The sequence below is a fragment of the Netta rufina genome, assembly GCF_964035555.1.
Source record: "Netta rufina genome assembly, chromosome: 8".
Lineage (NCBI taxonomy): Eukaryota > Metazoa > Chordata > Aves > Anseriformes > Anatidae > Netta > Netta rufina.
Window position 1 is genome coordinate 6,068,804 of NC_140131.1, and position 71,483 is coordinate 6,140,286.

The window sequence follows — 71,483 nt, forward strand, 5'->3', positions numbered from 1 at the left end:
ATGGACAAATCCAGCCTTGTGATTATCTGATTTTTTTTGTTGTGAGAGGGAAGATGTGATCAAGCTCCTTTGCCTCATCCTCCTGCATCCCAACATGATCCATCTCCCAAAGAGTAGCCCCTTAACCCAGCTACCACAAGCCATTCTCAGCTACTCACAGCCTCCTCGCTCGAGCAAACTGGTCTCTCTGCTGTTTGCCAAAGGGACCACAGGTCACCTCTTACTAGGGAGGGATTTCTTTGTGCAAATAAAGCCACAAGAAGCCACCTGCCAGGTTCTCTGTTCACCTCTTAAAAGCAGCACAGGTATGAACACCTGTATTAGTTACTCTGCCACACACCCCCATGATAATGTAAGCCCCATCCAATAACATCCAGCTGCAGAAACTTCTTTTCCCCTTCAGACCACCTAATGTGCCCAGAGATACGCCCTCATTTATCCACAGACAGCTCTCTTGCAAATCTCCCAGATCTGTAAGAAAATCCTTTTTGTTAGCCTGAGCAACATGGGAACTGAGATTACTTAACAAAGCAGAGTTTTCTTAAGGAAAGGTGCCATTTCTGAACACCAGCTACTGTTGTAACTACTAAAATTCATTATAAAACAAACAGCAATCATTTTAAAAACACATATGGTACAACATGCATAAATTCATTTACTCCGTTGTACCCATTTCTGACTAGACAAAGCAACAGTAGATGTCTAAAAATAAAACCTGTACTCCAAAAGTGAAGCATACACTCACATTCCTGCAAGCCAGATCTGCTGAGTCAGGCGTTGCTCTGTTCTCTGGCTCCAGCTCTGGCAAATCCATTTGATTCTCTTGTAACAACGAAGCATCTGTTTTACTTTCTTTACTATAAAAATTGGTATCTGAAAGAATTCCATGAATTTTACAAAAGAATGTAAAGATGATGTATACCTGTCAACTGGACACCACTCCCGGTTATTTAATGATTAATACATCAATCACTCTTGGGTAAAAAAAAAAAAAAAAGAAACAAACAAACAGGTATACACCATAGGGTATTCACCAAAGTCCTAACCAAAAGGGTATTCACCAGAGTCCATGAAGGGTTAACAACCCTCCTGAGCTTTAATGTCTAAAGCTGAAATTTCCCCTTATGTGAACTGGGAACCTGAAAGCACTGAACCCTCTGACCAGAGGACGATTTTGTTTGTTTTCTTTACACCAGGCCTTTGCTACGTTCAGTGACTCATAACCTCTTAGGTACCTTTCTAATTCTGCCCTCAAGAAATCAAGGTAACATAACAGAATTGCAGCAGCACGTGAATTTTGTAAGAAAGGTTGATCTAACGTTACAGAGTATTTCAGCTGGAGAAGAGGTGCTTAAGCTGCTTAGTCAAGAGAGCATTATGGAGGTAGAAAAAACTTTCATAAAGAGATTTCTATATTGGTACACACTTAGGTAATGCCTTATCTGAGTTAGACAACAAATAAGTAACAGAATTTAAAGAAATGTCAAAAGTTGCTCTGTATCACAGGGCTGTGCTTACTTCCTCATCATTACAAACAGGGCAAACAATTTCCATTCACTTGAAAAATTTTTATTCAAAGTAATCAGAGTCTAAGACTGCAGAATATAAATAAGGGATATGAGATCTTTAGAAAAGAAACACACAAAGAAAGTTAGAAAATACATTACAGCATACTGAAAATAACCTCTCCTATGAAAAAAGGCTGAAAGAGCTGGAGCTGTTCAGCCTAAAGAAGAGAAGGCTCAGGGGTGACCTTACTGCAGCTTTTCAATACTTACCGGAGGGTTATAAAAAAAATGGAGATCAACTTTTTGCTCAGTTAGATAATGACAGGACAAGGGAGAATGGTTTTAAATTAAAAGAGGTAAAATTTAGGTTAGATGTTTGGAGGAACAGAGGGAAATACAGAATCTTACTCCCAAGCAGAGAAAGTAGGCTGTGCTCACCTCTGCATTAGTCCATCTAGCTTATATAGTAAGTGAACTAAATATGTAAAGCTGATTTATGCACGTTTTGTTATAACAACATTGTATCTGCAAGCGATTAAACCTGAAGATCCTGAGCCTGTACAAACCTAGAGATTTCTCTGAAGGTTGGGATCTCGGACTTGGATGTTCTTTCTCTTGGTATCAAATAAACCCCAAAGTTATTTCTGCACTGCCTCCCTCCCGCCCCCCTAAAAAAGCTATCACAACTTGCAGGTGGATTTGCTCTCATCCCATTCCAAATGGAGCTAGACCATCAGGAACTCATCGAAATCCTGTAAACTTGTTTCTGTCTGTATAGCTTCATAAACTGGCTCACCACAGCATCAGGTAATTACTGACTTTGATCAGCTCAAGGAGATGAAAGATGATTCACCAAGAATCATAAACAATATGCAATATAAAATAAGAAACATTTAAAAGGCAATATATTGAATAATACTTTTTTTACCATGATATTCACTTCAGTGTTTTGCATGGAGAAGCAGTGTCTTAAACCAGAATAGTTGAGATGGCTTTATTAATTAAACAGTGACAAGAGAAAGTCATGTCTGTGCTCAAAATTCTTGTAGAAGTTGGTTCTTAGCTTGCATAACAATGCAAGCTGAACAGATGTCAAAAGGACAGCAAAGCTTGCTGATGAAAGGCTGTATATGTAACTCTGCAGAGAACAAACTGGATTACACTGCAATCCTGTAACGCCTCTTCGTTTTAGCCTACGAGATAAATGGCTAAAATTTAGGAACAGTAGTGGATGCTTTAATAAATGTTACATTGTGAAAAGCTGGTTTGAGGCTTGACTCCTCCTACCTACTACAATCCTTAAGGTAAGTCAATAAAGAAGTGTACAACAAGAAACTTGATTCATATGACCTGATTTTAAAAAGTTTTCTGTGGAGAAAGGACACATCTGTCCTATTCAGTACCAAGCTAATGCCTCTGAAAAGGAGATGAATAGTGAGGTGATACAAGCTGATTCATCCATATGTTAAAGGCAAGGAACAAGTACAAGAGCTCCAGACAGGTCTGAACACTGACAGGAAAAAAAAGTTGAAATTCAAGATAAATAAAGCAATGCACATGGAAAAAAAAAAAAAAAAAAAAGTCCCAGCTTCACAGTGCAGAAGCAATGAAGAAAATGAGAGACCTTAGTTATAAAGGATCTATGAAAAAGTCAGCTCAAAAACTAGTCGTGGTCAGAAAAGCAAATGACAAGAATTAGGGAAGAAACATAAAAGGAGAAAGAGCATCATTGCTCTTGTATCTGGAAAGCACTTTAACATGAGACAATTAGAATGTGATGTAGGGAAAGGATACGTGGGTGGCCAGAAGTTTACAAGGGGCTCTCCACAAGGCACAGTTAAATAGACTGTTATCTTCTTTAAGCTGTGAAGCCTGAAAGGGGTAGGGAAAGGCTAAAAACCAGGAGTGTCACCAAGTCATTCACTGTTTCTTCCAGGAAAACAACAACAAAAAAAAACAACCACTTAGAGTTGTAAAATAAAACCACAATGTGAAAGGTAAAATAAATGAATGAATGAATAAATTTGACTTGGGATAACCTGTAGGCAAGCTACTGAAATTCTTGACACATGCTAAGAAGCTGTCAAGGATTTTAAGAGACTGGATGAATCAATGAAAGAGCCACCCACCAAGGACTTTACGTACTGACACACCACTTCTGGCTCAGATCTGTGAGCTGAAAAATAATTAATGGCAGTGAGCAGTGTATTCTGGGTAAACAGATGTTTTGGCCATCTTAATGTTCTTTCCAAGGCATCAACAGGCAGAAAATATAACGGGCTAGATGGATTTTGGTCTAATTTGGTATAGCCATTCTTACTGTCCAGGAATCTGACTGTTAACCATCCACACCGGATAAGCAGAAAGACTGGCTTGAGTCATCTCATTTTTATTATGAGGGAAGTAAAAGTTTCTCAGTTCTGTCCCACGTAGTGGGTGTGAGGTGCACGTAATGGACAGTTTACAGTTTAGGGAGTACCTATGGAGAGTAGCTGAAGAAGAAAAAAAAACCAAAGGTGTAACTGGGAGCCCTTAGTGATGATCCACACCAAATGCTCAATACATGAACATGACATCTGCATATAAATCCAAGGAAGAGATACACAGGAGAACAGGAAAAGTATATTTAATTTTCTATTAAACTTCCAACCAGAATACATTTTCCCAAAACAAAAGTTAAAGCTTTTACATTACTGATAAGAAATTCATAATGATCAACACCAGATTTTCTCAGGAGAAAACAGGTAAATATTGGTTACATTCCCTCTCTGCTCTCCTAGCAAACCATATCTTTACTGAGGGCTAAGTATAATCAAATGCTACAAATCTTAAAGCAACATTTTAGTTGCTACCTAATTTTGGGTAGTTTTGTTTTAATTCCAAAGTCATAATAAGAAAAGTATTTTATAGCAAATTCATAAAGCCTATTCTAAAAAAAATGTTGTTGGAGATCCCCTTTATAAGACCATTTTAATTTAAGCAGCAGCAAATTTGTTAGAATGTGAGTCTGAAAGCATTTGCATGACCTGCTATTAGTCTTTTAAAAATGCAACTTTAATTGATTTGTCAAACTATCTGTAACCTTCCTCACTCTCTTCCCAACTAACCTGAACAATAATAAGCAGCCTCATTCAACTCTAAGTTTTATAATTTATTTTTGTTTACAGATTATAACAAAAATGTTGTTTCCATGATACCCACCATATACCATTTGCAAGAGTTAGTGCCTCAAGCTTAGCCTAAAAATCTTTGCCATATACAAACCGACGGAATTGATTAAGAGAATTAAGGTCTCTAACCAAAGAATTTAGGTGAGAGAGGTCCAATCAAGCCCAGCCTTTGCCATATTGTCAATGTCTAGTTTCATTCTAATCTGTTGTCAAGAGTATCAAGTACTGACTGTTTACTTTAGCAAGCTCAAAGTTTAGCTTTGCCTGGCTGAAGTTGTAGGTTCTGAAGTTTCATTGCCATGCCCATGTTCCCAGAAACCTTCAATTTACCTTGAAAGAAAGCCTAAAAAAAACAAAAGAAAAAAACTGTATGAAATGCAATACAACACATTACCCCAAACATACCCCTCCCCAAAGTTATAGGCTATTATATATGTGCAGGTCTTGGTCTGCAGTATTATAATTCTAGTAGTTCTAGCAGACACCTCACATTATTGTATAATTCTATCTTCTGACACTGAAAGATTGAATAATAACCTCAGAAAGTTTATATTTGTGAGACCTAGAGAGAATAAATTCGATAATAGCATTTTTCTTGCATTATCAGAAAGCAGTCCAAACAGAGGGCTGACATTCCTCCTATCTGAAGTCACATGGCAAACAGTAGCTTCCCCCTTTCTCTGCAGATCAAACATTATTATATCCGCTTCTGGATTATGCAAAGGATGTCTGAGACAATACTTGTTCAGAAGAGTAGAAACTGCTGAAGTCAGGTTTATTGAGAGAAGCAAAGACTGACTTATTCAGAGAGTTAAGAACTCTCCCTTTTTCAGATCAGCCATGGCAGTTTTGGAAGAGTGGATTTATTAAAAAAACAAACAAGCAAACAATCAAAAACCTTAAATATGCCCAAAAAAGCCCCCAAAATATCAGTACTATTATCCTTTCATCTTCACTGTACTTACTGTCTGAGGATTCATTTTGCCAGTCATCAGAGCTAACAGATCAGCATCAGCCATTGTAATTGTACAATCCGCCTTCTTATCTGTAAGACGGAGTCGACAACGAAGATTTAAACTGAGAAACAGAACAGTAACACAAACTACAACTCCCTGAACAATCTGTTGATACTACAGTTCAGCACTAAGGTATCTCAAGTACCTACAAGGTAAGGGCCATTAAAAAGTATCAGCAAGAGATCACCTAATAGCCAACAGAAACCTGTGGCACCTTGTAGCACAGACCATCCCAGCACTGAAGAAAGATGGGCCTTTCTGAAAGGTGCTAAACGAGTTTATTCATTACAAATAAAAAATAAAAACCTTGTAATCAGATAATGTTAATTTCAGGTATTCACAGTCATCTTAAGTTTTATCAAGCTTAAATTTTCTAGTATTAAGACCAACTTAGAATAAACGCATCTTCCCCTGTGACACAGTGAAGATATTTATCACTGACATTTCATGCATTTCCTGCCCCGTTCTTCAGTGGGAACATGTGCCTTCTAGAAGTTCTCAGCTGAATTAATTCAAATCCAGAAGCTTCTAGCATCTTCTTCCCAGAAATGAGCTTTGAAAGATACTTTTGGAAGCTCAGATGTAAGTATTAATACATGTAACAATGGGCTAAAATCTGCACCCATTTTTTCCTACAGTCATCACATTATGACAAAATGTTGTATGAACAACAGGGAACAGTACTTTTCTTTCTATAATATCTTAAACAAATGAATTCAAATGAAATCTAAAATCTCCTTTCACATTTTTAATTAAAAGCTTTATAAGCTTTATGATGCATGTTCATAGATATGTAAGATTCTGAGGACAGACTGTTGTCTTTGTCTTTTTATTTACAGTAATAGGATGCAGGTATTAAACAAGACACTTTTATAGCAAGTGTTCAAATCATTTGTTTCCAATACTTTTAATTGAAACCCACCAGTCCTTGGGTCTTATATATATATATATCTGCCTTTTTTAAGATGGACCTTGAAGTTTATGTCAGCTAGTGCAGTATTGAAATCCGTCATTTTATTGCTTAACTAGCTGCAGAAGAGAAGTAACTGGACTAGAAAAAAAAGTTTTGGTTTTGTATTCTAGTTCTTGCAGGAGTCATGTGACACATCTGTCTGGAGCCTCTAAGAAAATATGCAACTAATCAAACAAAATTTACAGTAGAACAGATTTAAATTTTTATCTTAAAGGTCATGGATTAAAGTATTGGAAATAAGAAAACTTAAAAATTAAGGTAGCTCTAACCCCAGTTTTGTTCAAGGTCACTACTCTGCTTTAGCAGAGTATGAACTGATAATCTTTACATTCGTTTCATGTATTTTCTGCAGTGATATAGTAACACTGACCTGAATTAATCGCCACAGAGCCTTTTCCATTTTTCACGTCTACTACCCAAGTTGCTTCTTTCCCACCAGGACCATCTTTTATTTTGAAGGCAAAGACACCACCAATTTTCTTGACAAATTGCTCTCCTTCCTGTAATGACCACGTAATGTGCACATTATTCATTTTCTTTAAAGGAATTTTAAAATAGAAACAGAGAATACTTCTTAAAAACATCTTTTTCTACTAACAAAAATATTTGTTTCCCTCTACTAAGCTTAATTTGAACATTTAAGAAAAAAAAAACATTATCTCTATTAAAATCTGTCAAACAAACAAACAACTATCTTAAATCTTGTCTTGCTGTAGGTCTCACAAAATGTTCTCTCTTCTTTTAATTACATTTACAAAGCATGCAACAGACACCAAACTTGTGTTAGTTAGCAACCTCCTCGCATATGACCTAAACTTGCCTTCACTGAAATATTCTTATATAAAAAGAAATCCTTTACAATGATGGTACAGAAGATAAAGACTTTGGACAGTGAAGATTAAAGTTGTAATATTTGTTTCAACAAGAAGTGCTAAGAAAGTGACTTATGCTATTGTATTTCCTTCAGGTTTTGCACATGTTCTGTCATAAATTAAAAAGGCATTACAGGCAAAAGTAGTAGTCAAATACCTCTTCGAGCTTCTTTTCAATCTCTTTGAAGACCAAATGTGACTTAAATCCATCAACAGCTGCACTTAGAGGCACAGCTGCAACACGACCAGTGCTGAAATGCAAAAAAAAATAATTAATATATCTTTAATCATATTTTCAACACCTTCAAATTATTGTGAATAGGCCTAAAACCACTGTGAACAGCCACACTGCAACAGTTCAAGCAATACAGAGCAACTACTTCTTATCTAAGCGAAGCTTACTTTCTGATGGGCTAGACAGTCTGCATTACAATCCCTTCAACTATCAGCCAACTCCATTGCCACGCTGTGTGTGAAGGCACAAACAGCGTATGCATCATCTCAAGAACTATTTTTTTTTTTTTTATAAAACAAAGTTCTTTAGGAAATTAATCCAGAAGTTTTGCTGTCGTATTTCCTGAAGTGGTCCTCCTTTCTGCCATCTTACTTAGTAACTACTTCTGGTCAAATTATTTCAAAGTCTTATTAAAAAAAGTTCAAGTGACAGAATCACTTATAAAACGTTGCTAGCACTTATCTGTGTGGTACTAAGAGGGAAGTATCCCTGTAGGGGTTTGCTATGTCCACAATAGTAGGGACTGTGTCATTTGAAGACAATGCACAATTTTGCTAATAAACTAAGGTTGTAGTAACAGGATGTAAAACTGTAAGGTATCAACAAAAAAGCAGATTTGTTTTAAGAACTGATCCAAAATGAATCAAGTTCTGCTATCATTTACCGTGATATAAATTCTTGGCAACTCCTACTAAAGCCACTAATTACAGGCTAGATCTCAATCTAATGATTAGGTCCCCGAGCACTGTTGTAGAAAAAAATTGTATGAAATATCTTCATAACCATAAAATGCCACCACCTTTGCCTTACTTATGCAATGCCCAACGTTCAGTTACATAAGTGGGGTATGAACAGATCAGCTGCACTGTTTCATTCCAAAGTCTTTTGTGCATTAGTGCAACTCCCTGTGCCAGGTATTTCCCACATACAAAGCCTTTGGGAGAAGTGAAGGTTTCTAAGCCTCATAATGTAAGAGACGTTATTATTGCTAAGATTTCTCTGCACTGAAGAAAGAGTTAAGAAAATTCTCAATACTGATGAAGGTCAAATCACCTGTAGTAAGTAAGACAATTTCTTCAAGAGAAGCATCATCTATACAAGCAAAGCTTTTCCTGACTGACAGGAAGGCACTACTACTTTCAGCATCTCAAGGTTAATGATGTAAATATAGCAACAGATTCCCTGTTCTGTAAAGTTACAAGCTTTTTTATTTTTTTTTTTTTTAAAGATAAACCTCAATGCAATGGAAAAAAGTGTATTAACTACAAATCTCCCTTCTGACTTAAAACTGTATACCAACACCCACTCACATTTTGTAAGCATGTTTGAAGAGATCCCGTGAGAAGACCCAAGTTTTCCCCTATCACACACATTTTCTCACATGGCCTGTCCTTCTTCCTTGCAGACTAAGGAAGTGTCAGGATTACAGCTTCTGACACTACACTACAAAAAGCTACTTGCTGAAGCCCCTCAAAATTCAATTGCTGCTCTCATTACCCACTCCACAGATTATTGTCATGCCCCAGGAACTGTCCAGCTAAAATAGACATTTAAAAATGTGAGTTGGGAGGGGAATATTTCTTTCTGGAAGCCCACCATGACACATTTTAGCACTCAATGTTTTTTAGAAAAAGTGTAAAATATCGGTGTTAAGCTTTAAAACCCCCAAACAAAACATCCACAAATAGTAGCTCCATTTTTCTAAACAAGGTGCAAAGTGAAAATGCAAAGGAAACTATATTAAAAAAGCCTCTTCTGAGATGCTGATATAATTAAAAAATTTTGTATTTTCTCTCAATTCCTGTCCATCTTAGCTTACAATTAGAGCAGACTGAGAGCGCTTCATAGCAGCATTCTCTTCTTGCTCTGAATCAGGCTGTAATTCCAAATAAAAATATTTTTGCCAGAACTAAATCAATAACATGCCTGAATTTTAGCAGGTACTTAGAATACCCCATGTAACACATACAGGGGAGACCCAATTTGTCATGAAGTCACAATAGTACCAATTTTATCAGTGAAAGCATTGATCACTCTATTCTGACAGATGCTGCACTTTTTTTCTTTTTTCTTTTTTTTGACAAGGCCCTAGATTCAATTAATTTCTTCAAATCCTGCTTTCTTCTTAGAAAAGTGGTTTGAGGGTTGATTTTTGCATTTTACTTTTTCCTCCAAACACTAGATTTGTCCTTAATTTAAGGCGGAGGGCATCACGCGGGCCAGAAACGGGCCATTTTGCTCTTTTTAGCCCACGAAGCTCCCCCTGCGCATTGTTTGCCCGGCTCTAACTCACAACCTCCGCCTACAGCTGCGGGTCCCCAACACCGTGAGGGCACAGCTTTCCGCCACAGCTCTTCCCAGCGGGGAGCGCAACGACAACCCTTAAATTTGAGGTAGAAAAAGGCACATTTGGAGACCTCGGGGCAGAAAGGCGACGCCGCCTTACACCCCAAAGGAGGCCTCGGCTCCGAGGCCAGCCCCGACCCCCTCAGCTCGGCCGGGCCTCGCTTGTCCCCCCCCTCCCCGGGGGCGGCGCAGGGGGCCGGGGCCGGGTCTCACCTGCGGGCCGGGGGGAAGCCCATGCCGTACAGCGTCACCACCGCCGCGCCGCCCAGGCCCAGGTTGTGCTGCAGCGCCACCTTCGCCCCCGGCACCTGCCTCCCGCCGGCCAGGCCGCGCAGCTGCCAGCAGAGTTCGGCGCACTGCGCCAGGCCTGAAAGATGGAGCACAGAGCGCGTCGCCGCCCCGCCGCCATCTTCCCGCCGGGGAGCGGCCCCTGAGGGGAGCGCTGACCGACCGAGTCGGGGCGGCTCCGGCGGGGCTGTGGGGAAAAGTGGTGTTTATGGTGTTTACACGCACACACACACGAACAATGCAGCTGGGTGGGCTCCAGTGTAAAGCTCAGGTTATGCACCTCACACTTTGCTACCAGACCTCCATCCCTCACAGGAGAGTATCTTCTGGGCTGTCAGTGCGCGCTGTCTTAAAAATAATTATCAAACACAACTCAGCACTGACTTCTGAATCTCCAAGACATAAACTCATGACAACCATTCCTGTTTCAAGGCAAACACATCTGCTACCACATCCTTAGAGCAATGCTCTAACATCTACCCCAAGTACCTCAGAAGCACGCATTAAGCTCACCTCACCATCGTGGCATGCATCTCTGAGTAGAAATTTGAATTCACGTGCTAAATGTAACAGAAAACTGTGACAATCTTCTGAAAACTTTTTTTTTTCTTCCACACTACAAATGCCTACTATTCAAAATGACCATAACAAGTTAGCACTATACTACAACAGAAGATATAGTAGTATACTATACCTATACTATATATAGATAAATATACTATATCTATATATACTAGATCTAGTATATATACTATATCTAGTATATAGTATATATATATATATAGTATATATATATAGTATATATATATAGTATATATAGATATAGTATATATATACACTATATATACTCTAGTATATATACTAGATATATACTATATCTAGTGTATATAGTATATCTATATATATATATAGTATCTAGTATATATACTAGATACATTAGAACATAGTATACTGTAGAAGAGTCCTAGAATACACAACTGTGATTTAAAACTACTGCTGGACCAAGGTCATTAATGTAAGGAAGTAACGCTAACAGGTATACTCCATGAACTTCCTTCCCTAATAAGATATTACATGAATACATGCAGTATGATTTGAGAATGTGAAGTCTTTAGAGCTCAGCTAACCAGAAAGATTATTTTGGGAGGCTGAAAACAAACATGAATTCCTTTTCACTAGTCTTGATTTCAAGGTTACATTTACCTTTTCCTTCCCCCTACCACTCCATCAGCCATTTCTGCAGTTCTCGTCCAGTTCACATTTCTTCCCCCTTACCATCCACAGAACCCTGTCCCTTGCCATAGGCAGCTACACAGTCCTTTGGGCAAGACAGGCAGAACCTGCATTTTATGCACTGAATTTTACACATTGCCAAGCTATACATTAAGGAAGGGATGAGTAAGAAGTTTTATAATTCCAGTCATTTATGAGAGTTAGCAGGTTCCATACACACACTCTTAGCTTCAAGGAGAGAACGTGTACCATGGGACAACCTGCCCTGGAGTGGTTTGGAAAATTAAGATGACTTATATGACCTCTGATTAGCATATAGCTATCCTCAAGACTGATTTATAGTGAAATTAACCTGACTGCCTGTAGACATGTAATTTTCTGCATTTTAATGGCTCTCCCCCTCAATCCACTGAAATAGAGAGAAGCACAAATACCAGTAATTGCCTCTACATTTATCACTGTAGAAATGACAAAATATTAACACATACCTAGGAATGGAATTCTTATATCTAGTCAGATTCCAGTTGAATGAGAACATGAGAATGTTCTTCTTCCAACGTTTTCTAATACTCCCCCCCCCAAATTAACTGGGGATTATCTAGATATTACAGCTATTTAGGTCAAGGTTTGTTGTTTTTCAAGGTTTCGTCTCCAGCTTTCTGCCATGTAATCTTTTGCAAGCAAAGAAGGTGAATTATCCTCACAAATTCAAACATGTTATTCAAGAGGCATTTCATGGAAGCAAGCACAGATAGCTTAAAAAAGCATAGATAGGGAAAAAAAAAAAAAAAAGAAAAAAAATAGGAAAACTTATGTTGCTGGGAAACAGCGACTAACAGTGAACTTCTGTTGTAATAACATCAGATAAATATTTTGACATCCAAGACTTCACAGAAATAGCTTTATTACAGCTAACAATGGTACAAGCTATTCCAATGTGATAACTATCTCCAAAATCTGAATTTTGAAGTATGACTACATATGAAAATAGTTATTGAAACTATAATCATCAGAAGTTGTATCATTAAGCAATTATTTAGAGGGAAAAAAAAAAAAAGCTGTTTCGTAGGTTGCTTTAATATCAACAGAAAAACAGCTCTATCAAATTAAACAAGTATTAATGATCTAACTCACACTCCAAGTCTTTTGGTTTGAGCAACTCTGCATGGTCAACTTGCCCTAATACTTGCATTAGTCAGAAATGAGAATCAACTCCAGAGCTCCTCCTAATTTCCTGAAATCCTCATTTCTTTCACACAAATACAAGTGGGAAGCTTCTGTCTGGTCAAGAACAGTATCTCATATCTTACTGCATGACTAAATAAAATATTTTTGCATTACCTGTAGCACCAAGTGGATGTCCCTTTGAAATCAAGCCACCACTAGGATTCACAACCCATTTTCCTCCATAAGTATTGTCTCCTCTGTCAATCAGTTCACATGCTTTTCCTAGAGAACAGTATTTATAAAAGAAAAGTGTTCATTATTTTATAAAAATTGTTTTTCATTTCGACTGGCACTAAGCAAAGATGCTGCAAATACTTCCTCGCAGTCAATAAGAAATACAGATATCACACATTTTACAAAGGGTAGACTGAAATTTGCTAAACATTAACGAGACTTGTTGATGCTTCTGGAGAAAGAATGTGGATTCCACAGTAATGTGAAAAAGAAGCAAAATGGCTAGTATCTGATGGCTTTTTTTAATTAGCAGTTCAACTGTTTTACTGTTATACAGTAGTATGATAGAATCAACACAATGAAGCTATTCATTGCTTTATTAATGAAACTACAATGAACATTATGTTTTTGTAAAAGAAAGGCTAATTGTAATTTGCAACTGCTGTTAATATATTTTTATTTATCTCCAATAGAGATTACTTGCAAGATTATCAACACTGAAGAGCTCATGCTTACGAAGCTTCATCTGGGTACCATCACACTTCTCAAAACATTAAGTGCGAGATTTTAATTTGCAAAATCAATAAATCAATCAATCAATAAATAAAGCATATCCCTGCAGAAGCAGGGAGCGAACTGACAACTCTGTCACACAAGTGTCCTGCTGGGCACAACGCTGAACATGACCCAACAACATGCCCTTGCCACAATGAAGGCTAACTGTATCTTGGGCTGCATTAAAACATTAATATACCAAATAAAATAATCACTCATATGACTAATGCTTAGGATTACTTAGCATCCAGCCTATTAGTTCCCAATCCTCCAGCAGACAATTCTCCCCTTAACTAGTTCCTTGGTCTTTTATTCTTGTACCAGCTTCTTCAACCTATTTGACTAATGTCAGTGTAAAAATAAAAACCTAAAAAAAAAAAAAAAAAACAAACAAGAAACAAATTGCTGCATTTCCTGTATTTACAACATACTTCTGCCCTTAAATGAGAATGTCAGGTTAGTCTTGCACATCTAAATCTACAAATGTATACCATTCCATTAATCTCTAAGTCTTAATTAGTCTGTCCTTCCAAGCTTCCAAGGTAAGTTTCACATACTTTGAGGTCAGACTAAAAGTTGGAGAGAACTGCAGAATTAAATAGTTACCAATTTACCATATACAAAAATCATTAGTCAAATAGACAAGAACCATTAGAATTATACTGCATTTTTTATTAAAGGAATTAAGCTAAAATGCTTAAAGTATATTAAATAATGTCAATAATTTTCCATATTACTGAAGATATCATAAAAATACAGCAAAGGCAGTAAAGAGTAAGCATTCAACGGCAAGCATTAGAAGACCTTCAAACACATAAAAGAAACTTTCCTGAAGACCTATGAAGTTGTTTCACTGAGAATACTCAGACTTAATACAACACACCATCTAGTGACAGTATATGATATTTTCTCAAAATGCTTAAAAACAAATTGAAGAAAGACTGTATCAGATGATTATCTATGCAACAGATGAATAATTTGGCATTTGAATAGATTAAATACTGAAGTAGCAGTTCAATTAATTATTTGAAATCAAACTAAAACCTCTTAAACTGAAAACTTCATTAGTTTGACTTATATGCATAAAATTAATTTCCATTACACTAATTTAGACAGATGAGCATTGTTATATAATTCATTTTAGAACCTCTGCAAAAAATTCTCTCTATTTTTAAAGACAAAGATGTTTCAAGATTTTTAAAAGACACAAAGTCAGATAACTTGTTTAGGCCCTCTATGGGTAATTCTTGTTTATTTTTATCTTCCTCAAAAGGAAATACAAAGATGGGTGGAAATCTCAGGGTAAATAAGAACATATCCCTGAAAAAGGTTGTAATTCTGAGAAAGATTAGAGTTCTTAATCTCCTTGTCCTGCTTGCTTAGAAGAGCTACTCCTGCACAAGCTAGCCATATGATTTTGTATAGCTGTCCAACACTTTAATCTGTCTCGTGTACTTCTCTAGAAGTCACAGTAACTTGTTAAATGAACTCTACAGTTTATTGGTCTTCTTTATGTTACTACATTGCTAGCTTGCTTTTTCCTCTTAGGAGGTTAGCAGTAAGATATTCAAATATATAAGATGTCTAACGTACAACTCAACGTTCTAATTATAGGAAGAGGCTAAAAAGATATTTTTAACACTGCCCATTTTATTAAAACAATGATCTTCACTGATGCTATTACCTTCTGGACAGAGTCCAAGAGCTTCATAGGTAATGAACTCATTAACTGAGAAACAGTCATGGAGTTCAATCACATCAACATCAGTAGGTTGTAGACCTGCTTGTTCAAAACATTTTTCTGCAGCTCTTTTAGTCATATCATAACCAACCTGTAAGAAGAACAAATCACAAGTTAAAATATCATTAAAGAAGTAATTGATTTCATTTCTATGCTTAATTTTTAATGTGCCTCTCTTTATCCTGTAAGTGAAAATAACCTGTCACAGGTGGCATTCTAATGTACTTCAATGCATCTTATATCATAGCCTTTAATTTCCGCATAGTATGAATTATATAGAAAGAAATAATACATTCTAAACCAGTTCTTAGCATGCAGAAACTTTTCTGGGGCATTTCCTTTATTTTCTCAACCTCGCTTACTAGCCAAATTGCTCCTTTGCGTGGCTTTGTCTCTAGTGGGTATTCTAATGGTTTAACTTTAATCCAATTATTTTGGTCAGTTTGCAGTGGGATTTAAATTTTGCAGTTCAAGTCTTTCTGTTCATTCTGCTTAAGCAATCATGACTATACATGACATAGTATTTCAGTTCCAATACAGCACAGACATAAGTAAAATAGGTTCACATGAGATAAACTATGTTTCTTTCTGTTCAAACTGTTAATAGGTAGCCTCTAAATAATTTGTTGAAAACTAGATTTTAAATACTTATAGATTTCTTACTGTTATTGCATAACTGTACTGTTTGTCCACTCCACCTGTCCAAATGAGTCTTTTTACATTAATTATAACTTGTTTGCTTACTGACATAGAAATGTCTACAGGATCATTAGGACTCTCAAGTATTATAAAGGAAATTCCAAACATCACAGAATACAGGATGGTATACCTACCATCTTCAAACAACTTTTCTCTTCAAATGTGCTTGGATAATCAGTAGCCATCACCTGGGCTAGAATTTCCACAGCTTGAGACTGTAAATGATGCTCTTTCACAAACTCCTCATTAGCCAGAACTGCAGCTGCAGCACCATTTGTTGTTGGACTAATTGAAAGGAAAATAATGTCATCATTCTAAATTATTAATGTCAGTCTTCCATAGAAGTACATTTGAAAACAAAGAAAAAAAATGTTTTGGCTGATACCACTGAAACTAAGGATTTCAGGAGTGTTTGGAGGAAACGTTCAATTTTTAATGCTTCAGTAATATTTATACAACAATTGAACACTGTGACATCTAAAAAGCAGAAAATATTTAAAATGATCTGTAACTTTTAATTTAGAAGTAAACAGGCTTATTTAAATAGGTGTGCTACCACATTTGTCAGAGTATCAAGATTTATTTCACAATGCTAAGTCACTTCCTTACCAACACTGTAAGACAGTCAAGTAATCAAAAATTTTGCGAGAATTCAGAACTTCATCTAACGTATACTCCTCTTGGAACTGGGAATACCTTAAAAAAAAAAAAAAAAAAAAGATGCTATTTTTAGTTTCAGTTATAACCCTTATCAATATATCATCAGGGAACTGTATAGCTGTTTTTACTAAATACAAGATATAGGATAAAGAATTTATTCTGGGTATAATTCCCATTTCATAATAAAGAATATATTCTGCTAGGTACTTCTAAAATAATATCCAATTTTGCATGAATTTTGTAGCAGCAACAGATGTTTAATACTGAGGTGGAATGCTTTACTCACGGGTTGTTGGTTGAATGACTGTGATTCTTCCATGCAATTTTTGCAAAGTATTCTGGATTTGTCCCTGGAAGGAGAAAGCAAGCTGTGTTAAAATACCTGGTTTACACAGACAGTGCTATCATAACTTTTAAAATATTATATTAGTGTCATAAGAAGTTGACCTTCACAAGCATTTCTACAAGAGACTCATTGTTTTGAAACTTTCTTTAGAACTCACCATAGGTGTAAAAACTAGATAAAGACTACTAATACTGATTAAGTTTTAGCTAACAGAACATCATGCTTGGACATTTAACACTCAGTAGCATAACATAGAGAAAATAAGCATGTTTTGTTTGAGGTATTACTATATTGCTGGAACTTGAACACTCATTTTCATAGCAGAACAAAACAGCTGTGGTGAAATATTGGACTCCTTATTTTTTTCCATATACTAGCCTAAACATACATGTAAATAAAACATGCTTAACAGACTGGACATGCTACCTGGGAGGCAATTCCCTTATCTCGTGAAAGTATGAGAAACGACAGTGGCAATAGCCTAATCCTATATATTTAATCAAACACTCAAAAATTTTTGTAACAAAATTCAGTCACAAGCCTACCTACCCATCCTAAGACAAAAGGACAGAATGCAGAAAGTTATGCAATCATATTGCACAGACCTTCCAGAAGCACAAGCAATACCATGAAGGTAACCAGCAGACTCTCTATCACAGGCTTAATTTTATTTCCCAATAGTATTGTTTGCCTACCCCTCACCTACTTTTCTGGAGACAACCCTACACCCAGTACAACTATGCAGTTGTAGCACTCATGTAAAAGACACAACACTGAATACTTTTTTTTTTAAATGAAATTGTAGTGTATATATTTTAAATCACTTCACTAAAAGATGATAATGGCAAAATATATTTTGACAATACCGTATTTCTCCATATGTTCTTTGCCAGCACTTGCAAACATCTGAGGTGCTACTGGAGCACTTGCTAAGCCATATTTATCTATCATAATTTCCAAGTGTTTGTCCAGTGGATTAGTTCTGTCCATAAACTAAAAAGAAGAAAAATAGTTTAAAAGCAAGTCATAATTTCCTCATGTTTACAACATTCCCACAAAAGTGCCATGGATTTCAAGCAAAATAGAGGTGTTTTTTTTTTTTGGTATTTTAACAATTCCACTAGACTATATGTTTGTTGCATTTCAGCAACATGTTTTGAAGCTTTCATGATATCCCAACTGTGAGCGTAAACAAGCAGAAAACGATTAGCATTGTCATCATGACACTGATTTGTGGCAAGGACCACCACTATCTGATTTCTATCACTGCTTTCAGAAGAGGACTTTGGGTATTTTTCACCTCAACTTAAAACTCTATAGTTAATATAATCCTAAGTTATAAAATTAGTACTTCATTTTCAATCGGATCTTAGATGAACTTCTATAAAGCACATTAAGGTTAACTCTGACTCATTTCAATTAGTTGTTTAATTTAACATTTCTTACCCATACTTCTGCATAGATTATCGGATTTCATAGTTCTGTACTTAAATGAGATACAGACTTGCCATACAGCAAAACACAAACCCCATACTTCTCCAATAAAAACTAGAAAGGGACAGAAAGAAAGGTTTACTGAAGCCCTAAGTTTTGGAGGAAGCATGTTAACTAGTCAATCGAGTAAGCATCAAGCCAAAAGTCCCAGATTCTTTCTTTAATTTGCTCTGTCATTTTGAGAAAGATGAATCAAATGCTCAACGCTTCAGTATTCTACCTGGTATTTTCATTACTTCCTATTAACCCCAACTGAAAAATATCTTTGTGAAGTACTAAAAGCCTGACAGACTACATACAATCAGTTCTAAAACATACAACATTTGCATATCTGAGCTGTAATCAGAGTCATAAAACTCATTACAAGTTTCTGTGATTCAAAAGAAAAAAGGTTTCTTCTAATTACCTACAGGAACACGTTAAAGTTGCTGGTATTTATAAGGATGTCACAGAGAATTAAGAGGTGTTTTCCATCTACTGCTGCAGTGAAATGTATAAAGTTTTCAGACACTTACACCTGCAGAAATGGATCCTTTTCCCATTTTCTCAAAGCCAAGTGCCAGAACACAATCTGCCAAACCTTAAAATAAAATTTTTGGCTATTTGAAACAAAACTTAGATATAAACAACAATATGTCCTATCAGTTATCTTGTTACAATAAATATCCATAAACATCTACCAGCTGTTCTTCCTCCTTTCTTAATTTTTAAAACCAAGTCAAGTTGGATTAGGAATGGCATTGATACAAAAACATTGATACTGAAGATTAAGAGATCACTAGAGGGTCTGGGATTATGTTTGAACAGTTCTCCACAGTTTAAGAGCATTTACCTTACATGATCAAGCACTTATGCCTCTGTCACAAATACTAGAATAATCACTCCACATGTTACTGCAGTTTTTGTTATAGAAGCATAAGGAATTAAGTGCAAGAAAGTATCAAAATCAACAAAGGAACTACAGAAACAGAAGGAACAACTTGTATTTGTACAAGTAAAAAGTATGAATTACTGGGCTGTAGAGCAGAATAACTCACCTCCCTCTACCAGTTGTCTGGCCATGAACAAGGCGGTAGATCCAGTGGCACAGTTGTTGTTAACATTAATGATAGGAATGCCAGTTAAACCCAAAGCGTGGTAGATGGCGCGTTGTCCACAGGTTGAGTCACCTTTACACAGAGACATAACATAAAGTAAGGTACATACTCAAGCTTCATTAGCTAAAAGAAATCCCACTACATGTATACAATGCTACTGGTTAAACTGTAAACTTGAAATTTTGAACCATCATCTCGAGCCTCTCCCAAGTATGCACAGTACAAGAGCCTTAGGAACAAGATGAAAATCAGACCTTAAAAACAGAAGTTTGTCCTGCTTCTGCAGAAACCACTTGTGAATCAATTGGAAGTAATGGGACTGGACAGAAGGGTTGCAGAAGCACAACTTGGAAGCTGTTGCAGGTGTCATAAAATTAGTACTTCATTTTCAATCGGATCTTAGATGAACTTCTATAAAGCACGTCAAGGTTAACTCTGACTCATTTCAATTAGTTGTTTAATTTAACATTTCTCACCCGTACTTCTGCATAGATTATCGGATTTCATAGTTCTGTACTTAAATGGAAAACTCTCCTGTATAGATATGTGGACACCCCAGTTTTGTCTACATCAGCTGTGAAGCATTAATTTGTAGCCATACTAATGTATATACTCTCAACAGGCTAACATGATACATTAACTCATGGTTATGTTTTTAATGTATCCCTGGGATTAAAACAGTTATGAATCTGACAGAGCAGAACTTAGCTATATCACTTAAGAATTAAGCCTCATCATCTTCTACGCTCTTGGGCTGAAAGTACAATGACACAGCTGATCCCCAAAATAACTCTTAAACTCAAGAGCACTGGATAAACAAACATACCCACTCTAGTGTACAGCCTCAATGCTCAAATAAGAATTAAAACTATATTACAGTTTTCAAGTCTATTGCCATGAACAGTAAAATAAGCAATTTTTTTCATCAGTTGAATAAATATACCACCTGACCTTGCGGAAAGAGCTACTTGTATAAAATATATTTGCAAGACAGTTTTTTGGAGTTCTTATGACCAGCAACTAGAACTGTAAAGTCCGCAAATAAACAGACATAGATCCACGCTTATTAAAAATAACAATAATTACCAAAAAAACACGTTTCATACAGTTCTACAAATTGATGTGATTAAATATTATTATCTGAAATTGATGGGATCCCCCATACTTTATCCACACAGATGTAGATAACATTTATCCATATGTCTGTAAGTCTTACAGAGGCCGTATCACAACCAAAAGATGTTACTCACCATAAACATAACCCACACATGCCTGCTTCACTGCTGAATAGGGAATCCCAGCATCAGCTAAAGCCTTCTGGCCTAAAAAAGTTTAGAAGTTGGAAAGGGAAGGAAAAAAAAGTTAGAAGGGAAGAAAAAAAAATAAAAAGAGTTGGAAAAAAAGCAGCTATCACAAATTAGGCTTGCTTGTTATGTCTAGTATGCACAATTTATGCATCTGCATAAACACCAAAAGTGTAAAAATGCCTTACTGTATCATGTGAATGGTTAAAAAAGTCCTGCATCTTAACTCTCTTTAGGACAGTCTTGCAGTATTTTGAGTTTCAAGCAAGTTCCTTTACCAGAAAATGCTATCTAATCCATTCTGTATTTACCTGGTCCCAACAAAAATACGTTACAGTAGTACAGACAGATATGAAATGATCTAAGTGTCTAATTCAATCTTAAGCTATCCTTTTAACTTTAGTACTGGAAGACAGTGATTTTAAGAGGTCAGCTACAGATTTTGTGAAAGTTTTCCTTCTTACCAGTTTTAGATTTGCTTTTTATATGTATCTACTTACTAAACAGATGTTCCTTCATACGTATAATAAGAAGATTAAGTTTAAGACTTAAAATATGTGCCAGCAGTCAAACTAAATGTGTTGTGTTTTAATTATTATTATTAAATTACCTGCCTCCTTAGCCAGGTCAGGGTAATCAGGGCTCTTCTCATTAGGCTTTACAAACTGACAAGAAAAAAAAAAAAGAAAACACAGTGAAATTCAATACATCCATTGCTCCAATTGGTATGCTTAAAAGCTACATAGATGACTCAGGAATAGGTTTGTGAACAATCAGGTGAAAAAAAATGCAAACAATTTAACTGACCCAAAAGTGCATACACAAAACCTGCACAATCCCCAGGTGTGACTGCCAAGACCCTGCCGTGACTTCAAAAAAAATCATAGTCCAAGTTTATGGAAGCAGAAGACCATTTTTGCTCAGTCTTAAAGAAGATTCAGACTTGTACGTCAATGGACAATAATGTTGGCCAAAGCCTGTGGATGGGACAGAGGACAACTGCCATCTTCACTGAAGCATTACAATCCATGACTTTATCTTCTCAAATGCATTGATAAATACTTCCATTCTACTTTATTTTGTTCTACGCCTATTCACAATACTTTTTCTTTGCACTGAACTTAATTCCTCACAAGCCTCCCTTCCAAGCCTTACTCCACTTTGCTACGAATTGGAACGTCGGACTTTGCCCCTCACGGCTGGAGTCCACCAACACATTTGTTTTCTTTTCTATGTCATTTACAAAAGCGTCACTGCTCAAAAAAATCATCTCTCTGCTTCCAGCTCTACGAATTATTTGATGTTCACAGTCATTAAATTGAAATATGCTGTCTCCTTACGCTTACCTCCCCAGCAACACTTAGCCGTACTTTCTGCTGCGCTGCCTTTCCTGAACTCTGGCTGAGAACCTTCATGCCGAAGGTCATGAGAAACGTCAGTCAGTGACTTGCAAAGTCTGAACAAGACCTGTTTTAATGATGTTACTGGAGCTAATAAAGAGGTAAAACAGAGCACTGGCAACCTCTCAGATGCCCCCAGCTGCTGTGACCCATTTCCAAAACCGAAGGGCATGGCCTGGGTGCCTGACAGCTGCACACGCAGCACCACATTGTTTTGCTCGTTTTTTAGCACATCATTCTTAGGTTTAACACTAGAGAAAGGATACGATCCTAAAACCCTTCATAATAAAACGCCTCAGGTGTAACAGTCTGACAAGTTTTACCCTCCTCTTCCACACCATCACTCCTACCCACACAGCAACAAAATAAAGCTCTGAAAGCTGTCCTTTCTGCTGACTACCCCAGCAAGCACCAGCGGTCCAGCTCCACCCGCCGAGCTGGGTTTTAGGAAAGCCCCTGAAGCAGCTGCTCGGCTTTGAAGGGCGCCAGGGGCACCGGCTCCGAGCTCCCCTCAGGCACGCTCCGGGGGGAGCCGCCGCCGAGCCAGGCCCCGCGGTGCGGTGCCAGTGCCGGTGCTGGGGCCGATGCCGGGCGGGCAGCGCCGTACCTTGGTCATGCCAACGCCGACCACGAACACCCGGCGCTTCATCCTGGCGGCAGCACGGGCCCCGGCTTCCCTCACAGACCCCCTGATAGCGGCAGCAGCTGAACCGAGCGAAGAGGCGTGACACCGCCACCGCCCCCTTCCCACCCCTTCCTCCTCACGGCGCAGCGCCGAGGCCTCGTCCCCTCAGCGCCCCGCTCCCGCCTCCGGCCGGGGCCGCGCGGCGCCATGTTACTGCTGGGGCCGGGCCGGGCTGGGGGGCGGCTGCTGCTGCGCTGGGCCCGCGGAGGGGCCCCCGCGGCCGCCCCGCGGCGGGGTGCGGAGGTGCTGGTCGGCGGGGAGGGCGGCGGTGAGTGCGGGGGGAAGCGGGGCTGGGCCGGGCGACCGGCAGCGAGGTCCCCCCGGGGTCCTCCCGTGCCCTCCTGGGTGGCCGTGAGCCGCGGAGCCGGCGGGCGGCAGCGGGTGAGGAAGGAGGCGGCCGCCTTCACGAAATGGTCGCAGCCCTGGAAAGCAGCCCCGGAGCGCCCAGAGCCCGGTTTGCAGAGCACAAGGGCAGGGGGCAGAGGTGGCTGTGGTCGCGTGTTGCCGCCTGGACCTGGCGGTGTTGGGTGAAGTCCTGCCCGCTGAGGGGCTCCTTAGCTGTGAGTGAATCGGGGCTGCAATTCCCAAGGAGTTCTGGAGCGTGAACTGGGAGTTCGTGCTGCCCACGTGCAATTAAAGGTGGTTTTTTTTCATTATGGGATATAGTTGAACACAGTAACACCGTGCATTAAAACCTGAGATAAGTAGCACTTAAATCAGAAACCTAACACAGATTTTTTCCCATTCCTGCAGTGTTTCTAAGACACATTCCTGGATGTCATGCTTGGTTTTTAAACACCTGCTTATTTGTTTTATCTGTAATGCTGTCAAATCTTGTCCATCCTGCGACACTGGATGTCATAGGCAGTTTCCTGGCACTAATTTTCCTGGATCTCGTGGCACCTCCACTTTTAAAATAATGGATGGCTTCAGAATGTACTTACATGCGTTTTCAGGGAAGAGAAGATGCTGCATTTGCAGATATTGTTCCCAGTTGAATTACTGTGTCAGCGTATTAAATGAAGTGTAACTGAAATTGTCTCCTATTACTAAGGTATTGCTGAAATCCTAATGAACCGACCCCATGCAAGAAATTCATTGGGAAAAGTATTTGTAAATGAAGTGAGTATGGCCCTGACCTGTAAATGTGTTTGGGATCAAGATCGATAATTAAGTGTGATGAGAATAAATGGGAAATCAGAAACAAAGTCTTAATCTCTTGCTGAAAGTCAGCGGAGGCTGCGTTTGGAAGAGGCAGATTGTTGTGTGTCAGTATTGCAGTAGCTTCAGAGGGGGAGCAGACACATTGCCATTATTTAAGTCAGCTAACTCAGATTCAAGTTAATAATCATCACTTGAGTAATTACAACAGTCATACTCATTGTTACACCATAGCAGAGGTTTGGTGCTCTGCTCAAGGTTGATACTTTCCAGCAAGCGTCTGGCTTACTCTTTGTCAGGCAGGAGGGTTTAAGGGACAGCGAGGGTTCATGTTGGACTGGCAGTAAAAAATAGATGGGGAAAGCTGTTGTTCTGAGGCTGTCATGCAAGAATCCTGCTAGGTCCACATATGTGATTTCCAGGAAATTCCTGGCACCTTCACAGGAGTAAAAAGGGGGGACGGAATTAAAAAGGCATAGATTAGGAGTTTGATATAACTTTGGTATATACATCTATATGCTTAAAGATTTTCTTCTTTTATGTGTACTCTTACAGCTTTTTAGCGCTCTGGAACAGCTCCGCTTTGATGAGAAAGTTCGTGTGGTGGTGTTCAAGAGCGAAGTGAAGGGCGTATTTTGTGCTGGTAGGTAACAAGGTCTGCAGACTATTGTTAAAAAAAAATCACTGGCTGCTAGGGTTGTGTGCTGATCAGATTGTGTAGAAAAGCAGTTGGAAATGTGTGCTAAAAGAGAAACAGGTTGGCTTTTGAGTAGCAAATAACATGTTCTCTCTTTTGCTTGTATGTCTCTCTGCTGTAGTGATGAAGACGTGTGACAGTGAGCCACGCAGGCTCTGTGGCTCACACACTTTCTTCTCTGTGCTATCCTTTGTTTTCCATATATAACCACCTTCAAGCCCAGGTGCCTCTGGTTTTGGAGTCCTTGGTTTCCAGTTTTATGGATTAGGATCATAGATTGGTGCTCCTCTGAAAACTGTTCACAGGGTATACTCTAGCCACTGCTCCAACCCAAATGTCTACATTCCAGAGCTTCCCATGACCTTACTTAACCAGAATACTGCATTTCAAGACTTCTGAAGTGGTCTGTCCTGAGGTGTGGCAGAAGGGAATACAGTTGAGATGTCTCTTTCCCTGAATTCTTACTGTTTTGTCTCGTGCAATTTAGGTGCGGACTTAAAGGAGCGTGCACAGATGGATGATGCAGAAGTTGGACATTTTGTTAAAAGGCTGAGAAATCTCATGGATGAAATAGGTAAATGATTATCTCAATTGGAAAATTTGTCTCCGACTGGCTCCTCAGGTGGCTCCAGCTTAAGCCTGATACAAAGATCTGATGAGAGCTAAATACCAACTATACTGCTGCCATTCCAAGGACAAGATTACATTTCAGTACTGACTTCTCTAAGATGAAGAGCAGTGCACAGACATACATAAAAGTATCTGCTTTTAACAAAGCATTCTATATAAAATTTCATGTAATCCTTGGGAAACAATGCTAGAAAAAATGAGTGATGTTGGTTGTCCTGCTTTTAATATATACTCAAAAGTGTTCCTGACATGGTGCTGACCCAAGAACAAGGGACTTAGACCTCTGAATGTATTTGCTGAGTGTCAGGGTTGTGGTGGTGTTTTTTTTTTTTTTATATAAATCTGATACTTCCCACCCCTCTTTTTTTAGGTCTCACTAGAGAGATACCAAAGTCAAATCTGACTGAGATACCAGTCAGAACAGCAGGACAGTCATAACGAAGAACTACTAAATACTTTAGAATGTAGGCATTTAAAATTTCCAGAAGTGAGTGCAACAGAATTCTGGGAACAAAAGTTTATAATCTGTATTGTCTTTTCCAGCTGCCCTGCCTGTACCCACAATTGCTGCAATAGATGGCTACGCATTGGGCGGTGGACTAGAAATGGCGTTAGCTTGTGACCTTCGAGTAGCAGGTTTGTGTGTTGCTTAATGTAGGGTTCTTCTTGTAATCAGCGACTATATTTTAAGGAGAGCGTATCCTTGTGATAGCTGACTTACTAGAAGCCAGTAGGCTAGAAGAGGAACTTACACAGTTCAGGAAATGAGTAGGCATTTGTCCAGATACTGTGACATTTGGTTTCTATTGGGGAGGTAATTTCCTTACATTAAAAAAATACAGCCTATTTTTAGACAATATTAGACAATTCCTCTAGAAAACTATTAATGGGATTCAATAGTTCTTATGAAGTATTGCATCAGCACTCTAGTTAGATCTAACTTTTCCTGCTTAAATTAGCTTGGAACAAAAGCCTCGATTCTTTCATTTCCATTCTTCCACCCATTACAGTTCATCTACTGTGGTACCCAAGGTTCATTTTTCTATATAAAAATGCTCCATTAGGGGTAAGCAGCCATATTATATATCCCTCATCTGACTTGAGATGGACATTGATTAAGCAATTTCTAGTAACCTGGAGAAAAATATAAACTGAACTAAACTGCATACTTTCTTTTCTGTTGTTATTAAATAGCCTCATCAGCTAAAATGGGCCTTATTGAGACCACAAGAGGGCTTCTTCCAGGAGCAGGTACCTTCATTATATACTCAGTCTCTTACTTACTCAGCTGTACAGCAAATATTTTACTATTAGAGCACCTGAAGTGTGTTCTGTTTTGGTTTTGAGTTTAAATAACATCTTCTAGTGACCCAGGAGATCTCTGAATTGAGAACTGTCTCTGACTTGCTGTCAGTCTAGGAAAGTCCCTTTACTCTTTTTCCACTTTATCAAAATATTCACAGGGATGCTGAAGACTTTCAGATGCTTTGCAAATGTTGACATGTTCAGCAAGTAGTTGTTAAAAGAAATACACGATCCCTTTATTTTTCAGGCTTCCTTTTACGTAAAGAGACAAAATTCTGTTGCTTCCTTTAGCACTTCTAGAAATGGTAAACAATGTTCTTGCTCTTGTCATAAGGTGGAACCCAGCGCCTGCCCAGATGTGTTGGAGTAGGTCTTGCAAAGGAACTCATTTTCACGGGTAGACAAATTGATGGACAAGAAGCCTTCTCAATGGGATTAGTAAATCACGCAGTACCCCAAAATGAGGAGGGAGATGCGGCTTACCAGAGAGCATTAACTTTAGCCAAAGAAATCCTTCCTCAGGTCAGTATGTTATTTGTATTGTCAATGCAAAGAAGTAATTTCTGCTTCCCTTAAGAAAGAACAAACAACTGAAATTCCATTTTGTGAAATACTAAAGTCTTGGTACCTGAAAAAGTCTAATTCTGACCTTGCTTGTGAATGCAGCTTCTGTAGGAACTTAGCATCCAGTTGCTTAACCCATAGGACAGTTTTCCTCCCAGACCTGCAAGACACATTGACAGCTTGCACTGTGTACATCTCTTACTCACTGTAGATAATGCCAAATTCTATAAGTTAACTTAGTGCAAATTTCTATAGATTAAAACTCAATTGGAGGTAGGGTAGTGCTACTACTATAACTGTTGAATTGTGAACCAGTGTGGCTTCAATTATTTTAAAGTTTGTTGCTTTTTTTTTTGTTTTGTTTTTAATAAAGGCTCCAATTGCTGTGAAAATGGGAAAACTGGCAATAAACAGAGGAATTGAGGTAATTTTTTAAAAAATACTGAGGTAAAGGAAGCAGATAAGCAGCTCTTTGAAATTACTACAATAAAAACGTTTATAACAGATAAACTGTAATCCTTGTTGAAACAAGGCATTTAGACACTTTTCAGGTTCTTTTAAAGACTTGCTTTAAAGACAAAATTAATACAGGATTTTGTTCTACAGATTGTAGCACTCCAGTTCTAATACAGCAGTGAAGTTTTATGCCGGTCACTAAATATGAATGTTTGTTTTGAGGGTGTGTCTCTTTTCTTTCCTCTCATCTGCAGGTTGATATTGCATCAGGGATGGCCATTGAAGGCATGTGTTATGCCCAGGTAGGTTACCTTCAGCCTACGTTCCCAAAAAGAGTAATTACTGCACATTTTCTAAAGCCAGATACTCCCAGCATCCTACTGTATTTTCTCCTCTATAACAGAAGACAGCTGAACAGCTAAATCTGAAGCTTTGAAACATAATTCAAGTGCAGTTCCAGATGTCTGTATTATAGCGTTAACAGTTCATGCATAGCTGCCTCTCTCAGCCTGCCTGAGACCAAAGTCCATCCTTAAATAAATAACCTTCAGTGGGAAGTTACTGTATAATCCTGCAGTTTCAGCAATACATTAATTACAGTGTGAGTTTTACTAACAGTTTTCATCTTAAACTGAGATTCCTCCCATAGTCATTCTTTCTGACAGGTTTTGAGAGCAGGTACCTTTCTTAATTAACCATTTAACTACTGTGCCTCTCAGGACTACTAAATGAATGGAAAACTTTATGTAATTTTCTTGATTTCTGGTCTTTGTCTTGGACACTGTGATTTTTACTACAACCCTGTCTCTTTATTTGCCTAATGGCTTTTGCTTCAATGGTACGTCTTGCAATCTGCAAAAGGTCTGAGACCACTACTTCCAAATTAATTGGTACTTAAAAAGGATACTAAATTTGTCAAATAAATGCTTTTTTTTTTTTTTTTTAAACACAGAATATTCCCACAAGAGACCGTCAGGAAGGGATGGCTGCCTTCAAGGAGAAACGACCACCTCGGTTTATTGGCAAATAATGCTTCCTGGCTTCTCCCTTCCTACCTCCCCAACCCCAATTAAAAAAAAAAAAAAAAAAAAAAGTAGGCATGAAGAGGGACACGCTAATTTCTTGGGATTATTTTTATGACTCCACTCTGTATACTTGGCTCCTTGCCCTGGACTGCATTTTTGAATAGTCCACTGGATCATTTGCTCTTCTCAAATAAAGATTTAAATTTGTACATCTGATCTTCTTAAAGAACATATACCTTTCCTTTCTTTGTTCTGAATGTGAAACAAGGTGGCAATAAGGCAGTACAGGGTCGTAGCTTGTTAACTAATTATTAATATCAGGATAGACTGTCCCTAGGAGCCTCTGATTTATAGGCTGAATTCACGGATCTAGCTTTTAACCCAATTCTCATGCCTGCTGCTCAGTTCCCCTTTTGTGGCTGAGTTGATGACTGCAGAATGATGTGTGTGGGCTAGGATGGGGAGCAGAACTGCTGTTTTCAGAGGCAGCATAGCCTGATCAATGTAACTTTTGATGGATTCTTTTCAGCCAGCCAGCTCTGAGGAATGCTGAATTACAAACAGTAGTCTGGTGTTTACTGCAACTGAAAGGGTATAGAAACTATTTCTAAACTTTGTTCCTAACAGTACAGAAAGGCATTTAAAGTCTAAACATTTGAACCTAGCTTCCTTCTCTGAATACAAGGGCTCAATTTCTCTTTGTAGAGAACTCATGAGCTGTGCTTTCATCAGGGCTAGCACCACTGGCCTTTAAGATGAGACCCTGACAGCAGCCCAGTATTTCCATAACAGTTTGTGAATGGCTCTAACAACCATACATGTATTTATACCTGCAGCTATCCATTTAGTTTGTTTTGTGGAAAGTTTAAGTCTCCATAGCATGAAGTATATGAATCTAACTTAGTAGACAAGCAGGGGTTCTCTCCCCATCAGCAGCTCTCTGGCCTTTCCCTCATATAATATAAGTGCTGCAATTCACCTTTCCTGGAAATATTACTTTACCTAGCAGCTGAGGTGAAAAATTGGAGAAGTTTATTTTAAGGAATTCCCAGCCACTTTTGATTGCCCTTTCTGAACTAGGTTTTTATTATCTCTGCACATTTCCTTCCTTCCTTCAGTTCCATCATTCAGTATCTCTGTTGAAACATAAATTTAAGTCTGCTGTGGCAGCAAAAGCTCAAGAAAGCAAAGATTAATGCAGTAGCCATTCTAATTCACCTATCACTGTATAAGTCTCATCTACAGGGCCTGATTTAAAGATAGAAGGACCTGTTCCTCTGAGTTCAAAAAAAAACCTCTTTCTGTTCAGTCTTCTGTGAACTAAGAGACAATAAAGCAGCCATAGACTCACCATGCAGATAAAAGCCTTGTTTTCAAATTATACTGCAGTTTTTTGTTGGTATTTTGTGTACAGGAAAGAAACTGGCTTTAGATGCCCATAAACATGCTGCATCTAAACATTAACAGAATGATGTAAAAACCACCACATAGCAATGCTCTTCCAAGTAATCAGACAGAGCAAGCAGTCTTACCACAGAAGCATGGTGTTTAACCCCAGTCTGTCATGATCAGTACAAAACACTGCTATTACTCCACTCAGCTGAACCCGTTTGGTATCAATGCTTGAGAACACACAAAACATCAGCATGCAAAGTCTGAATGTGCACGTACACATGGCCACCAGCTAGTGTATGCCAAACATCTCAGGCATGTTACCTCTCTCCCATCGCTTTTTTCCTCTCTGTTGCCCAACTGGAAGATGAAGCTTCCTTCTCCATGTTCTTAGAGGCTCTCCAGCACTCAGAGATGTCATAAAATTTAGCTCTACAGCTTCCAACTTTCCTGGACTGCAGCCTTCAAGCAAGAGTGAATTAACAGTGAAATAAGCTTTTAGCAAATACATTAGAGGTTATCAACATATACTTGCAAAATGCAGTTTACCCTATCAGGATCAGGCACCACTTTGTAACACGATGGTCTTGAATCAAATCACAACTTCACTAGTGCCAAAACCTTAATACTGTACATGAAGGAGCCTTACCAGATCACACATGTACAGGTTTCCTATGTAAAGGTCTGCAAAGGTAAAGCAGAGTCATTATCTTCAGCCTTCAAAAAAGGTTGACAAATGCCACTGATGAAATACAGGAGTTTGGAAGTTGCTTCCAGAATTATTGTATCTTAGCAGGAACTGCTGAAGCTGCCCAGCAATGTGAAGAGACCTTTCTTCTAGTGGTACACACAAGTAAATTGTTAGTTAAGTAGGTTTACACCTTGTAGCCATTCATATTTTTCTGCTTAAGAAAGCTCTGTTCACTGTTTGCCTGAAGCATGTGGGAACAAAACAAGGATATGGAAAATCATCTACAATCTCTCTGGTTGCAGAATTTCATGAAACAAGATCTTCACCATCTGGACCGGTACCAGCATCCCATTCATTTTGTGCAGCACATTGCAGTAGCGTTTTAGTTAAGATGCTTCACCAAGTTCTCCTGTTATTAGGAAATGACAGCTCTTCTTCCCAACACTGTTACGTTCTTCTTAAATTCTCGTGGTACCAACTGATTTATACGCATTCCATTAACACCAGTGCTGACAGGCTGCCTGGGCCATTTCATACAATGGAATTGTCACGGCAGAAGCCCCATAGCAGAGACCTCAGAAGGGTGGTGGATAAAAGCTTGCAGGCCACTTTTTTCCATGTTTTAAACCACCTTCACAATTCAAAGCTACAATCAATTTCATTTCTTTCTGAATCAGGGAAACACTAACATAACCAGGTACACACAGGAAAATTATGCTAGCCAAATCATACCTTCACACAAACAGCAGTTACACAACATGATACTGGTAAAGTTACTGGATCAGTCCATTTTGAAATTGCTGAAAAACACAATAACTGGATTACTGAAGATTAGAGGTGATATTTTTATTTGCAGAATGAGAATTGGGGAGGGAGAGGAAGGGAAGGAGTTAAAAATAGTAAAATATGGTCATCCTGAAGAAGCCATCCCTCCTAGTAAGCTACCAAACATAAGTTTTCTCTTTAAACTGAATCACCAATATATTTACAGCAGAGTCTAAGAATGTCAGTCAGTTCTCATGGAAATGTGGACTGTAACCAGATAAATAGAAACAATGCTTGAAATAAAAGTGAATTTGAACCAACATGCAGTTTGCTTCCATCACTTGTATTTTATCAGGCATCCATATGCTGTGCAATACGTTTCATTCAACACATCATTTGAAACCCACAGGTAACCAAGGAAGAAGTAAGTTGTTACAATTAGCATCTTTATGTAAAATTTCACACTTCACAGAACAATGCAATTGACACAGGGTTTACATAGAACATTAGGCAATATTTTGCACTGTGATGACTTGGAAATATTATTCACTGCACAATACTGACAGAATATTTACAGAAAACAACAGAGCAATCATTAGTCTCTTATAAATAAGGTGACCAAATATCCTGGGCCTCCTATTTCAACACGCGATTCCCCTCGTGATGAGGGCAGGCCAGTACTTTGCTCTTACAAGCCTTCTCTCTCCCTACCAGTCTTCCAAAAAGAAAAGAAAGATCCCACACACAACCAAAAGTAGTCAAACAACAGCAAAATCCCCTTCATGTTATCAAGTTTAAAATCTCAAGCTTAGCTCATTCTTTTAGAATTGTGGTTCCTATCAAACTTGTTTCTATTGCTTTATTTTAGTGAGTTTCCACTTTCCCTGATGCAGTTCTGATCTCAGCTTTACTGAGAGCACAAAGGACTCAGGAGAGCTCAACTGCAAAAAAGGCATTGTTCTAGCAGCAAGGAAAACAAAAGAACACAGCTTGCAGGCAAAAGGAAAAGGAAGCTGAAGTCCCCACTTGTGTTTAGAAGGATTATGAGACGGTGGACATTTTGGTCGCCTTAATTACAAGTCTCATTTGTAACTTGCATGCAGGTACTTTTGTAATCTGTAAAAGTGTTGAATATCACAACCACACACAGCTCTATTCAAACACCGAACTGGTAACCAGTTTTATAAACAGCAATCATAGGGATGAAGTAGCTTTCTGTCCCAGAAGTCGCAATACAAGATATTCCTATAAGTCCTTTTTTTTTTTTTTTATTTTTATTTTTATTCCTCCAGATGTGCACATTGATCTATTGATCTGTTTGAGTCCCATCTCTTTGTAGCCAGCAGTAATCCTACAGGTATGACCAGCTCAAGCAGTGACCCTTTACAAGTTGCATATGCGGTTGCCATTAAAGTTGACATTCACCAAAGGTTACCATACATGGTTCTGGGTACCACAATTATCGGCAAATCACTTTAATGGTGACCACTATATTACAAGTTACTCCAACTACACACACATCAGAAAGGATTATTACAGAGACAATACTTTACACTCTTATACCTGCAGCTTTCAGTTGGGTTTATTTTGTTGCTGTTTTCTACATGGAGGTGGTCTCCCGTGACGCATAATGTGCTTTTCCAAACTATCTAGGATGGCAATAGCAATCCTCTGGACATGTGGATCAGTCTGGACGTTTTCCTTGATGTTGTATAAGTGCTGTAAGCCACCTTCTTCAATTAACATGCTGCAGTACCTGGTAGCTGTAATAAGATAAAAAAAAGGTAATCCAAAAAAATGTATCTAGGGTAGAAGTAGCAGGTATTGTAAACACTGATTCAAATCCACTTTCATCTCCTATGAGACAGGCAGCATTTCAGACACTTCCTGAAGTCTTGTAGAGTGAATAAGAAACAGGCCCTTTGAAAACATTTTGCCAAATGCTACTTACATTGACTAGTATAGAAAATAGTTTAACTAGGATAAGTTGCTATGAAAGCCTTTTCAAGATAAAATTACACTTTTATTTCCTTTTTTGTTACTGCTTTTTAAAAGTCTACATCAATTGCAGTGTTATCACATGCAGAGATCAGCTATAAAAAGAGCCACAGCTGTAACATAACACACAAGCTTCAGAAGCTGTCACAAAAAGGTCACAGTGACTGTAATGCAGTCCACAGGGCATGAGAGCAGATGTGCTTACCTTCACTGTTCATCTAAGTGATGCAACACCTGACCTGTTTAAATGCTGATACTAAACTTTTCACTGGGGATCACATTTGCTGCAGCACTACTAATATTTTATGTAAGTTAGCTCATTGAGGTGTGAAACAGCAAAAGGAGAAAAAAAAATTAATGCCATTAATTCCAGACTACTTTTCATTCCCACATAAAAGAGGAGAGCAAAATAAAATGCATCTCCATTCCAGGACAAAACGTCATCGTGGTGCCAAGCTTAAGAATTTTCCTAATATAAATCTTCATATTTCAGAATGAAATATTTTTTCCCTCAGTTTAGATTATTACATTTGTTAACAAGCATTTGGTTTCTCTGCAACTTTCTCCAGAATCTTCTGGCACCAATTGCCATCAGAACTAAACTTCAGGATATACATATATAAATATATCAGGGCTATATTTTTTTGATCTCAAATCAGGCATATGTCATCCAGTTATTCACAGCCTTTGCATTCTACAGTGCAGTTACTCACTGTCAGTACAGACCTCTGTGGCATGTTGAAAGCTCAGAGGTTAGGGCAGCACAAAATAAACACTAAAAATAAATAGAACAAATAAGACTGTACCAAGCTAACAGAGCTGAGGCACAAAGGGGGGAAGAAAGCTTGCTTTAATTTCATTAAGACAGGATTAAGGTGTCATAATGAAAAATTGTTATTCGAAGTCTGATGACTAAAACGGCTTTGTCAGAACAGTCCTACTTCAACATAGGAAAAGTCCTTATGGGCCTCAGGACAGAATACCCTAAGAACAATGTCTCATTACAGTTTTGAGCTCTATGAAGAGCAGAAAAAAAACATGTTTTATGTGCAGTTATATATCATGCCATGTTATTATTGCTTGGTCCTGAATAGATGCATTTTCACTGCAGAAACAGTGATTTATGGGACAGGGATAAACAAGCATAGAGATACTGCTGTCAGGAAGATTAAAACACTGGCACAGAAAATATTTTTAATACTGCATAGGAAAGCTGCTTTATACATGGTAGAAGTTAATGAAAATATACATACTTGTGTAATCTACATTTATATATTTTTTAAAGTCATTAAAAAGTCAGGAAGGTTTGTCCAGCCTTACACCCTTTAGGTATGCTCAGGGGACTTATTTCCTTCCCCAATGCTTGTGCATTTCATTATGTACTACTACCAAAGCATTTTAAAAAGAAGATGCTGGTGTTCTCATTTTGCAGATGGAAAAAGCAGATTAAGAAACAGTCCTTCATGTAACAGCAAGTTATTGCAAAAAGGCGATTAGGGACTAGGATTACCTAAAACTTCTGTTCTTATGGTAAGAGATAGCTACCTGCTGTAATCCTTGTTCTCTAATTTTGAAGTAGTTTGTTGCCCATTACTAATAATGACATTTCTGAATAAAAATACCTGTGCAAGCTGCAAATTTAGTTAATCTTAACATGTCTACATTCTGGAATTAATACTGTACATTTGACAGTAAAATTCTGTTAAATAGAATTGATTTATAGAGCTTTTATAATTTTATTTTCCTGCCCCATTTAGTAAAAGCCTCAGTGTAGTTTCTCCAAAGTATCAGGAATTAAGATCATAGGAATTCCTATTATTTCCACTTCATGCTAGCGATTAATATACTAGGAAATAACAATTTTAAGGGTAATTTTATCTTAATACGTACGATTTTTGCTGCAGACGTGCTGCATGGCCCACACCGCCCATAACTGGACACCAGGTGTCATGAAACAGCCAAGTAATGGAAAAAATGGATTAAAAGACCTATTAAAAAAAAAAAAAAAAAAAAAGAGAAAGAGATTGCAGCATCTCAATCAACATCTCACTTTGCTACCAGATACTGCTTCTTCATAGATCTCATGTTGTCTACTCATTCATTGACAAATATAACTGGGACAGACATTCGATAAACTGGAGTTTTAGATGCAAAAGGTGACTACTTTTTGATGTTTAACACAATAACCAGCAAAAATATAGATAGCAGAAATGATGATTAAACAGTGGAAATAATGATTAAATGGACAGTAATTATCTAATTGCAATTTTTGGCCTCAAGTCCCTTTATCTAGGGCAGAGAGTGCTAACCCAGTGCATGCCAATACAATCTTACCGGTTAATCTTTGCATTTAAGTCTTTTAGACATGGATGCAAGCATCTTTAATAGAAATTCAGACAGAACAATATTACATTGATCTTTCACAGGAGTCCCTATCCTTCTTTGGTCACAAAGGGAAAACCAGCATGCTGTGTAATGTTTGCATGTTTGAGCTGATAGGCATTTTTCTGCTGGACAAAACCACATCTGGCTAGCAGCTCACTCTGCTTCAGGAACAAGTTTTAAATTTAGTTCAGTTCTACTGTATTTACCAAAGTCTAAATCAAGACAATTGTTACCTGTAAGCCACCATCTCACACTCTGGGGTCGGCCAGTTCAAAATGGCAGAATGCTGCACAGTACAGAACAAAGAACTGTCAATGTTAAATACAAACATACAAAAATAGAAGAGCATGATAAACTGCACTGTGATTTTAGTACCAGTTGTTCAAGGAGAGAGGTCCTCTGGCTGCGACTTAATGTCCAGGCTTGCTCTCCTCGAGATATTAAATGAGCAATAATCCCTGCTGCAAAATAGCTGACTTCCACCTCCACGCTGTGCAATAATTTACTGATGTGGTCTATAAAGTCCTTCCACATTAATTCAGAATGGAGTTCTTTAACTTCTGCTATATTGTTCTGGAGGGGAGGGAAACAGAGAGGGGAAGGAAAAAAAAAAGAAAGTATTATCAGGGAGATGAACATATGAATTTGAACTACGTAGTGTAAGTAAACACATAAACACCAGGATGATATCTTCATATGTTCAGGGCACAGTCAGATACCAAGATGCTACTTCTGTTTTTAAAACTTTTCCAGTTTAATGCACAAATTTGCCTTAAAATACAGAAGTTTTCTCATAAGTAATTTTGGGCTAATAACATTCAGATTACACTAATTTAAAAGCTATTTTTAACATTTCTCAAACACAGCCAATTTCAGTAAACTTCACCAGGTGCACAATGCTGAATTCCATTCATTTCCAATTAATTTTTGCATTTAGACATATCTGAAGCCTTGCTCACTGCCCTTTCATAAAAGCTTTTTTGATTACTGTAACCATCAATTTCAATACAATCAGTGTTTTTGAAGAACTGACAGAAGTCTGAAACAATGTCAATTGTGAGTAATGAACAATATCAAGATTAAATGAATGTAAAAACATTAGGCAAATTTTCAGGTTAACATGGGGAGAAAAAAGGATCAAATTTTAACAATACAGATTTCAGACTTTTTGTTTATCTTACCAGAAGTCCAAGAACTTTCTGTTGAATGGATGATTCCGATGGAAAAGACTGTGGAAAAAAGAAAGAAACTATATGTAACTGTTTATGCTTATTACTGAAACAATTTTAATTATAAACCTTGGCTGACAATCCACAGGGAACTGTACTACTCACCTCTAAGACTCTCATGAATAGTTCTAGTCCTTGATTTTCAATGAAGTGCCGACACGTTGTTGGAGATTCATCCGTGAGGTTCCAAAGTGCACTCAGTGTGAACTTGAGGGTAGTATCTACAAGATTCTGATTTGTTTTCTGCTTAACTATTTGTAAAAGTTGCTGGAAAAACAAACAAAAGGAAATCCTAGTTATGACTGTATATCAAAAAACATATGGGCTCCTCTGCTTGTTTCTGTGCAGACTTGGGTAATGCAAACTGCGTTTATAAGCAGAAAAAAGACCCAAACTACAGAAAATAGAATTGCTATTAAACCTTTTTTCCCCCTTTTGAATATGATTGCCTGGTTGAGTAATTCCTGTTTTCACCATAATTGCATGTGTAGTACGATTACTGATGGACATTGACAGCACTAACAACTTACTTCAAATATTCTTTTCAAGGATCTTTAGGCTTATAGAATTAATTTGAAGCCAAGAATTTATTGCTATCTTACTTCATATCAACTGTATCACGTTTTCCCAGTTTGGCTTTTCATCTATGCTATTACGTCTCATAACCATTGCGCATGATACCATCTCCAGCAAATTCTCTAGCCTTTTCTGTTCCAAAGAACTTGCAGATGAATACAGGTTAATGTGTTCTTAGAATTCTATCTACTTGTTTTTGTTTTATATCTTTAGGAATACTGTCAGCATGCATAGCTCAAGAGGATGGTATTTTTGACTGTCAAGAAAGTATTTGACTTACCCTAACAATGAAGAGCTCTGCACCAAGTTGGGCTGTTTGCTCTGTTGAAAGCTATAAATGAATAAAACCATCATCAACACTTTTTTTAAAATATACTTTAGAAATACTATCTGATCATTTCAAAGTTTAAATTTTGTACCTTTGCAGCAAGAATGGAAATTATGGCTACAGCCATCCTTTGCATGTTTTGATCTTCATGATTACACAGCCACTGCATAACAAGTTTGGCAGCTTCAAATCTGAAAGTTAAACATAAGTTTTGTTTTCCCAAGTCTTGTAAGTCTTACCAAAAGAAAGATGTACACAGAAGACACTTCAGATATAAATGCATGCAAGACCAAAGAAACCAGACGTGTGCCTTGTATCAAAAAGGTTGAAATACATCAGGAAATTACATGTATTGCATGAACCTCACACAGCGTCAAGCTGTTTGCTTAGGATATCTTACTTCTAATTATACATCGAAGTGCACGGGAATTGCTTCCAAAGAAGGAAGAAAAATTTGACACAATATTCTGAAACAGCAGACCAACATACTTCAAAAGCTTTTAGCAAAGCATCCAAGTAGAAAAGTCTCTGCAAAAAGCAATTCCATAGTCCCCCAGAGAAATTCTGACTTCTCTTACATGATTAGTGGTAGACCTATCCAGGTGAAGCAAAAAATACCTGCATACCAGAACTTTTTATTACTGACCTACAATCAAAACTATTATGGATTACTAGCCCAAAATACCACAGGCCACATGAATTAACATGTTAGAAAGATTTAAACTGAGCAAACTGAGACCAGAAACAAACCCTGTGATCATCAAGCCTCTAGAGCAGCCATAATTTTCCAAAGACCAAAAAATCATAAACATACCTTAGTATTAAAAAATATATATATATATTCTGCAATGCTACAGCTCATTTTAACTGACATAAAACTTGCCTGTTAAATGGAACATCCTGAAGTATTCTGTCACTGCACAGTGAAAGAAGGCAATTCTTTTGCAGCTATAAGAAATGAAAAAGAATGATTTCAGAGAGACATGTTTGAGAATACCTTCTTGCTATGAATCATTAAACATATTTCCATAAGCAAAATGAGTCAGTTTGAGAAAGGAAAAAAGGAACTTTAGGGTTAAATTATTCCTTCACGATGGGGCAAACACCCTCCTCACTGAGAAGATACCAAAGAACTCTGTTTGGGCTTTGATTCTAATCTTTAACCAAATAATAAGGAAGAAGTTTGATTTAAAGCTTTACAGCCATCTTCTTACTGTTGATTAATATCTCATGTACAGGCTTGCTAAAGATGTCTCCTTCAAGTTAGGTCAATAACAAATCAAAAGGCAGGCAAATATACCAACACAGACAGCAGACTGATAACTTTGCACCTGAATAAATCTCTTTCCTCTTAAATATAAGTTTATGCACAAGCAAAATGAATTAAGCAGTTCTGAAAACGCTATATTTTTCTTCAGACCTATATATCAAATAGAGAAGAAGGAGGGCCAGCTGAATATTCAAACCCCATTAAAGTTGAATGTTAAAGTAGGAAAAAATAAATAAATAAAACACTACAAAAACAACAACAACAACAGCAAAAACCATGATACTTTTAGACACTGATCAGAACATTTGGTAGGACATATATATAACTGTAGCTATAACTGTAGATATATAGGGAAACCTCATGCAAGATACCAAATGAAGGCTCATTTACCTCCTATTATTTAACCTTAAAAATTAATGTTTTCAATACTTTGTTTTTGGCCAAGTGTCACTATGTCATTCAACACTGCCCAAACAGATGAGCCTTTTCCTAAAGCTAGCAATATAGCATGCTATGTTATTGTTAACAGTAGCTTGATCAACGATAAAACTCTCAGACAACTCCAGCCACACTGCAGATCACTCAGAACCTTGCTTATTAACTAGAGACAAAGGATTCCATGTTGATTCTTTGAAGGAAGTGTGATCCTTCAACACATCAGCCATTTTTTAATCAAACAAAAACCTTTAAATAATTGTAAGGAAATAATTTGTATCCACATGCCCAAAGAGATGTTTGTTTTTAAGATAGGACAATATAATCACTATGCATTTCTGCTTAATCTTGCCTGATAATGGTTTCATTAGGGTAAGAATCGTAGTTTTGTCAGATACCCAACACCACCTCTTGGTTTCCATTTTGCCACATGCACTGAAAAATTCACTCTTCTCAGCAAGATCACCTCTAATGGCAACCAACTCACCCAACAGTATTTTCTACTTCATTTGCAAGTTTAATTTCATTAAAGTCTTTTTAAGAAGCCACATTATGGTAACATTGATTCTGCTAACTCCAGTCCCATAGGGCAGGAAGCACAAAAGGAAATAATATTTACTTAAATCCTGCACAAATGTAGCTGTATGAGTACTTGCTTACAGCTGCTCTTGAGGTCATGAGATGTGGAGAAATCTCTCTTAAGATCCACAACACAGAGAAAGCTACAGAAAATAAGGAAAATTCATCTTTTACCTGTTGATGATTTGGGAAATGTTCCATGGCCTTCAGGAGCAAGTGAGTGACATCAGCCAGAAGTCGCACAGGCATGCCTGCTGCTAAGTCTTGCTTGGTTAGGTTAAAGACACATGCACTTGCTGCTAACTGCACAGGTAAATTCAGGGGGTGATTTCTCATTCCAATAACCACAAGCTGAAATGCAAGAGTTTTACTCACATTACTTACATACACGTTTGTGCACATACCTCAAGAGCAATCCACTGTTGCTTCAGGCCACGACAATGACTAACTTCTGCCTCCTCTTTACCTAAGTCAAAAACCTCATCTGGTATGATTTTAATTTTCAGAAAGAACATTTCCTTCTGCTCAGTGACTGAAAGCTGACAACTTCTATTTCTCCAAGTCCTTTTGCACTGTCTGCAGCAGCCCCTCAGAGATCACAGAGTTGCAGAATCATCTAAGTTGGGAAAGACCTTCAAGATCACCAAGTCCAACCATCAATCTGACCTACCAAGTCCAATCACTAAACCATGTCCCCTAGTGCCACGTCCACACGTCTCTTAAATACATCCAGGGATGGGGGTATTACCACCACTTCCCTTGGCAGCCCGTTCCAATGTTTAACCACCCTCTCTGTGAAGAAAGTCTTCCTCATGCCCAGCCTAAACCTCCCCTGATGCAACTTGAGAGCGTTTCCTCATGCCCTATCACTTGTCACCTGAAAAAAAAGGGACTGACACCCTCCTCACCGCATCTTCCCTTCAGGTAATTGTAGAAAAACAATTTAGATGCTAATAAATTTAGACACTAAATTAGCGCAGATCAATCTTAGATAACATAAAATGCTACTAGGGCATCATCTCCATCATTAAATCATTATTAATTTTCATCCATCATTAAAATTTTAGCCTTAAAAATCACAATGAAAGTGTAAAAGTTTAAAACGATTTTTTAACAAGGTTTTGGGAATGGCCTCCTTACAATCAGTTTAAGGAAGGATGCAAGACCTTCTCATCAAGACTACATTATTTTACCTTTAAAATTTCAGGCTTTGTTTTTTCCATCACATGTGTCAAGCTGAATAAATGAAAGAGTGCTTCTCTCACAAAGAAGGCCCGTTCACTGTAACGCTTCAGTGCTTCAGAAATCTGAGTCTCATTTGCTTCTCCTGACACCTATGAACAGAGGAATAATCTTTAGTTCAAGATACCATCATTTACTTTAAGAACTTTGTTCACAAAATTGCAAAGCCGCAGTTTCAAAAGTGCTGATATTTCAGCCAAAGCCTTCAGTAAGCAAATGATTACATTATCTGCCCAAATTAATCCAGAACTACGTGATCTTCAAACATTCTTTGTAAAGAATCCCCTTTATAAGACAGAATTAGGTTTCAGACACCATTATAAGCACATCCATATAAAACCACTAAGTAAAACTTGCACTTTGTGACTAACAAAAATTGCTTATGAAACAGCAAATGCCTAAAAGCAGTATATGGAACTGAGTGCTTTGTCAAATACATTGACAAATATATTTTGGCTGATATTTTTTGCTCAGGGTTCTAGCTCTGCCAATAAATATTTCCACTTATTGTCTACACCAGGATTGCTACAAGATAGATCTGTAGCAATACCTTTCCAGCACTGTATTAAAGAACTAACTCATATGCACTGCAAAAGAAAACATTCTTATAAAGTTTTAACATGGATTTAAAGTCTGCTAACACTAAAGTAATTTATGTTATAATAGTGCATTAGAAGCTGCTGACTGTTGACTAATACAAGATTAAGTTTAGAGTACTAAATCAGCAACTAGCTGCAAATTTTTCCCAACCTACTGCATCTTCCATTTTACTGTATTCAACCTACTTCGTTTCTGCATGTTGTGTAACTAACTGTAGGCTTGTTCCTCAGTCCTACTACTTTTAGAATCACTGCTGCAAACACTGTTTTTTGGTTTTCATTTTTGGGAAAGCACACAGAACTTGCTCTACCTAATTTGTCACGTATGGGAAAGCAAACGTTCACAGATGAAAGTGTCACTTTTCATGCATCTTGTATCGCATGGAACCAAATTTTTGATAACTTGCTAGACCAGGAAGATATTACAGCCTTGAGAGAAGTGATACCATCTCGGACTTTGGTTTATGCTCCCTACCAACTAGAGCAGGGCAGTCATATTTACTGACACGTTTTGCAGCCAGTTATACACTGCATGAAGAATTCCACTCAGCTTCACGGTTTCAACTACAACGTCTGTCTAGTGTTTAATCTTTCAAGAACTTTCTATAACTAAATGTTATAGGACTGCTGTAAAGATAACAATATTTTACTTTGACTGACTCCGCAAGGGCCATGTCCTGATTATTCTTTAGTAGTATCAAGACTAGACAGCTGAATAGTTCCGTACAGTCACTAACGAATTCCAGGTCACAAAGTAAAAAAAAAAGAAAAAGACTGTACCTTTTCATAGCACAGTCACCTGAAGCACGCATTCTATATAGTTACTATCTATTTCTAAGGATTATATTGAACTATTTACTACCAAATGTGAGGTTTCATTTCCTGATGCCATACACTGATCATGTTGGAACTTGCTTTCTCCAACAAATCTTTCAACATTCATACATGCTGCTGTCAGCTGTGACAACCAGGTACTCAGGAGAAGTGGCCATTAACAATTGTCAGAAGCTCCAAATAAAAATTATCATTAAAAAATTGTCATTGCTGTATTATTTCATTTGCATATGACAAGGGCATTCTATTTTGTTTTAATCGAATTGCAAAAATCAACTTGCATAGGAGACATATGGCCACATTATGCAAACTCTTCCTCATTCCCTCTGCAGTTTCCTTTCATGACCTTCAAAAGACCTCTAAAGACCTTCAAAAGACCTTTCAAGGTAGGCAGAAATACTGTAATCAGGAAATAGAAGAGGTGATGGAACACAACAGCAGCTCAGTTATTAAGTTTTATTGTATCTGCTGTGTTAATCATGAACTGCTCAAAGTTTATGCAAATTGTAACTCTCCCTCTTACATATTGCTGCCATATACTAGACACCGGGCTGGAAACCCGAGAACATTACTTCAGTAAATGACTTCAGACTAGACCTAGTTCAGCTCTTAGGTCTGGTAGTTTAAATCACCAAAACAGCACAGAAAATAGATGCCTTTTTTTTTTTTTCCTCAATAAATTATTTAAATCTAGCAGTTTCTGTTCCAGAATTAAGTAGGAATTTGACATGAAGTCACTAATTACAATTCACGGTTAAAATACTAACTTACAGCCTCCTTCTGAAACACCTACATGTATTTATTACAAATGATTAGGTCTATTTTCCCTGAACATTCTAATTTTTCAGCAAAATTAATTCTCCCACTTAACCTTTAGATTTCCTTCTCCTGTTAGGAATTCTGAGTAGCCGGCATCAGTAGCTAGCAGTCCTACAAACTGCATTGTTGGCCGTTGCTGGATAAATGCTTCTACTGCCTTATCTGTAACATGCTTCCTTCCAGAAATGTCCAGAGACACGAGGTTAGGCAAGATATCTTTCTGTTCCAGTAAGCGAAGTGCTATGTCTGATGTGAACTGTTTGTCATCTGAAATATCAAGGTGATTCAGATATTTTAGTTCTCTTATAACATCCAGAATCTGCGTTGTGGTCATTTTCAAGCATTTCAGGTGGTGCATGGTCAAAGATTTCAGTCGGTCTTTGCAGGTGAGGAGTGCTGTTATGTCAGTAACAGAGGTGTTGGATATATCCAGACTTTCTAACCTAGGGAGTGATGCAACATCTGCCAAGTCCTCATTGTAGAACAGAACATTGGTAATACTTAATGCACGAAGCCCAGACAGCTGACTGAAGCACCTCTCGTATGGGTCTTCCAAAGAAAGAGTTAGTGAGTTCAGCACAAGGCATTGAAGATTCTGTTGGATCCATTTATTGCTGCCAAGTCCGCTTATAATGTCCGTGATTGTTATGTCTGCGTTTACCCCAGTAGCATCAAGTTCTACTAGCTTGTGATGGCAGAACGCTTTCCGGAAAGCCACGGCAGAGATTTTGGCTTTGCGTATACAAGCTCTTTTCAAACGCATCTGGTTGCCTCGGAAGATGCCCACAGTTCCATCATTCAGAAGCCCTGTTGGAAAACAGCATTAGTGTTTGCTTCTAGTGTTGTACACCACTATTAAGAACCCAAAGGGAAACAAATAAGAAGTGTTAACAGAGATTAATTGCAAAATAGGATATATCTCGGATCATTATGCTGCTGATCTTTTTTTTTTTTGAGCTTCCATTTCATGATTATACTTTTGGATAATCTCAGGTTAAAGAATAGGACAGCTAAATTCAGACGTACTGATGGTCAGAAGACAGAACATACAAAATAAACTTGAAAACATTCAGGCTACAACTTCCATTTTGCTGGATTTTCTCACCGTAACTGACTAGAAACGTGCTAAAAACTAAATTTCAAATTTTTTTGAAGTTTTTCTTCCCTGGCCACAGTTCTGTTAACCTCAACATAGTGCCAGCAATTAATGATCCACTTCCATCTTGCTTTAACTCAATTGAATACTGTAGCATTCGACTGAATTCATAAGCAGGATCAATACACTATACTAAGCTAATTAAGTTATTTTATGTCCTTCATGAAGAAGGTAGGAGTGTTGCTCAGAAACAAGCTAAATGTGAGAAAGAAACCTAGAAAGTGTTTCAAAGGGGAGAAACAGGAGGACAAGAGTAGGAAGGAGAGAAAGACAGCAATGACAAAAGGAAATACAATAGCCTTGTTTGAGATAATCATCTTCTGCTCTGTAGCAAGATGACTGCGTAAGTAGTCTTTTCCTGCTGCATACTGACAAAACACTAACTGAAAAATTTAGTTCCATGCACAGTATTATCTGAAATACATCCAAAACACCAAAATATCTTATTTGTGTCTCACCAACAGAGCGACTACTAATTTATAAAAAGCCCTATGAGAAGGGTATGGGTACACAGGCATACACACAGAAGAATTAGGAAGTACACGTCCTTCTAATTTCGCTCCAGAGAGTTAAAAATGCCAATGTCCCTGGCTTGCATCTTCAAGCACAATGAAGATAGTAAAGAAATTGAAAACACAATATATTTGAATAAAAGCATCACTGCCACTGCAGTTTGTCTAGATTTAAGTCAGGAGCTAGTAATTGTCTCTGTGATGAAGTTAAATTAATATTAAGATTTGCAGACTAGGTAGCATGCATCTTTTGCAAAGAAAGCAAACATATAATATGAGACAATTTGTACTCAGGAATAAAATAAAGTGCAATAAATAAATATAATTTGGTTCAAGTATAACTAAATTACTTAGTAATTTTTGCTAATCTTTGTAATTAAGGATCAAGTCAGGCTCTCCTGCTGACCTACCTTTACCACACCCCATTTATTATTATTTAGGACCGTCTCTTCTGCTACACACAGCTGGCAACAACTGGAGAAAACTACAACACCAGTATCTGCACAAAGGCAGCCAGCCACATCTGCTCCTACGGAAGAGGGCTCTTGGTGTGCTTAAAGCAATTTTTCCAGTGTCACGTCTCATCTCTAAAGTCTGCAGAAATGGGTCTCCTGCCTCTCCTCTAGGGTATTCTATATGTTCACTGTCTTCATGCCAAGAAGCTTTTGTTAACAGCTTTTATTGCTTAACATTTTCCTTTGTCGTGTTTAAAAGCAAGCAAACAAGATGGCAGGTCTCTCTTCAAAAGCATGACAGAATATACTAGGCCTGTACTAACACCTAAGAACACCACAAAGTGCTTTTCATACCTTCTTACGCTAGTCCTGAAACTGACTGCCTTTTAGCAAATAATTCCACTGCAACAAAAGTGCTAAAAGTATCTGTTCAACAATGTTAACTTAAAAGAACATTCAATTAAAATCATAAATACAAGACAAAGGACTTTTGATTCAGAACCGTCTATACGGCTATGCAACATCCAGCTGAACCTGTGGCAAAACCAAAATACCAGAAGTTCTCTATTCAGAGATTAAGAAACACATTTTAAATAGTTCCAACATCAGACTCTACTAGAAAACACACCCTAGCTACAGTGCCACATTCCAGTAAAATATTTTCCACCGATGACCCACAAATAATTGTTTTACCATGAAATGCCATTGTCTGCAGCAATCGATCAGCCACTTCTTGAGGAAACATTCCTGGCTCCTGCAGGCACAGCGTTCCATCTTGCCTTTCTGTACAGAACTTCTCTAGGTTGGCAGTAAGGAAATTCAAACAGATGTCAAGCAAAGAGTAGGGAGAAGCTTCCTCCTGTTGTACGCAAAACACAATGAAACAAAGGCGATTTAGTCAAATCGTTTTTGCTGTCTATGTCTCCACCGTTCCTCTACAACGTTATTTTTAGGCAAATCATTATTTTTTGTTAGTCTGACTCACATTTGAACAGGCAAATATTATACATGAGATGTTCCCCTTGGAGCCGCAGCAAACTCGTGAGTTGGGGCACACAATAACAGGCTTACCAAACTGGGGGGGAGCCTCCTCCCACGGTCACCCTGAGAGCCACAGCCAGTGTACTTAATCCCTGCTTGTGTTCACAGGGCAATAAAAGTATTTTCCCAATTTCTGAAGACAGAATTTGAATTTCTGACATTTGCTGGTAATTAATTGATCAAGACAGACTGAAAGAACTACTGCTTTAATCAAATGTTACTTCTTGATATAATTGCTTTTAATCTTCCATTTAAACCTACCCACCTCAGAAGTCTACCACATCATTACATTAGAAATGTAGATAAATCTCATGCATGGTTAGGAGCAATTTCTGATACTGAAAAGTGCAGCTAAAGCTTCGAATCAAAAAAAAAGAGAACTCAAAAAGATCCAAATTTTGTGCTGCAATGAAGTAACAACTATTGCGGTATTCTTTCTGATAAAAGATAGCATAAAAAGGGGGAAAATGGTAAGGACCTAGAAATTACCTATAGAGAACATTGGGTACAATGGGGACAAGGCAGAATATAAACTTCACATTTTCTTTCAGAGATAGATTGCATATTGATATATGAAAATCTCAACTTTTTTTGTTGTTATTGGTTGGTTTTGGTTGTTTTTTATTGTTATTTATTCAGCGCCTAATAATAGCTTACTGTTTTCAGTCTCCCAGATTAATCAACATAAAGAATGAGTCGCAGCCCTGTGAATCATCCACAGCGCTACACAAAAGAAGGCTGAGTGACTGGTACATACTCCCCCGGATAATTTTGAAAATAACAGCATCAACTCTTGCCACATCTCATCTGTAGGAAGAATTGTAGCTTGCCTTTTATACTGAATATTCTGGATAATTTCACCTTTCTTTGCTAGTTCATTTAACTTCTCTTCTGTTGCTTCATTTGCCTAATATTCTCATAGCAAAAGCAGAGGAATAGATAAAAGGTTATGTAGAAGAAATATAAAGAAAATGACAGAAATGCATCTTCTAAAATAAGGTGCACCTATTTAGGGTGCAGATGGAATGGAGCTTATCTTTAATGAATCATGAACTGCCAACAGAGAGAGACTGCAGTTTAATAGCTCCTGAAGACTTAAGTGCAGGTTTGGGAACTAAAAACTCCAAATTATTCAAATACAAGCTCTTGCTGCAGCTTTTGACATGCAACTTCCACCCCTTTGATTTGATTTCACTAAGTGCTTAACTTCTGCTCAACTTGATTATTGAATATTATTGTTGAAGAAACAGGAGTTATTTTGTGATGTGACTTGCTCTCATTACCAGAAAACAGCAATTTTGGCTGCCTCATTACCAGAAAACAGCAATTTTGGCTGCCTCCCACCACAAACTGATATGAAGAGGAGGGACAGAATTTGGAGTTGTTAACATCTTTTGTTTCTTTACAATGTGCAATAATGCCTGAAATGCTTCTAGAGAGGAAAAAAAATGGTTATTTTAAAATAATACATTTTTTTAAAGGAATAAAGAAAATATTTTTTCTAAGCTGAAATTACTACACATGGCCAGAACTTATAAGACAGCTGCTGATTCAAACAAAAAATCAGAATCCTTATTCAAAAGCAAATGAGAATTATTCTCACTTAAGCAAAGACAGCCTTGTCTCTCATTAGCTCTTATGCTTCTAATTTGATGCTTAAACATGACAAAAACCAGAATACAGGCTCTGTTCTTTCCTTCTGGCACTGTTGCATAATTTCTGCCAGAAAAGCTAAAACACTTCCATATATCAGTGAGCAAACTCCGATGAGAATTTTTAGCCATGCAGATAGGCTGCTAGCATATGACTCAGAAAGCTATTTTTTCAGCCTGTACCTCTAGCTAGCCAATCTAACCTGGAGATATTGTGGTTTTTTTATTTATTTATTTTGTAACAAAATAATCACTTTAAAAGTCCATGAAGGACTTCCCTCTAGCTATAAAGGGCCAAAATCCACAAGCAGGGATCAGTCACACTAGGAACAGCAGAGCACCACTTCTATCAACCTCCCGCCAGCTGCAGGAGATGTTTATAACACTTCTTCAATTTGTTGCACAAAGACTGACCAAACACATCTAGCAAAGGCTCCAGAGGTAACCTGGACAGTCAGGAGAAACATTTTTACCTACATCTAATTAAGTCCCTTGACATGCACCATAAAAGTGATTTCCTAGGCTGTCTGCTACTGAACTAGAATAGCTTGAATGCAACCTGCAAACCTTCCCATGAGCAAGTGGCACTCCTTTTTTTAACTTCTTACTTTGAGAGAATATTGCCCAGTTAAAGAGCTCATAATAAAAGCCTGCGGTTGTATTTGAACACCTACAGGGGTAGGATTTCAGTGTTTCCATTCTTTAGTTATGCTTTTGAATGTCAGCTTGAAAACAAACCTGGCAGTTGTTTTTCAGTTCATTTCACTTTCTGGTTATTTCAATTTCAAATACTTCAGTTGAATGCTGTAAATGTGTGTCAACCACAGCTCAGGATTGCTGTACTTGGTAAAGATCATTCAGAACCATTTCAGTAGAACTTCTACTACGTAGATTTGACGTTTTCATGGCTATCTTCACCATCTGATGTTCCCATATACATAACAGTTTCTTTCATTCCATCAAACTACTTCAGTGACCAGACAAGTCTCCAAAAGACAGGATGATGTGTTACATGACACAAGGCTGGGTGCCTTCATTCCTTTTATTAATATATGTTTTAGCTAATGCGACACATCTAAAGTCAACTAGCTTATGGAATAGTATCTGTAATGGAATAATTTGGGATGAGATTTTTAATGCTCATTTCTTTATAATTTCTTTTAAAATACAAAAAAAAAAAAAGTTAACTTTGTAAGTGCTTAATCAAACCAAGGCAAACAACCAAACAAACAAAGAGGTGAAGGAAGGAGAGTAAAGCACATGGCCATTGGCATCTAGCAGTAATCCAATACACTAGCAGACTGAAATGCAATCCCACCCTTAATATGGCATTACCTAGTTCAGCTTATAGTGTATGTCACTAATGCAGGAGGAAAGGTTCTCACAAATAACACAGTCCTCCATATTTTCTTTTAAAAACTCATTGTGTTGACACTAACTATTGCCAGACTATATCTACCTCTGTATTTCAAAACGTAGTTAAGAAAGAAAATAAGACCTTAAAGGGACATATTAAAGTACCTAGGACAAATTACAGAATCTTAAACCCAACTTTATGCCTAGATTAGTTAACTGAGTGTGAGTATACAAACAAAATCCCGTTCCTTCAGAAGAGCATCACCATGCAATCACCTGCTTATACAAAGATAACAAAAAAGAGACAGATTTAACTGATGTTTTCCATCAGTAATTGCAATCTAACTTTGCAGGAAAACTAAATCCCACTGCTGTGTGGGCCTTTTTCACTATAGGCATTGTGATGATCCTACCAACTCCAGCCTGAAAGATCCAGTTCTTTCTAGCTTTGTGTCTCAGTCATTAAAAATCAAATCTTCTCCCCAGCCCCCCAGGTAGCTTTTGATCAGTTTTCCCTCAATAAACCCATATAAAGCCTTGGAAGACAGACAACAATTTCAGCTCCAGGAGAACTATTTCTAAGTCTCCAATTTTTGCACCCAATTACTGACTCAGTATGACAAGACTCAAGTGCAAGAGGTCACTGTATGCTCTGCCAGGCCCATCTGCTTTTCTTCCCTGAAAGCTCGAGGAAGGAGCTGGGCATACAGGATAAGGGACTTTTCAAATAGCAGCAATTACTTCTCTCGAGATGTTAGCAGGACAATAAATGGTAGCAGAGCCTTGGTTTTTAGCCCTAAAGATTTACTTTCTTAAAAGGAACATGCTTAAAACGACCAAGAAATACTAGCAGCTCAATAGCATTCCTCAGAACTCTCCTGAGCACTAATAAGGGCAGTGAAAAATAAACAGATGGTTCAGTGATTTATGCTTCGAAAAATACTCTAGGATTATCCTACTTAAATTAACAGAATGAAACAAAATTAGGCAATTTATTAGCCAGACTCACCGAATGATTATGCACAAAACTCAAATTTATTATTTTCATTAATTACTCTGGCACAAGTGGGATCATACTGATTAAAGTTGCTAGTGATACAAAGTTGGCAGAGGCCACAAGGCATCTAAAATTAAATAGTGCCACATTAAAGCTACATAACAAGACCATGTACTCGAAAACTAACATAAAGAACTTCCGATATGAGTTCATCAATTAGAAATGACTGGAGAGAACCTGAAGGGTTCGCTTAACCGCAAGGAAACCCGAGGCAGCCAAAGAAGGTATCAGGAGAAGCATCAAGCGAAAATACGGAACTGTTATGCCATTTTCAAGGCACTAGCAGATCTCGTGGGGCTATTTATGTTAAGAGGTATCTACACCACCTCAGTTTGAACCTAACAGCTACCAGAATACGCTGGCGGGGAAAAAAGCATATTGGGAGGAGGAGGCAAAACCTGCTTATTAGCCTCGCAGATCAAAAGGTGCGAGAAGATATGAACGCTGCCTGTGAGTGTGGCATGGGAAGGAACAAAGGTATGCAGGTGATGCACAATGCCGGCACGACGACAAAGGTGCGTGGAGTCGCCATGAATCAGAGTTTTGCCACAGGTTTAAATGTGGGCACCCAGCTCCCAAAGAAAGAGGCTCGCAGTCCTCTGAACGCAACAACAGACACAGGGGGTGCCTACTTTTAAAATACACATCAAAAGCTTGCTTAGGGGCTTAAGTTATGTTTTTGTTAACTGGTCTATGAGAGCAGACAGCCCAGGAGGTTCCCGGTGGTGGCTCAGAAGCAAATATGCACACTCATCTCCTGAGCAGAGAGCAGCACCACGCACGGCCTGTCTGTAACACAGGGGCTGCCTTCTCCCTCAGCCAGCTGCAGCAGAGCCGGACCGGGCCAAGTCGGGCCGAGCCGGGCCGGGCCGAGCCGTGCCCGACCCCTGGAGCCGGCCGCGGGTCCCCCTGTCACGGCCGCTGCCGGCGGCGCCCCTCAGCGGCGGGGCGGGACGGGGGCTGCAGCCGCTCGCGCCCGGGGCTTCGCCCCCGCTCCGGCCAACGGCCGCGGCCGCCTGAGGGAGCCGGGCGGCCATCCCGGCCCCTCGCCGGCCATCCCGGCACCTCAGCGCCCCGCCGCCGGCAGCCAGCACCCCGGGGCAGCCCGCCTGCCCCACAGAGAGACGGCAGCCCCGCTGCCCTCCCCTCAGCGCCCCTCACTCACCATCGCGGCGCTGGGTGCCGGAGGCGAGCGCCCAGCCAGCCGGGTCCCGCAGCTTGCGGCTGCTTCTTTTTTTTTTTTTTTTTTTTTTCTTCCCTTTCCACCCCCCTCCCGATACTTGCTCCCCCCCCCGACCTGGAAGTGAATGCAGCTCCGGGCCCGCCTCCCTTAAAGCAGCCGCGGCGGGCAGAGGACACCCAGCTCGGCTCTGCGAACGGCAGGGCCAGCGGCCGGGGCTGGTACTCGCCAAAAAGCGCTGGCCCGGCCTGCCTGACCCTCCCCTGGGCTCGTTTTCGGAGGACAAAGCAAGGCTGGAGCTCAGCCTCACCTCCATGCTTTTGCACAGAGATCAGCCTCTTGCAATTAAACGTTTCCTGCCCTAAATCGTGTCTTTCGGTACTGTGGCTGAGCTGCTCCAGCACAAAAGGGTTTGCTTCCTGCTTCGGAGTTGGAGAGGAGCTTTGCCATCAGCTTTTATACAAAATAATTTTGGCTTTCAGATACAGTAACAGCGATGAAGGCCTCTTTTCCAACAAACTACTGTATTTACACTCAGTGAACACAGTTATTTTTTGTTTCAGAATACACAGTGATACAATTGCTCTGTCCAGTTAAAATGAAATTACAAAGAGTTTACTGTTAAATCTTTTAAGGAATTACTGATTTTTAGTACATTATCTTTGTATGCAAACCAGAAAAACACCACACACATCAACGTTAAGGAGAAATTACTAAAATAATTTACATTTGTCATTAAAAAATGACAAAATATTTTGCAAACATCAAGCAACTTTACCCGCTAAAGGACTACGCAGCAAAGGTCAGTTACAGGCACAATTCTTTAGACTGGGATTTTGACAAATTCACTCAATCACTTCAACCTGAGTATCACTGTATATCTTTACCTTCTTTTTGTCATTCCATCTGAATTTATTATAGGAACTGTAGAAAGGACAAAAGGAAAAGGGAAAACAATAGGAAAGACAAAATCCCAGCGAGATCAGACTCTTCAGGGATTTAAACCAGTTGAACTCAAGAGTTTCTACTGAGCCTGTGCAAAATGAGTTTTTTCAAAGCCTGATTTTCAGAGAAAGCAGGTAATCTTCCAAGAGAATCTCCAGAACATAAGAGGACCTGACAGGTAGCAGTCAGCATGGACTAAAAATGTGTATTTTCTCACTTGCATTCTCAGAGACGTGTCAATGCTTTTTCTTGATGCACTTTGGAGACGAGATTTAAGCTTCGTGTGGACCATGTGTAATAACCCCAATGCAAACACTGAAAAGCCTGACAAGTTTTAAGGAAATACTACAGCAATAATGTGAATAGAAGTTACAAGGGGAATTTTGACAGCACGCCCAGCAGGTGGTGCCAGCAGTCCGACCCACAATGGTTCCAGCAATTAGCTCTAGCAGTTAATAGACAATCTGGTTTCCTCACATGGGAGACTATACACAAGATTTAACTGAGTTTTATTTATCCTAAAAGCTTGACAAGCCTGCGTGATGCTACGAAAATCATTTGGGACAAAGCAACTGTTCTTTGAAAATGATTTTAACTAAGCAACTTGTCATATAATTTCTAATGTCCTGCTATACTCTCGGAAGATTGTTTGTGCTGGAAACCGCTGGAATTGGATACTGTGCCGTATTTCGTACAAGTACCCTAATATCACACTGTCTAGCACTGTAAATTCATCCATAGCTAGAGAACTAGGTCATGTCATGTGTCGTTATCTGCTTACCAGTCTTAGTGCCTTCAACAACCCCGGCACTTGCTGCTCACACATACTGGGATGCAGGATTCCCATCTCTTCAGAAGGCATCCACAAGATCAGTTTTTGTACCACAAAAAGGAACAGTTGCTGGTAAAGCAGCACCACGTCTGCCCTAAAACTGAGTTGAAAAATTATTCAGCCGTAAATCCAAGACCAAAACATGCAAGCAGCAAGTTATGGAGTTGGTAGTAAAGCCCTGTCTCCTTGGCTGTGCCGTGTATTAATGCACACACTAACATCTCGAGTTACAGACGTGATGACTGTGGGTAAAACCTCAGCAATACGTATCCTAATGGCCCAAACCTTGGCAGGTAAAATACTGCAGATGTATTATTATATTTTGGGACTCCGCAGAAGGCTCCCGTGCTGAGGCTGGATTCATAGGGCTCAGCGGGAACCGGTGCTGGGAGGAGAGGGAGAAGGAGAAGGAGGAGGCGAAGGAGGAGGAAGAGGAGGAGGAGAAGGAGGAAGAGGAGGCGCCGGGGGCGGCCCCTTCAGCGCGGCGGCATGGCCGGCCTCATCAATTTCGAGGACGAGGAGGAGGTGAGGGACTACCTGGCGAACCTGCACGTCGAGTACAGCTACCAGTGCTTCAAGGAGAAGGACCCGGAGGGTAAGCGGCTCCAGGGCGACCCCGGGTCCGCGGGGCCCGGCGGCTGCCCGCTGACCGGCGGTGCCTTGCAGGCTGCCAGCGGCTCGCCGACTACCTGGACGCCGTGAAGAAGGACTTCCAGGCGGCGGCGCGGGTGCTGCGCGACAACTGCGAGGCTCACGGGCACGGCGAGAGCTGCTACAAGCTGGGGGCCTACCAGGCCATCGGCAAAGGTGGGCACAGCCGGGGGCCGGCCGCTGGCCTCGCCGCCTTCCCTTCTCCGGGCCCGGCCGGGGCCCCCTGTGCCTCCCCTCAGCGCCCTCAGGCGCCGCGGGCTCGGCGCGCCGGGACCCTCCCGATCCCCGAATCGCGGCTTTAATCCTTTTTATTTTTTTCCTTTAATCTCAAACTGCTGCACACCTGCACGCCCTGCCCCTTTTATAGCCATATCATAAAAGCTAGGGAAGGGGGAAAACCTTAAGCTGCTTCCTACTGAATTTTAGGCTGCCACATATATTATTTCTTTACGATTATGCCTATAAGTGGTAAGTATATCCACCACTGAATGTCGCTGTTCCAAAAATTTTGATACATGCATGTCTGGCTGTAATTTCTTACAGAAAGTAAGACAGAAATAGACTTAAAACTGGTAGCTCTGCTTACAGGCACATAAGTAGGCCCCATATCCACCTGACATTGCATTGTCCTTGCATGCAGTTAAACTACTGGGTTGTCTTTTAAATAACAGTACCAGTGAGAAATATGATATTTGTACTATATTTGAAGCTAGTAACAATCTCAGCACTTGTACAGGTATACTGGCAAAATAATACTTTTGCCTAGTGTAAGTTATTTGTGAATCTTCATATATGTGCTGGTGGAAAGCGTTTTGTCTGCACAAAATATTCTGATTACTGAGAATTGGATGAGGGTTTCCTAACTTGAAAATTAGCAAAGTCTTTGGAACTGAGACAATAGTGATTCTGAAGTCCTAAATTTTGACTGTTGTATCTCAAGGGAGTGCTGTTGTCTTTCGCAGAGAGCACTGCTGCAAAGTAGAGAGCTCTCATCTGTTTCAAGTTATCCTTACAGTAAGTAATCTTGGTTTCTTCGTTGACAGGCGGTCTTGACCCCGATTTGAAAGCTGCCTACAAATCCTTTTTGAAGTCATGTGAGAAAGGTGGGAAGAAGTCAGTAAATGCCTGTCATAACGTTGGGCTGTTGGCCCATGATGGGAGAGTAAATGATGATGATAAACCTGACCCAGTTGCTGCTAGAGACTATTACACAAAGGCCTGTGATGGCAATTTTGCTCCTAGCTGCTTCAACCTCAGTGTAATATATCTCCAAGGAGCACCTGGAGTCCCAAAGGACATGAACCGTGCTTTGAAGTACTCACTGAAAGGATGTGAACTGGGTCACATATGGGCCTGTGCCAATGCCAGCCGAATGTACAAACTGGGAGATGGCATTGAGAAGAATGATGCCAAGGCAGAGGATTTGAAAAACAGGGCAAAACAGTTGCATAAAGAACAGAAAGAAGCTTCAAGTTCTTTAACATTTGGGGAGTAAAACTGTCAGTTGCAATTACCAAGAATGCAGTTTTAAATGGCAAGTGAATGTGTTATTTAAATCATATGAGCATATGGTTTTCACTCAATAAATATCCTGTAAGTATTTGCATATGCAAATAAGTTTATATTTTTCTGAATGCAATAAATGTGACCAACTCTGTGCCTTTCTGCTTTTTTAAATACGTATGTTTTTACGTGTATTGTTTTGATCCCTCTCCTCTTTAAGGAAGAAAAAATCTGAGCACAGAAAAAACTGTGCTCAGCTCAGGCTGAATTGATTGTTGCTGTGTAAAGGTTCATGCCCTTCAGAGGCTCTCGTGGAATTCACAGATTTTCTGAGCTAACCACTGGCTGGACCAAGCACAGATCTTGAACTGCTTTCACTTTAAAAGCATGCTAATTTTGCAGGTTTTGGACACAGAAATACTGTCTTTTGCTTTGTGAGAGGCTCATCCATGCCTCCTGTTGATCCTGGACAGTGCCTGTTGCTGTCTGCAGTGATTCCAGGTTTGGAGTAAATTTTGCTTTAGGTCCTTAGAGTGTGAAGCTTTTCCTGATTAGTTTGAAGGCAGAAACGTTTTGGTCATGTCCAGATGATGGCAAGCCCAATACAGAAATGAGCCTATATGGCAGTGTGTACATAAAGACATCTCTGCCTTTAGCTCTTGCAAATGAAATGGGCAGGAAAGAGAGAAGCAGGAGTGAAAGGAAATTAATTAACTTTGTTGGGCAGATGAGCTGAAGGGGCTGAGTTTAAGAGAGCTGCTTCAGACTGTGGAAGAAAAAAGTAAAAGAGCTAGGAATTGACCTAGATATACTGAATTACAGGTAAGTATCCAAGGCAGGAGATTCCCTTTCAGATAAGACATGCACCTGGGTTTTAAAAACCTGAATGTTGTTTTCAGCATCTTGTGAACCAGTTAGTCAGTGTATATCTGACTTCCACATGTGCCTGGCTGCTTTAGGATTGCTCTCCATTCCACAGCGATAACCTCCTTGCTCAATTACACAATAATTGTTTTAGTTTCCAGCCAGCTTTTGAAACATTATGTTCTACTTTTTTTTTCTGATAGATTCAGAAAACAAGGTGCCAACTGGTTAGGTGCTGGACTCCAATTAAACATGATCACATAGATTATGTATATACAAACCATAATTAAACTTACACCTTCTGACACAGCAGTCTAAATATGTAGGGCAGTATATGTAAATATATTCATGCAATCACAATTTTTTACAATTTTGGTGTGTATGCAGACATGTAAAGCTTGTGATACACATGTGTACATTTTGTTGTAAAGGTACTGCTGATTTAGAACATGAATGCTCTATATGCTTACTGCTTGAATAAATCTACAGAGGCACAGGGGTACAGTGGAACGACAGATGGCAGTATATGGCAAGCATTCTTGCATACCTTAGGTTTAAGGCCTATGGTTCTGTTTTCAGCAGCCTGCAAAAAAATTAGTGGTGAAAAAAGTGAGATTAATTTTTTTGTTAAGACAGTTAACATTTTATAGCATCTCAAGAAAGCAGAGCTGTTCTAGAGGAACACTTGGGAAAGGTAAGTGTAAGTAAATGTTACTTGTGCAGTAAGAGTGTGGCAGTCTAGTAAAAAAGTAGTTTGGAGTTGGGTGTACAGGAGTAAGCAATTACAGGTGGCTCAAGGCATTGGGGTATGGGATGAAATTTTAAGCCCTGATCTTTCCTTGGAGTTCATAATACTCACTGCCTCCAAACGGCTTGTTCATATCCTCCGTCCAAAGAAACCTGCCATGCTGGTACAGGCTTTCTTCCAAGAGGACTAACAACTGGCAGTGATCCCCCTGGGAACTTCCAGACAGCACAGTGAGCAGGCACCTGGGAACGTCCTGAAAAAAAGTGACACATATTGCAGATAATTAAAGCCACATATCGAGTGCATGTTGAAGGGATTTTTTTTTTATAGCACTTGAAAACTCACAGAAACTTAGAGACTTTAAATATTATGAAATGAAATTTGTGTTAAAGGCATGAAATGTGTTAGCACAGATAACTTTATGAAGTATAATTCAATTTTGTACTGCTAGTTAAAAAGCAAGCCAAAATTAAGGATTACTCTTCTGTTATACTAAAACATCATCAAAAAACAGTTTAAATTGTTTTCAGGTTCTGTTTACACAGTTTGCTGCCTGCATGGTACACAGCTATATCTATTTTATACAGATGCTGATGATGCTTTAACAGATGCATTAGGTACGTAAGGTCTGCTCCTATTAGACTCCAGAGTCTCATAGGATTCCATAATGATGAAACATCAAAACTGATCAGTCTGTTGCATTTGGCATGTTATATGTACTTAATGATGTTCCCATGTTCCCAGCAATCTATTCTTAACGGCGTTCAGGAGACGTAATCGAAATCTGTTATGAGGTGAAAATTGTACTGCAAATCTTGGTTTATAACCACCTTGCTCTGATACTACAAGGAAATTATCAAAAGGCCAGTATCTTTTTTTTTTTTTTTCTTTTTTTTGGAACGTCTTCCTGATGTTACAAAGGCTAAATTTTATGTCCTCTTGGGAAGAAAATTGTTCCTCCAATGCCTCTGATGTCATAAAGTGTGATAGATACATAATTATAATAACATACCTGGAAATATGGAAGGCCGGCTGATCTCTGCAGGATCGGTGGATTATTTTCAAAGTAGATCAGTTTAAGTCAGCTTCACAGCTCCTAAACCACTGTCTGTTTTCTCTTTTATTTGTTTGTATTGATGAAAGCATACAGCCAACATCCTTTAATAAAGCAGCAATATACTTGAAAAGGAATGGTGACTAACTCTAATTAATTAAATACGTTTATGAATACATGGCTTTAAATCATGAAGGCATTCACTGCAGGATGCCTCCTGCAGCTGTGAAAAGATCGCTAATGGAGCACTGGTTTTGTACTGAGATGTGAAAGCCATTGGCACCACATCATGTTGTGTGTGTCATTTGGATTCATTCTGGACAAAAGAGTGCCAGGTGAAGAAGCTGCATGACCCCGTGGAAACAGAAAAAGACTTGTTTTGGTGGTTGTGTTTCTGCGTTATATTGTAATAAAAGCAGTTTTGCAGCTTGGTAACCTTTATTCAGCTGTGAGTAACAACTTTCTGCAGCGTATGTGTGAAGGTAGCGTAGGGCCTTAGAGCTGTACATGCCCACCCAGGTGGATGGTCTGGGAGACTTCGCAATTTTCGCAATTTTCTATTATAATGAGAGGGAGAGAGAGGAACTTGCCCAGGTAACTTCTCTCCTCCTTTGGTAGATGGAGGAGGAAAAATTCCTCCTTCCCTTGTGCTTTTCAGAATTTCATTCATTAGACCTCAGACTGAAACAGTTTTGCTCAGGGTTGGGCTTTTTTAAGGTTGCAGAAAGAAGGCAGAGGGAGGAAAAAGGGTCAGGGCATAGCAAGAAACAGAACAGAAAATAAGCCAGTTGTATTGCTACTGCAATGACTTGTTCTGAACTAACATCCATTTCAAGTCTGGGTTAGGCCATTTGTACATGTCCATAATTACACCCCTGATCCAGAGACCCGCAGTCCAAGATTCAGGATTGTGTGAAGTCCCTGGTACGTATCTCCGTGTCAAACGCTAGTATCATGCTCTGATTACCCAGACACTGTATCAACAGTATGGCCCAGAATCTGCATAAAACAGATTTCTGCAAGACTCCTAAGACTTTAATGATCTAATTCTGTGCTATTTTTTTATATCTCATTTCTTATTCCATATCTGTAGCCTCCCAGTGCTTTCATTTTCAGTATCCACTCTTGAAGCAAACACAATAACCACTAATTATACTAATTTCAGACTAAATCGTGTATTCCTAGTTTGTTGTTATTGCCTTCTACTGTAACACTAGTTACAATTACCAGTGGTATATAAGTTCCAAATATGATATTTTATACTTCTTACATACAAATTTTGTTTTACAGCCTTCTTTGTAATTTGGTAATTGGTTTTGTAATATAGTCTTATTTGTAATCCATTTTTTCCCCTAGATCAACTAGTAAGAAATTTGTGTGATGTGGAATTACAAAATTAAGGCCACTTTAGTGTGGCGATTTCAGATGGGGATTTGTGAACAGCATAATGGCAACGCACACATCCGCTCAAATCATGAGTGTGGTGGGAGTTCTCTCTAAGATCTCATTCTGTCAATGCAAAACTGAAATACGGTGCTTTAAATATACCCTGGAGAGTTTTTCTTAGCAACTGAGAGGCTTCTAGTAAAACAGGAGAAAGAAAAAAGATGAGCCCCCCCCCATGTTTATACAGCAGTTGTCACCCAAAGCATTCTAGTGCATGTCACGAATCACAAGAAACGCAGAATTGCTGCTCAGCTCACGGAGCCATTACATACCAGGCTGGGATGGGAAAGCCATAGAAGAAAAATGCTAGTTGTTTGGCTGTGATGTAATTTCCTAATTTGAAGATGAGGCTACCCCAACTTCTGTGAAAACATCCTTACTCTGACAGCCCTCTTCTGACACTTGATGGCTTGGTCAGAACATTTCGTTGTCTCAGGAAAAGCACTGAAAAGGAGTGAGCTGATTTCCATCCAGCTGTCCTGAGGCTGGAAGCACTCCATGTTCCTATAGAGCTTCCTGCCCAAGAAATGCTAATTGTTCTACGACAACCAGTTTTGCAAACTCCCAAGAAGGAAATCTGTATTATGTCTATAATATGTGAGAGGAGAACAAGCACTGAATGGTTATTGACTTACTTAAGGTCATGCAGTATCAGAGACAGCCCAAACTGATAATTCTCCAAACAATGTTTAGCATGGCAAGGACCTGTCAATTCTTTACAAGCCAAGAAACACTAAGATGGGAAATTTGCCTTTGAGTGTTATTCTGATAATATTTGTGGAATGTTATTCCAGAAAGATGCAATAACCACCTCACCACAAGTGTTTGTTATTAATAATGGCTCAAAAGAGATAAGCTGTGACACTGCAAGCAGCCTTTTGTGGCTGTGTTATCTTCAGGGAAGTTGTGTGCCTTTTCTCTATAGCATTGTTTTGCTTATTTGTGCTGCAATTGGTACAAAGCAAATGTATAGTATCTTACTTTAGAAGTAAGCTGAGATAGAGTGAAATTAGTTGTAACAGGGACCTGTAGCCAGAAGGTCTTTCCTTATGTTTCCCTGCATACACCTGTATGTGTCTCTGGAGATCTCTCCCTAAGAACGTAAAGCATTCAAGCCTTTCAAACACAGGGTGATTTTGCTTTAGATGTCGTGCAGTTACAAGCTGCCACCTGAGGCTGTACTTACCATATAGCATATTTCTAGAAACATTTTAATATATATTATTTTGCCATTATTTTTTGCCATATTATTTTTGCCATTCTTTGGGGAACATTTTCAAGCAAAGGTTTTGATCTGTGATTTGAATAAATAAATAATCTCCTCTTTATTTCAATGAATATTTTGCTTCAACGTTTTATAATACTGAGCCCAGAATACTTGTTATCATCCCACAGGCAGATACGTTGCAACACTGTGTGAGAACTTTAAGCCTATGTGGAAAAGTTTTACATTTTAGAAGCACCAGTGAAAATGTCACCCTCTGGAGAGCCAAAGGTGAAGCCCTTTATTAGAGCACAATGACGGCATCAGACACACGAGCTGGGAAAATGGCATATAGCAGTAAGTGAAGACAGCCAGTGCTCAGGAGCTTACTGCTAGCACTGCTGAAGAGCAGAAAATTTCAGGTGCCTCACGCTTCGTTTAGTGCACTTGAAAGGCATTAACATTGCCTGGGGACACAAAGGGACAGAAAAAGTAACATCTTTTGATGTTTAAGAATGAAAGAACAAAGGCTTTTTATTCAATTCTTGTTCACTAGGCTGAATCAGATACTGTGCAACTGGGAAACAGATACAACCTTGAAATCTAATTGTACTGAACCTTAATACTAACAGCTCTGGAAACATTTCTTTCCGAGCGGTCCGTGTGCAATCTGGGATATAGGACATTTCTGCTCTGCTTTTGTCATGACACTGCAAATTGATCAGATGACTGTCTGGAGAGGAATTGATTAAATACTTTCTGTGCTTGGAGGCTTGAACTAATAAGTGACAAACAAATGCTGTTTCTTGTTGGAAATTGCCCTGTGCGATACTGCCTAGCCTATGAATACGGTTAAAGCCAAGGGACTCTGCGCACTTTCTTCAGCACATCAAGCATCAATTTCTCTCAGCTGGGACCTATATGGTGGTCTAAAAGGACTTGCTGGAGTGAAACTTGTCTTGGCCTAAACGCTCCCAGAAGCTGGTTCATATTAGAGCTGTTGAAGAAAAACAGTATCAATTTACTAAAAAGGCAGAAAAATATACTAAAGGCAGAAAAGAAGAGGATCTCACAGCAAAAATGAACCAGAATAAATTGCATAGCCAAGGAATTAGGAATTCTTTCTAGTTAGAACTTATATGTCCTTAAGAAACATGTACTTGTCCTTAAACAACATGTGATTAATTCAAAATGAATTCTATTTTTTCTCATTGCTCAATATGTAAAAGAAAAAAGGACAAGTAAATTTGGCTCTTGAAGCATCTCCTGATCCCAGGGAAGCATCAGATCAAACCACTTTCTTCCCTAATGTTTCTAGAGTGCAGCAAGAGCTACGGTAACCCTATGTGCAACAGAAAGCTTTCTAGGACTCCGTATAGATACTAGACTACCTTCTTTGCAGCAAAACAGGTGATAATTTTCAGAGCTTGCTCCAAGGTAGATATGTTTCTAAAGTAAACCATCACAATCCAAAAATCCATTTTGCCAGTTTAGCAAAGGAATCGGATCCAAGTCACAACATATTCAGGTCTTTCCTGGAATATAAGCCTTCAGATCAAACTCCTTCTCAAATAACTGCAGAGTTTCTGGATTCACTCACAACTTCAATATCTCATCTGTTCATTCCTCTATAATCTGTAGGGGGTGAAATTTCCAATAGGAATATTCCCCGATAGCACCACCATACTGCTGCTAATGTGCCACTGCATTTACTGAACAGGGCCCTGCACAGAGTTCAGACGTCTGCCTGGCAGATGTGAGGGCTGGGACAGAAACGTGGCTTTTCATCATGGACATCTTCACCTTCTGCCTGTAGCCATGGCTGAATCGGTGCATAGATGGGCACAGACAAGTTGGATGTGGGAAACAAAGCAAGTTTTTTCATTCAGGCACAGCTGTGCATTTATTTGATGGGATTGCAGTTTGAAGCTCTTCCAAACCCATTAAAGGCTGAAGAGTGCCCCAGCACTTTAGCTTACAGGTGGCCTAAGCGCTCCAAATGGATAAAAAGAGTAGAGCTATCCATCTATATTAAAAAAAAAAAAAAAAAAGGACACTAAACCCCACAACAAAACCCAAATGTTCTCATGATCTGGCAAGCCTTTTGTGTGCTGCCCTCTCTCCATGCTGTTCAGCTGTATTTTTCTTATTTTCCTGTGGGAGGACTGTTCCCTTGGCTACCAGTGCTGGCCTCTAATAGTTGGCATTTGGGCACTCAAGAGCTAATAGGATGAAAACATTTTTCTGTTTTTCTTTCATTTCTGCAGGAACAGAGGGGCGCAACTGGAAATGTTTCTGGCAGGCAGCAGCTCCAGGGGATACCGCTTCATCTACTGAGCTTCTTTTGCCCTGCTGCCAGCTAGATCCATGCCTGCCTTCGTCCCCACACCTCATCCCTTCTGCATGCTGCTCCAGTAGGTCCCTCTCTTTGTGCTTGCCAGAGAAGAGCTGAGGTTTGGGCTTCTCTGCCCTTCTACACATGAGATCACATGCTACCGTCAGCTCCAACCAGATGTATTTCATTTTAGCCACATGCATCACCAGCTGCAGTACATCAGGAGGTATAACACGCACAGCCATGCGAACAGGAGGGACAGGTCAGAGCAGGCAAAACTAATGCCCAGGAACTACAGTCTGTGTCTCTTAATCTTTGCTTTTTGTATTAAGGTCATTGTTGCTTTTGCATTAGAGGAATGAGAATGGTCCTGTCTCCTCTTGAGACCTCAACGCTCTGTGTTCATTTGCCATCAAGTGCTCCATGAACCTCCGTTTCATTACAGCCTCTGCGCAGTAACCTTTGCACAATAACCTGCTCTCTGTAGTCCCTCCATAGTCTGAATCTGCTCTCATTTAAATTACTGTTACACTGAGGGAATCAATTACATCTTTTTCTCTAGTTAAGTGCCTGGAGCAAACTAATGTCCTTCCACAGTCATGAAATGCAACAAAGGGACACTAATTCAGAGGGCAAGGTGAGGCTTGCAGTCTCTATGGAAACTGGAGACCAGTCTAATGAAAGAGCAGATGAGGAAGTGAGAATACAGGTCCAGCAGATGAACAGAAAGCTTTGGGTCTCAGACAAAAGTTGAGAAGACGAGGCAGTAAACAAGGGAAGTTGGCAAAGAGTTGTACATTAGATAGCTGGGAACCTGGTAAGGACTTGTGGTTAATACACAGTCACTAAACTCTGTGGCACAGCACAACCAAATATTGACATCACTAACCTATATTGGGAGAAAGCGAGAGCCACAACACACAAAGCCCATACTGCTTTTGTTTTTTTACCGTGTTTTCCTGCTGTCACTATACCAGATGGAAATAGGAGCAAAGCTGATAATTTAGGAATGTGCCTGGTGCACATGCTGAATGATTTTGCAAGCAAGGCTGCTGGCTTTGAAAGCCTGCAAGAAAGTCTCAGAGGACAGAGAAGGCAGCTTGGGGCAGCCCTCATGAAGAGGTGAGGTGGAGCACAGGAGACATTTGTAGGAGAACTGCATTCAGGGTTTAGCTGTTCTCCAGGAATTTGCACCATTCATGCATAGTTCAAGAAAATAGAAGCTGATTAGCAGGTTTGTTTACTGAGCCTGCATGGTTTGCTAAACTTTGCATTAGCTGCTGGATGATGTGAGGTCTGAAACCTCTCTTTTTCAGAGGCCAAAAGGATTAAACCATATTGTCTTGCTGTTCAAAAAGTGCTATAGTTTTCCTCCACTTTGGCAACTAGAAATCACAACTAAAGAACTGCCTTGAATCCAAAAGCATGGAAGTGCTGGGGTTCTCGTGAGCCAGGTTTATCGAGTTAAGCAACCAGCCCAGACTGCAACAGCTCATATCCTCCTATTAAACAAAATAAACTCTCCATTTTATTTCTACAAAGCCTCTCTCTGTTCTGAGGTTTTGCAAAGGGTGCTAGTTCCCAGTGGTCCTTTTTGGTCAGCCCATGACCTGAGGCTCTGCACTTCCTAGCTTGTGCAAGAGGCAATGCTTTCAACCATGTCTTGTTTCTTGCTTTCAAGTAAGGCTTGTTCAAGGCACAGCAGTGCACGCTCATACCAGACACTGCTCTTCAGCATTTTGACCACTGCTGAACCATTTTCCATCATGAAAACATCATTGTATTTAGATGCACAAGTCATACGCATTCTTGCTGATGACACGAGGTAATTTTGCATGAATATTCTCCAGGGGACATCAAATTTTATTGCATTATGAGTGATATTAAAACACATCACACCGGGACACTAATATGCATATTAATAAAGTGTGTGCTATGTAGAAGCCTGGGTAAATTGAGCTAGAGTGCACCTTGAGGTTATGCAGTCTGTATCTTTGTCCCAAGCCAGAATTATCTGTGTTTATCATAAATGACAGCTACCTGCCCTGTCTAACCTATACTAGAGGCTTCACAATCCCTGCAGGCAGTCTTTTCTTGTGTTCACTCGCCTTCCTAGCAGAAAACTCATGATTTCCTCAACCACCATGGAACAGTGAAGGAATGCAGCAAAAAGGACAATATGCAACCAAGCAAGAATTGCCCTGTTCCAACAGCAGCACTCACTGCCAGGGCTCTGGCAGGAGTCTAAAGGAAGTCCCACTCAGTTCAAGCATTTATTTAGAGTTGATTACAGTGGGGTATTGTCTACAACCAGGTGAAAAACAACAGTTCATTCAGCATGATGGGAAGTGCAGACAAGATATGATTCCTCAGCATCAGAGGAGATAACTAGCAAAGGGTCAGTGTAAAAATGCAGCTCATGGCAATGAAAGAGAGGTGGAATAAAGGAGTAGCTACTTTTGCTAGTGATGAGGATTGGCCCAGTTTTATTCCTCACTGCATTAAAGTAACTGTTCTTCATTTTTATTGTTGGTGTTGTTGTTACAATAACATGTTATGAATTAACTGCTTTATTTTACTTATTTATTAGTAAGCAAAGAGATTTGCCTGCCATGTGATATGCTGTTGTTTTCATACCAATAAAAAATTTCATCAGCAATCCCAGCCAGCTGACAAAAATCTGGGATTAGAGGAAAGGCAAACAGTGGAAACCTACTGCTCCCAATTTCTATTCTAGAAAAAGGTGCTATAAAGTGCAATACATCCTGATTTTATTTCAAACGCTTTTAAATAAAAACTGTATGCTCTCCAGTGGCTGTGGTCCAGATCCCTAGAAAAGAGAGGCTATGGCAGAGCATCCATTTCTGGCACCGACACCCCTGCTCTGTCACCTCCCTGGGAAGCACAGCCAAGAGGCCAAAGCTGTTGCTCTGACTAAGCAGCCTGAGTTGTTTTTCCAGCCCTAATCTGGTAAATGTGCCTAAAAGGGTTTGTTTGATATGATGGAAGAGGAAAAATACATCGTCCTCTGCACAAATGGCTTAATCTATCGTTTTTCAGCCTAATAACCTCCCATTTCAGACAAAGGGAATGGGAGGAAGCCCAGTGAGGACCATGTAATAACAGAACTGAAGCACTAAACACTACGATCATGGGAACCGGCAAATTCTAAAGAAAACACATTTATGAAAATAAATAATTTTACAGACTGTTCAGTAGCTGTTATTCGTGTGGAGAAAAATAGAAACTGCCTCTTCCTAAGCTCCCATACACTCAAAGCAAAGGCTAACTCTCCTGCTCCCAACAGTTTTGGCCCACTTTCCACATTCACTAGGTTAGCTATTATCTCTTGTGTCTACACCCCAGCCAAGCCCTCTTGCACAGCTTTACTCGCACATTACTTCATCCCTCACATCTCAGAGTTTGCGGTTTAAAATCCCAAGCACTAGCTTGGTAGCTCCAGCAAACACTAGGAAGGATTGTCAGAATCCCTGACTCCTAAACCCCTTGCTTTGGACCTCCTTGGTGCAGCGGTGCTGCTAGGGAGCATCTCCGACCACTGGCTGCTCTCAAGCAACAAACATTGCCTAATGAAAAGAGACCCTGCAGAGACACTTTTTGTCATTGATTCAAGAGAGAAATCAACACATCTGTATATATTTAAGGGAGTGATCTTCATTAAAAAGCAGAGGGATGAGACAACTGTGTTCTTCATACTTCCTAGGATTCCATGATTTATGTTTTAGTCTTTGCTTTAATCCTCTCCCTCCAAGCTGATGGGCTCATACAAGAGACCAGCCCCATCCATCTGCCCTTACTGGAAACCCACAGGCAATTACCAGACCCTGCTGGGGAGGCACCTTCTCCAAAAGTACCTCACAGACTTGCAAGGAAGAGAAAGATTAAGGCTTTGTTTGTTTGTTTGTTTGTTTTCTCCCCTGCAAATTGTTCAGAGTGAGTTGAAGATGCAGTGAAGGTCAGCTTGATCACTCTGCCCCAGTACATGCTTGCATTTGTTGATTTAAGAAAAACAAGTTATATTGATGGGGTTCGTGGTTCCTCTGATTGCCAGAAGATTGAATAACACCAGTTGAAATCAGACTAGCAATTGAAGTCCAGTGCTTTGTGCAGGTGTCTTTGTAAAAATAAATAAATAAATAAATAAATAATCAAAAGAAACAGCGTGAATCATTAGCAGCCTCTTTGTCTTGTCATTTCCTGTGATTTATTTTACTGAAATTAAACTTTATTGGGACATCACTTTGTTGTTTGGGAAAACAATCACATGTTGTTTGGGAAAACAACAATTTCATTGTTTTCCTCCTAGCATGGTTACTAGTATTTGTGCCTCAACTCCAAGTTATCCTGTAGAACTTTAGAAGAAAATCCTGGAAAATCTGTTACACCACGAGTAACTAACTACTGATGATGTACTATTTTCTTTAATCTCTCTTTAACTTTAGTTCCTATATGCCAATGAAATTTGTAACTCATAACTTGGACAGTACACACCAGACTCCTTCTTACACTGGTGTGCAGTCAGAGAACTGCCAGGAGGCATCCTCAGCTCCCTCGGGTGTGCAGGTGTGTTGGGCAAGGCCAAGCTTCCCCCTCTTGGCATGCACTGGGCAGTCCCCAGCAGCAGGGGCACAGGCTGCCCTCAGTGCCTGCTGAAAGTTCCCAGGACCACGTGTGGTGTTAGTATGGGGACACCCATGGCAAACAGCATGCCCAGGAATGGGGACTTGTACTTCTGACCAGGCCTATAAAAATATTGCACCCAGATGAACATGCTCTATCTAAAATCAATTTTTTCTTACACTGCAAACTCAATGGAAGTCAAGTTAAGCCCATCTGTTTCAAAACCTGACTAATGTTGCCTCCACTCTTTCCATAACGTGAGTCCATCCTGCTCTTCCTTGAATAGGAACACATCAGCCCTGGAGTCTGATTAGCAGTAATCAGAAAACATCCACTCTTGGAGGTAGGCAGTAGGAGGCTTTTCCATTAAAATGGATTTTAAGAAGAACATGTCCCTCTGTCAGAAGGACAAATGCATCTTTTGAGGAATATGAGCTATAAAATCCATTTAAGTTTTTCTTCCAGGATAGTAATGCTATCAGAAAATGAGGTCTCTTAATTGTAGAAGGGATTCATTTCTGCTTTTTGGAACTAAATATATTCAATGTCACTAAAGAAATACCGGAGAGCTTTTTATAGGGAGAGTAGTAGTACTGCCAGTGACTACCAGGAGTCCAAAAACAGGTCTCTCTATTCCTCCTAGCATACCCAAAAAGCACCAGTGAATTGGTAGCCTTGAATAAGCCTCAAGTAGACTAAATGGCCTTCAGTTTGTGCTTTGCTGCCGGTACTGGTTCTTTTTAACATGCGTGAGCTGGGGAAATCTATGCTGAAGGCAAACCTGGACAGAAAACTAAAGCTGTGCTCGTAACTGGGGCTGACTTTGGCACATCAGTGTCAGCCTGGCAGAATAATGAAGCCCTCCCAACCTGCTGATTCCCCAGGACAGTGACCCAATGTGCTTGGGGTGCAGAAGCATACGGGAAACATGCTGTCTGCCTGGGGGCACACCTGTAGGAGCCAGGGGGGCTGGCAGCTCTGAAACACCCTTTCCATTCCCTGGCATGCAGACACCCTGATCTGGGCAGAACCCAAAATGTTGCATTGACACCAGGTGGGAAATGGGCACAGCAGTAGGGCAGCTGCTGTGAGAATAAACCTGTGCTGAATGTGTGACAGCCCACTGGCCTCCCGGCTGGGAAACTGTGCTGGGACCCAGCTCAGCCCAGTTTGGATTTAAAACACAGCTTCAGGGGCTGTGGTGTGGGGAGCCATACCTGGCACAGAAGCAACCCAAAGAATACTGCAACAGGACAGCGCATGGAGGAGAAGGATGATTATTTCTTCTCATTATTAGCAGTGCCTAACCGAGATAACTGATTTTTATTCATTCTGCCTCCAAATTTCTGCTATCTTTAATGCTTTTTGAAATACAAGTGTTAGAACAAAAATCCTCCCTGATAGCTTAGCTTTCTCACCTTCCAGTTAAATTCTAAGTATGTTCCTACTTCTCATTTGTCAAATTCCTACTAAAGGCAGGGGAAGACAAGTTTTTGTATTCCTGTTACATCTAACTGTAAAATGTAAGCAGAATTATAAACATCTACAGGCCTATTTCATATGCTATAAAAAGCTTAGAAAAGTACATCTGTGCACCTCTGCATCCTTTTCATACTTTCACCTCTCTGCTTTTATTTGTCTAAATTGAAAGATAAAAATATTAATCTATTCCTTGGGGCTCTTGTGAGGATTCATCAGTTAATATTTATGCAGCAAACTGGAATAAATGCTGTTTCAGTGCTAAACATCATTACTGCTCTCTTCCTCTTCAGTACATCGTGTACATCCCAAGTAGATCAGATAAACACTGAAATTAACTGTCCTCAATGTAAGGGAAGTGAGAAATGTTACTGATAGATAGCCACTAATTAAGTGTTTGCTGTGGGTGATTTCTGTCTAACAAAACAGCCCACTAAGTTTTGCAGAATTAAATATATTTTTTTACTCATTTGAGCAAGTACTGTCTGTGGCAAAGAAGCTCTGAGAACATCTCTAAATTAAACACGCCGTGTGTTTCCATATGATCTGTGGTTTGCAAACTACACATGCACTAAAACACACGAGAAATGAGATCTGCAAAGAATCACTGAGGAGGTTTCCATATTTTAGAGTGCAAAACCTACCTGCTGCTTCAGTTTGATTCCTGTTTAAGAAGTGGCCACTGTAGGAGGGGACAGCCATAGAGAGGCAGAGCAACAGCTGGTCTGGAGCTCAGTGCTGGGAAACATCTCGTACTGGAAGAAGAAAATCAGAAAGAAAAATTAAAACCAGAACAAATACCAGAACACACAACCCAGCGGATAGCATCATGCAGTGGGTGGAGGAGCAGAGGTGAGCAGTGGCACGCTCTGCTCAGCTGGGCAAGCTCTCTGCTTCTCCCACCTGTGCCAGCACAAAGCCAAGGTGTGCAGGACCCATGGTGTGATTTTGCCCCCCACTCAAAAAAGGAGAGGCCCAGGAGCCCTTCAGGCTGTGCCTTCCCAGTGCAGGGGCAGCCACCATATTCCCAAATTCATCTAAATGCTGACACTCTCCTTTTTTTTTTTTTTTTTTTTTTTTTTTTCCCTCAGTCATCATCAAAAATAACCCTTCATTGCTTCAAAATCCCATGCGGTTGTTTACCTCTCCACCCTGTCCATCCTTGCAATTTCTAGAGGGACTAAGCATTATGTCCACAGCTTTTTTGATAGGATTTAGATTTAGTCCCAATATCATGAAAGTCTTCTCATTTGGTCCATCCCAAAGCATAGCTGGTGGTTGTGTTTCTACACCTCTCCAGAACATCTTGGGTTTGCTTTTGGGACAGCTTGCCATCACTTAGAAATTGATCATGGTGTAGCATGTGGTT

At 39.3% G+C, this 71,483-nt stretch overlaps 4 protein-coding genes across 5 annotated transcripts; 2 read left to right on the forward strand and 2 right to left on the reverse strand.

Moving 5' to 3' along the window:
• Window positions 1–4,118: 4,118 nt before the first annotated feature.
• On the reverse strand, window positions 4,119–23,075 carry SCP2 (sterol carrier protein 2). Its single transcript, XM_084291266.1, has 16 exons — window positions 22,946–23,075; window positions 21,549–21,603; window positions 20,885–20,956; window positions 19,575–19,706; window positions 19,053–19,117; window positions 17,910–18,036; window positions 16,984–17,047; window positions 16,647–16,733; window positions 16,172–16,322; window positions 15,282–15,429; window positions 12,983–13,090; window positions 10,334–10,487; window positions 7,697–7,790; window positions 7,038–7,167; window positions 5,644–5,723; window positions 4,119–5,021 (listed from the first exon to the last, which is right to left on the reverse strand). Exons 1-16 carry the CDS (start codon window positions 22,985–22,987, stop codon window positions 4,926–4,928), a joined length of 1,605 nt encoding a protein of 534 aa, XP_084147392.1. The 5' UTR covers window positions 22,988–23,075; the 3' UTR covers window positions 4,119–4,925.
• A 28-nt stretch (window positions 23,076–23,103) lies between these two features.
• On the forward strand, window positions 23,104–29,077 carry ECHDC2 (enoyl-CoA hydratase domain containing 2). Of its 2 annotated transcripts, XM_084291267.1 has the most exons (10): window positions 23,104–23,291; window positions 24,078–24,145; window positions 24,740–24,827; window positions 25,369–25,455; window positions 26,055–26,147; window positions 26,706–26,762; window positions 27,151–27,338; window positions 27,754–27,804; window positions 28,091–28,138; window positions 28,789–29,077. In XM_084291267.1, exons 1-10 carry the CDS (start codon window positions 23,171–23,173, stop codon window positions 28,864–28,866), a joined length of 879 nt encoding a protein of 292 aa, XP_084147393.1. In that variant the 5' UTR covers window positions 23,104–23,170; the 3' UTR covers window positions 28,867–29,077. The 2 variants fall into 2 exon arrangements, with proteins under 2 accessions (XP_084147393.1, XP_084147394.1); XM_084291268.1 differs by lacking the exon at window positions 27,754–27,804.
• Window positions 29,078–31,801: 2,724 nt separating this feature from the next.
• On the reverse strand, window positions 31,802–52,461 carry LOC311212313 (protein zyg-11 homolog B). Its single transcript, XM_084291608.1, has 14 exons — window positions 52,398–52,461; window positions 46,820–46,985; window positions 44,056–44,810; window positions 41,703–41,843; window positions 40,684–40,860; window positions 39,109–39,173; window positions 38,317–38,416; window positions 38,178–38,228; window positions 37,427–37,588; window positions 37,274–37,321; window positions 36,468–36,665; window positions 36,326–36,378; window positions 35,598–35,695; window positions 31,802–33,472 (listed from the first exon to the last, which is right to left on the reverse strand). Exons 1-14 carry the CDS (start codon window positions 52,398–52,400, stop codon window positions 33,282–33,284), a joined length of 2,208 nt encoding a protein of 735 aa, XP_084147734.1. The 5' UTR covers window positions 52,401–52,461; the 3' UTR covers window positions 31,802–33,281.
• A 2,204-nt stretch (window positions 52,462–54,665) lies between these two features.
• Window positions 54,666–56,501, forward strand: COA7 (cytochrome c oxidase assembly factor 7). The gene is made up of 3 exons (XM_084291554.1): window positions 54,666–54,784; window positions 54,856–54,996; window positions 55,884–56,501. Exons 1-3 carry the CDS (start codon window positions 54,679–54,681, stop codon window positions 56,333–56,335), a joined length of 699 nt encoding a protein of 232 aa, XP_084147680.1. The 5' UTR covers window positions 54,666–54,678; the 3' UTR covers window positions 56,336–56,501.
• Window positions 56,502–71,483: the final 14,982 nt, after the last annotated feature.

Bases quoted from the DNA above. Each gene is read 5' to 3' on its own strand.
- SCP2 (XM_084291266.1), bottom strand. From the start codon at position 22,987: ATGAAGCGCCGGGTGTTCGTGGTCGGCGTTGGCATGACCAAG. The intron at 20,957-21,548 runs GTAATTTAATAA...AAACTTTTTTAG, and splicing joins TGACCTGGCTAAGGAGGCAG to GCCAGAAGGCTTTAGCTGAT. The intron at 5,724-7,037 runs GTCAGTGTTACT...TCCGTCTTACAG, and splicing joins CTCTGTGGCGATTAATTCAG to ATAAGAAGGCGGATTGTACA.
- ECHDC2 (XM_084291267.1), top strand. From the start codon at position 23,171: ATGTTACTGCTGGGGCCGGGCCGGGCTGGGGGGCGGCTGCTGCTGCGC. The intron at 23,292-24,077 runs GTGAGTGCGGGG...CCTATTACTAAG, and splicing joins GGTCGGCGGGGAGGGCGGCG to GTATTGCTGAAATCCTAATG. The intron at 24,828-25,368 runs GTAGGTAACAAG...CGTGCAATTTAG, and splicing joins GAAGGGCGTATTTTGTGCTG to GTGCGGACTTAAAGGAGCGT.
- LOC311212313 (XM_084291608.1), bottom strand. The intron at 40,861-41,702 runs GTAAAATAATGT...CTTGCATTTCAG, and splicing joins CAAAGCCTGAAATTTTAAAG to CTTGTGGTTATTGGAATGAG. The intron at 38,417-39,108 runs GCAAGTTTTATG...TTTAACTTTCAG, and splicing joins CAGGATGTTCCATTTAACAG to ATTTGAAGCTGCCAAACTTG.
- COA7 (XM_084291554.1), top strand. From the start codon at position 54,679: ATGGCCGGCCTCATCAATTTCGAGGACGAGGAGGAGGTGAGGGACTAC. The intron at 54,785-54,855 runs GTAAGCGGCTCC...GGTGCCTTGCAG, and splicing joins CAAGGAGAAGGACCCGGAGG to GCTGCCAGCGGCTCGCCGAC. The intron at 54,997-55,883 runs GTGGGCACAGCC...CTTCGTTGACAG, and splicing joins CTACCAGGCCATCGGCAAAG to GCGGTCTTGACCCCGATTTG.